Below are 72,089 nucleotides of genomic sequence, written 5' to 3' on the forward strand. Positions count from 1 at the left end.
GGCTGGTCAAGGTACCAAGTTAATCCCTTTGTCTCCACAGGACACATGTGACTGATAATCCAGAGGTATAGCAACTGAGAACAACACTTAATGGACCCTTTCCCCTGTTGTCTGCAGTAGGTTAGGGTTAACAAGGTTTTCGCAAGAATTGCCGGTATCGGATTGATCTCCTGCCTTTCTACCATCTAGAATACTTCCACCGCGCTGCAAGTTATGATTCCCAATGGTCCCGGGAACAAAATCAAACCATAGATCCCCAAGGCGAGTGCCACTGAAGCTTGATTCCACTTTTTCTCTTGGAGGTACTGATCTAACCACTTTCCGAGATATGTCCAATACCAACCATGTGTGTTACCTTTGACAGTTTCTTTTGACTTTGCCTCCTCCGAAGGGATGCCCAACAAATGTGTTAATCGTTTCCAGGTCTGCCTATGCTCAAGGTGTAGGTAGATCCGATTCTGTGTTGAATAAGGGATCCCTAATAATGCCTGATATTCTTCCAAAGTGGGAACTGTATCAATATCATTGAAAGAGAATACCCCGTACTTAGGGTTCTAAACCGACAACATGGCTTTTAATGCCGGGATTTGGACCTTGACTCGCATTAAGGTTGCAATCCTCCCATACTTCTCTTCAAATCGTACCTTGACCTGATCAGGAAGTGACCTCCATCCATTAGACAGACCCTCGAGGCTGTTCATTCTGACTTCAATTTTATTCAGATCTAATGAAGGTAGTAAGCTAGCATGTGCCTTGGAAACATCATTTTGTGATTGTACTGGAGTATGATTCGTTTTGGACCAAAGTTTAGCTTTCTGAACTTCTTCCGCCGACTCGAGGATGCCATGATAAATATGATGCCTATCCTTTTCTGGACTCTTGGTTTGGTAATGCTCATGAAAACTCGTTAGCAAGATAAATTAGGGTAATTTTGAATCATACTGTTGACAGGGTGACACATACACATTTATCAAAGTAGGAAAATGCGTAGGTGTTTCAGTAAAATTCAAAATTACCCTCACAAAAAAGAACAAAAGGAAATTAAAGCAGAAAAGGATAAGAGTAAGTATGCCCCTTTTGTCCTATAATAGGGAGACTCCTGATATCGGACGAGCGCTACCTATTTGGGTAGTTCTATCTTACAAGGTAGCTTACTACTACGCTATCGTGATAGTTTAGCTGTGGTCTAATTTTCTAAAAGCCACAGATTCCCAAATTGCCCCTATCAGAAACAAGAGAGCCCCATTCTACCCCCATGATATTATCGGGAAAATTCCACGGGTATCACAGTGAATAGAACGAGTTTCAATTTGAGCAGAAGCCTTCACGGATACTAACGGGGTAAAACCCACGGGTACCGCTACATGACCCCCTCCTATTTTCCTAAAAGGGTAAGAAAGCCCGGTTATAGGGCCAAAGTGTGTGAGGACATCGTGTGAGTGTTCAGTGTGTGAAGGGACACCTTTACCTCTTCCCAATTCAGGGGGATTTTATTTTTCCATTTTTCTTTTTTCTTTTTTTTTGAAACGAAGAGCACTGTAGAAAATAAAACTGTAAAACAAGCAAAATAGTTAGCAGCAATAACGTATAAAACATCGTTGAATGAGCCCATCTAACTATAATTTGATCGGACAAAATTAAATCTACTTTTGGACCACTAGACCGGGGTTAAGTCAGTCTTTGTACATGTCCCCAGTGGAGTCGCCAAGCTGTCGCAAGGGATTTTGCGGTCGCCTGAACGAGCCCCCACCGAAGTGGGAAAGAGTGAGGAGTCGCCACCTTAGTTTTGAGGGAAACTAAAGAAAACCATTTGTGAAGATAAATTGAAATAAAACCACTTCAAGACAGAGATTCTAAGTTCGGGGTCCGTAAACGGGTGGGGAAGGTGTTAGGCACCCCACCTCGTCCCTTAATTAGGGTAAGTAGATTTAACTTCGCACTCTTTATAAATTAGTTAGGAAGGGCTTGAATGGAAATGTTAATCCTTTTGACAAAAGGAATATTTGATCTTTCACTAAATTCGGATTACCCAGATACATAAGTAAATGAGACGACCTTAGTGAATTGACGTCGCGAATCATTTTTGGTTTTGGGATTATCTTGCGTACAGGTTAAGATTCGGTGTGAGAATCGGATAAGAACTCTCTTCCGATCTCTCTTGGGGTATTTAAAATTTAGGATTGAGAATCGAATAAGAACTCTTCTCCGATCTCTTTTAAGTATTCATCAAAAATTTTAGCTCAGGGATCGGATAAGAATTTTCCTCCAATTTCTATTTAATGTTTATTAAAATTTTGAGTTGAGTCCGGATAAGAACTCTCCTCCGATCTCTATTTAATATTTATTAAAATTTTGAGTTGAGACCGGATAAGAACTCTCTTCCGATCTCTATTTAATATTTATTAAAATTTTGAGTTGAGACCGGATAAGAACTCTCTTCCGATCTCTATTAAGTATTTATTTAAATTTTGATTTGAGACCGGATAAGAACTCTCCTCCGATCTCTATTTAAGTATTTATTTAAATTTTGATTTGAGACCGGATAAGAACTCTCCTCCGATCTCTATTTAATTATTTATTTAAATTTTGATTTGAGACCGGATAAGAACTCTCCTCCGATCTCTATTTAATTAAAGTTTTGAGTTGAGAATCGGATAAGAACCCTCTTCCGATCACTTTTTAAATTAACAGGAACCTTAATGGGATCTTTCCGATCTCCCAAATTTTAATTTCAGCTACATGTCATAAGGTCTTAAAGCTAAAGATTCTGACGTTCTAAGGTGTTGGGGGGGGGTAAGGCTTTTAATTGATATTTTGTGACTAAATAAGAGAAGCTGGACTGAATTTTGCTGACTTCCCCTAAGGTCACTTTACCAGTACCTATTAATGTCCGATCTATTCTGTTTCGTTTACTTTGGTTTTATTCCACTTTATAGCATCTTGCCGAATTGCCGTTTACGTCAGCCTAACAGTTTGGCTATTTTCCTGACGTGTTATTCAGGCTCTCTTTCTTAAAAGAGACCCTTAAGTTGCAGTTATCTACATTTTACCCAACCACTTACACGCTACTAGGAACTAGAAAATTTGCATTCAAAAACGACGAAGGTTAATAAAATGATAGACTGATCACTAAAGAAATAAACTCGAGAGTAACATTCTTTAAGGTTCTTTGGCACTAAATGAACTTGGAGAAAATCACATGCATAAAAAAAAGCAAAGGAAATGCAAAAAGTAAACGTAAACACTTAACAAAACGGTAATATGAGCTCTTACCTGTAAGGAGCCAAATCTATTGAAATGACTACGGGGTGACAAATAGTAATAAGACAGCAGACTGATTAGCTTGAGGCGATGTTCGCTAGAATCAAGGGTTCTTAGCTAAAATGCAATCAGATTAAGATAAAAACCGAGTGAAATGAAATTGAGCTTGGATAATGGGAACGAAGACAGAGATAATAAAAGGCTGAAAGTGAGAGTGTGACCAGATAATGAACAAACTGAAAATATAGAGTTCCAGTATTCAGAATCCTTTTCAAGAAAACACTTCAGAAAACTAGTTTCAAAAGTCTTTCTAATCAAAACTTCAAAGTAGCAGAGTAACAAACTGAATCAAGTTTCAGAGTTCTTCCGCTATAATAACTACCTCTCTTTTTTTGCCCGTCCCTTGAACAGTTTTTCATGCAGGTATTTATAGGAATCGGGTGCTCCCCATGAAGGGTCAGGATTTATTTTGAGGGAGATGGAGGGTCAAGATTTCGAAGGACATGATCGGGTGTTCAAGAATTAAAGAGAATCAAAATGAATGGCTGAGATCATTCTTTAGAATATTTGTCCTTTTCTTCTTTTAATCTGACGGTCCCAAATCTTCTTGTCCGGAACGATCGGAGGGCTAAGAGCGAAAGACGCTGGTATTGTCGTCTTCTCTCTTGATCCAAGGGTCCCGGGTTTGTCCGTACAAGTGAGATCAACAGTGGAGATTGGGATGTACAGGACTATCATGACATACCCTGGCACCTGTCAGTATTGCGGGCGATTCTTAGGCGTGCGGTGGAGATCTCGTCTACCACGCTTTAACTACCTCGGCTCTAATTCTGACGACGGTTATTTGGGATTTGTCTTATTCTTTTTGCCTTCCGATCCTTCCCACGCTCCTATTCCGATCCCTCATGCTGATCTCCCATTCTTCCGATCTCTATTATTCCGATCCCTTAATAAGCCTTGGTCTGGTCAAAGTATTAATTTCCCCTCGATTCCCGAAGCGTCCGCTTCGTTTTTTGCTCAGTAATAAATGCCCGATTTTCCCCTATATATACCCCAGACGAAAGAGACTTCCCTTCATCCTATTTCCTCTCTTCCTTCTTACTTCCCAGTTCTAGCTGCTCCGGCGGAAGTTCCGGCTACGACTGTGGCTTTTGATCTTTTTCCGATGGACTTCTTTATCCACCAACTGAAAATTTACGATCCCGGTGATCGCATAACCTTGTCTGATGATGGTGAGGGAACTGGATCAATTGACCGATCTGGATTGCGGACCTCGACTCTGCCGATCTTGAGTCGCTCAACTGAGTTTATTCGGCTTCTCATCACATTGGGTGTTCTGACAGCGGTTTCCCTGCACATTGGGTGTTCCGACAGCGGGTTAAGCTCCGATCGGCGACACCCTGTGGATCAGTCACATTGTTGGCTATTGACATAGGCTTCTTTAGATAGGATGTTCCGCTGATCTTTAGAGGTCGGCCTTTTGATGTAATCAGATGTAATCCGATCTTGAGATCGCCCAAATGTAATCTGATTTTTGGAAATGTACTCCGATCTCTTGAGATCGCCCAATTGATGTAATCCGACTTTTTGGAAATAAAGATTTTATTTTGCCAATTATTATCTTATTAATTATTTTCCGAGCTCTAATATGATTATCCGATCTGTAATTCGAAACACCTAGATCTACCACTCTATAATTAACCGATCTCTTTATGGAATCTTGGGAATATTCGTGAGACGTGTCAGAACAGCTGGCGAGTCCCGCTAACCGATGTGCTGCCTGGAACCTCGTGAGCATTAAATGCTCGGACGAGTATAAATAGGGGTGAGGGGTTAGCCATTTGCTCCTGTATGTCATTTTCAATCTCTCGCTCGCAACCTCAAAGTTCTCTCGTTTACTCAAGTTCTTCCGACGCCGATCAGACTCCGGTAAGGGCTTTGATCTTCTTTTTAGTTTAAGTTCTTTGTTTTCTTTGAAAATGAGCGGTGCCGAGGGTCAAAGAGCGGCGAGTCCTCCTTCCATTCAGTTCTCGTTGTCGTCTGACGAAGAAGAGGTGGTCGGGCCAAGCGCGCAAACAGAACCTCCTAGGGTCTCTGTTCCAGCTCGGGGGCGGATCGGACCATCAAGGCACGTACCTTCTTCAGGGAGGGAGAATCTCCCTATGGACGAGCTGCCATCGATCTTGCAAGAGTCCGATCTGCAATCGTTCAGCCAGAGTACAATATTCATCCCGATTAAATGCGAACTTATCCGGTGTCACGGCGATCACCGAGCCGATCACTTCTTTGAAGAGAATGACCTGGTTCTGGTATACGAGGAACAGTTAAAGGCCGGTCTTCGGTTCCCTCTGGATGACTTCTTCAAGGAGGTCCTAAAACTTCACCGGGTGTGCATTGCTCAAGTTCACCCTAACTCGTGGCGGATCTTAGTAGCCTTCCGAGGTCTATGCCGAGCTAAGGGAATCAGACCTACGGCTAAGGTGTTCGCCAAATCGCAGTGCTAACTCGCCGAAAGGACGACGAGCACTGGTTCTTTCAGGCGAAGCCTCATTGCGGGCTCTTCACCGATCTGCCCTCCTCCCTTAAAAATTGGAAGAACCACTTCTTCATTCTGAGGAGCAAAAATCCGACCTGCTTTGAGGACTTCCCTCGTAGCTGGTAGCACCAGGGGCCCTTGCTTCCGAAGCGCATTAACCTGAACCAGGAGGAAAGCTTAATAGTGATGGATCTGAAGAATCAGACTGCCACTCAAAAGTATTCCTGTTTAGATGCGGTGACTGCCGAGCTGCACCATTGGACCATACAGCTGCTCACCGGCCAAGATCGCGAACTTCCGCTCTCTGACCTCGGCACTGGTATTTTCTAAATCTCAGATCTCAGGACCTTAGCGATCTCACTGACTTCTTCTTTGTGCAGGTATGGCGGGTGATGAGGGTTCTAGGAAGCGGAAGAAAGAAAGAGAGATCTCCCGGAAAGTAAAGGAGATGAAGCGTCGAAATGCTTCAACTCCCGGCCATGAACCGGGGAGACGCAAGGAGGCCCGTCCCGACCTTTGGGGCCGCGATCACCGGCCGTCCGATCTCCTCCTCAACAGAAGAGCGGCTCCACCCCTCCAGTTGCTCCAAGCACGAAAGGGGTCCTTCTCAATCTTCTCGTGAGATCCTCTTCTCGTGGCGCTCAAACGTTGATCGAGTCCTCAAGAATAACCGACTGTCGGGAGAACCCGGTTTGCCAAAGTCTTGGGGTCTTCCATCCGCCGGGAGGATCGGGACAGCTATCCCCGGACAACCTTGACGATATCTTGACTCGCTCCATGAGCCTGAACGTGGAGTGCCTGGTGAACCAGACCATAGTTCGGGAAAAGGCTCATCGCCTGGGCAAGGAGGTCGAGAAGAAGAATCAGGAGATGGCTTCCCTCCGATCCCAACTCGCATCCGCTCAGGATTACATATCTCAAGTTGAGGGGCGGCCGAAGTTCTATGAAGACAGTGGCCAACGTAATCATGTTCTAGCCGAAAGGGATCGTGCTCGGGAAGTCCAGCGCCCGCCAACGAAGCTTCTCAGGTCGCCCAACTTATCGAGGAGCTTAAGGCGAAAGACGAAGAAATGGTGACAGGGATAACTGGTGCCTATGTGAATGCTCACAAGGACCTCTTGGCCGAACTCCAGAAGCGTTACCCGGAAGAGGACTTCTCTTGGATGGCCGACCTGGCTCCCGGGGGCGAGGGTGAGGATAGTGAAGAGGAGGGAGAGGATGAGCAAAATGTAGATCAGGCTGGGGGTGATCCCCCAGCCGAATAACTTGTACAAATTTTGCAATGAATGAAATAGAATGCCTTTTTGTTCGATGAATGGTTGTGATCGAAAAATTTCTAAACACTTGATTGTCTGAGTATATTGAAACAACTGAAAACTATTATTATCCTAAGTGTGAGAGATCGGAAAATACAACATGCATGAGATTGCTAAACGGAACTTAATTGGAAATTTTGGCTTGAACATCTAAGATCGGGATCTTCATTAAACCGAATTAGAAGCTTAGCTCGATTATTCCTAAACTTTTAAAAGGGAGGTCGACCATGAATACTGGCCGCAAGGTTCTAGTGTTGGTTCAATTTCGTCTGACAAGAGAGATCGGGAATGTAGTTAACTGGTCAGGATATTTGACAATGGGCTTGAGAGATCGGTGAGGCTTTGACTGATATGAGGACTTAGTATTGACTCAACTTTCTGTAAAGAGAGATCGGAACCGTGGTTAGATGGCAAGGAGAGACTTAGTGCTAGGGATCGGTTTCGAAGTTTATTGATTCTGGGGATCGGCCAAAATATGGTGTCAACATCTTTGAGACCTTAAGACAGAATGGCAGGTCTGTAGATGAGTATGCTACAGAATTTCTGGAGTTGAGCAGGTATGCCCCTATAGTAGTATCTACAGAAACTATGAAGGTGAAGAGATTCCTAAAGGGGCTGGATAGGAGGTATGCAAACCTGGCCATGATGTCTGATCAGTCGTTTGATGTGGTAGTTGATCGAGCTAGACAGATAGAGATTAGCTACGCTGTGGATGACAGCAGAAGAGCAACGAAAAACAGAGCAGAGGGTTCTTCAGGTGTTCCCCATATGGGTGCTCCAGATAGTGGTGGCTAGAGTAATTTCAGAGGAAGAAGTAGGAACAAGAAGAGTGGTTTTATACACAAATCTCGAGGGTTTAGACTAGGGTACAGATCTAGTAGTGGTCACAGTTCGGGGTACAGCAGTTCTGGGTCTAGTTCAGGATCCTCCTTGGCACCTTGTGCACAGTGTGGAAGAGGACATTCAGGACCTTACATGATGGGTTCAGGAGTATGCTTCAGGTGTGGCCAACTGGGTCACTTTGCTAGGGATTGCCCCGTGTTCAGTGAGCCACAGATGGGGTCACAAGGTTCTGTTGCAAATATTCCTCGTCAGTTGTATCCGGGTGCTTCCAGTATGGCAGACAGTCAGTTCAGTGGCCAACAGGGTCGAGGACAAGGGGGACGTGGATTTGGAGGCAGATCAAGAGGTAGAAGTCAATATCAGGGTTCTGCCACTCAGGGTAGGGGTCAAGCTCGGGTTTTCACCCTGACCCATCAAGATGCTCAGGCTTCAAATGCAGTTGTGGTAGGTATTCTTCTGGTCTGTTCCTATGAGGCTCGTGTTTTAATAGATCCGAGTGCTATGCACTCATTTGTCTCCCCTGTGTTTGCCATGAGATTGGGTAGAAACCCTACAACTTTAGAATGCCCTTTGTCGGTAGCTACCCCACTTAGCGACAACATAGATGTAGATATGGTTTTTCCGAGTAACCCAGTAGTAGTGGACGGAAAGATCCTCCCAGCAGACTTGGTTCCTCTACCAGTAATAGATTTTGATATAATCTTGGGGATAGATTAGTTGGCAACTCATTATGCCACTTTAGACTGCAGGAACAAAAAGGTGCATTTCCACATACCTGGTGTGGAAGAGTTTAGCTTTGATGGTGACAGGAGCGTGGCTCCATATAATTTGGTGTCAGTAATTAGTGCCAGAAAAATGCTGAGGTGTGGATGCCAAGGGTATTTGGCATTGGTGAGAGATACATCTGTAGGAGGTGTCAATATGGAGAATGTTCCTGTTGTCAGAGAATTCATGGATGTTTTCCTTGAGGAGCTTCCAGGGTTGCCACCAGAAAGGGAAATATAGTTCTGCATTGATGACCCCATTTCAATGCCACCTTACAGGATGGCACCAGCAGAATTGAAAGAGCTAAAGGAGCAACTACAGGAGCTTTTGGACAAAGGTTTCATACGTCCGAGCACTTCACCCTGGGGTGCTCCTGTTTTATTTGTAAGAAAGAAGGATGGGTCATTAAGGTTGTGCATTGACTATAGACAGTTGAACAAGGTGACTGTGAAGAATAAGTACCCACTTCCTCGGATCGATGATCTGTTTGATCAGCTCTAAGGGGCTAGATTCTTTTCCAAGTTAGACCTGCGATCAGGCTACCATCAGTTGAGAATCAGGAATGAGGACGTGTCCAAAACGGCATTCAGGACAAGATATGGTCATTATGAGTTCTTGGTGATGTCTTTTGGACTCACTAATGCACCAGCAGCCTTCATGGACTTGATGAATAGGGTGTTCAAGCCATTTTTTGACCGTTTTGTCATCGTATTCATAGATGACATTTTGGTATACTCTCGGACCGAGGAAGAACACGTGTGGCACTTGAGGATGGTGTTGCAGACTTTGAGGGAGCACCAGCTATATGCCAAATTTTCAAAATGTGAATTTTGGCTAGAAAGCATCTCATTCTTGGGACACGTGGTTTCTAGTGAAGGTATTCAAGTGGATCCCAAGAAAATTGAAGCTGTAACTGATTGGATTAGGCCTACAACAGTCACTAAGGTGCGAAGTTTTCTGGGTCTAGCTGGCTACTATAGGCGTTTTGTGCAAGATTTTTCCAGGATAGCGGCTCCCCTAACTAAGTTGACTAGGAAGAATGTTCCATTCATTTGGACAGATGACTGTGAGGAGAGTTTCCAGAAGCTTAAGGAGTGTCTAACCACCGCCCCTGTGTTGACACTACCTATGAGTGGTGAAGGATACACCGTGTACTGTAACGCCTCTAGAGTTGGCCTAGGGTGTGTTTTGATGCAGAATGGGAAAGTAGTGGCTTATGCTTCAAGACAGCTGAAGAGGCATGAACAGAACTACCCCACCCTTGATTTGGAAATGGCGACTGTAGTCTTTGCACTAAAAATCTGGAGATACTACCTGTATGGTGAAGTGTGCGAGATATACACATACCACAAGAGTTTGAAGTACATCTTCCAACAGAGGGACTTAAACTTGAGGCAGAGGAGATGGATGGAGCTTTTGAAAGACTATGATTGCACCATCCAGTACCACCCTGGGAAGGCCAATGTAGTAGCAGATGCTTTGAGCAGAAAATCTTCTGGCAGTTTGGCGCACATCTCAACAGAGAAAAGACCATTGATTCAGGAAGTACATGAGTTGATGGATCAAGGTTTAATCCTAGATATTTCAGATGAGGGGGTATTATTTGCTTATTTTTCAGTGAGGCCAGACTTGCGAGACATAGTTAGAGTTTCCCAGCACAGAGACTAACAATTGATGAAAATCATGGAAAGAGTACAGCAAGGTGAAGGTGGTGAGTTTGGATTTGCCAATGATGGCACCCTAGTGCAAGGTTCTAGGATATGTGTGCCCGATGTGGACAATCTCAGAAATTAAATCATGCAAGAGGCACACTATACACTGTACAATGTCCACCCAGGCTCCACCAAGATGTACCATGATGTGAAAGATAGTTATTGGTGGAATGGCATGAAGAGAGACATAGCAGACTTCGTGTCCAGGTGCTTGACTTGTCAGAATGTGAAGTTTGAACACCAGAGACCGTCAGGGAAGCTGCAAGAGCTCCCTATCCCAGAATGGAAGTGGGAAATGATCACCATGGATTTTGTGACTGGGTTGCCTCATACCACGCGAGGATATGATTCGATATGGGTAATTGTAGACCGCCTAACCAAATCAGCTCACTTCTTGTTGGTGAAGACTACATATTCTGTGGCACAGTATGCCCGGCTCTACATTCGAGAAATAGTCAGATTGCATGGAGTTCCGGCTTCCATAATATCTGACAGAGGGCCCAGTTCACTTCTTGATTTTGGAGAAAGTTGCAGGAGGCACTTGGCACACAGTTGAACTTTAGTACGGCTTTCCACCCTCAGACAGATGGACAGTCCGAAAGGACAATCCAAACACTGGAAGATATGCTTCGCATGAGTGTTTTGGATTTTGGAGGTCAATGGGATGATCAGCTAGTTTTGGTGGAGTTTGCCTATAACAACAGTTACCATTTCAGCATAGGGATGGCACCCTATGAGGCACTATATGGAAGAAAGTGTAGGTCTCCTCTGTGTTGGACGGAAATGGGAGAAGCGAAGGTGCATGATTTAGACCTAATGCAATACACTTCAGAGGTAGTTCCTTTAATCAGGGAACGATTGAAAACAGCTTTCAGTAGGCAGAAGAGTTATGCAGACCCCAGACGGAGGGATGTGGAATTTGCAGTAGGCGACTATGTATTCCTGAAGGTTTCTCCAATGAAGGGAGTCATGAGATTTGGAAAAAAGGGCAAGTTGGCACCTCGGTATATCGGACCTTTTGAGGTTACTGATAGAGTTGGAGCAGTTGCCTACCGGTTGGAGCTACCACCCAACCTTTCTCATGTTCATCCTGTGTTTCATATCTCCATGCTCAGGAAATACATTCCAGATCCTTCTCATGTACTACAGTCGGATGTAATAGAGCTAAAAGAGAATTTGACATTTGAGGAGCAACCTGTAGCCATAGTGGACTACCAAGTGAGACAGCTAAGATCAAAACAGATCCCTATGGTTAAGGTTTTGTGGAGGAGCCAGTCGGTGGAAGAGTGTACCTGGGAGTCAAAACAGGACATGCGTAGCAAGTACCCTTATCTGTTCAATGTGTAATCTTATACTTTATTTTGTCTTGTGTAAAATTCGAGGACGAATTTTCTGTAAGGGAGGAAGAATGTAACATTCCAAAATTTTAAATTTTATTATTTTATGAGTATTATTGATATTTTAATTTTATTTAAATTTTAAGAAATTATTTGAGATTTTTCGGATTTTAAAAATCGGGTTCGATTTTCCGAAAATATAAACTTTGATAATTTTTAAAAATTAATTTAAAGACCACGTGGCAAAACTAAAAATATATTTGGAGTCTACGAATTTTTCAGAGTTTTCTGAAATTTTTTCGAAATTTTTGGACCTTTTTCTGTCCCGAGGCAGAGTAAAAATTCAAAATTTTGTATCCTAAATCGAACCAGCCTAATCGAACCAGACCGGATCGGACCGATCGAATCGGACCGATCTTTTTCTTTTTCTTCCTCCTCCCCGCGCGCGTCCCGACCTCCCTCCCCTTCTCTCCCTTTTTCTCTCTCCTCCCTCCTCCCCTTGCCGCGCTGCCGCCTCCCTTGCCACCCCAGCTCTCCGGCGCCCACCTCCAGCCGTCCCAGCCCACCGGCCACCGCCTGGAACACCGGAAAAAGGCGCTCGAAGTGGAGCGACGCGCGCGCGCGACTGTTTGTCTTCCTAGCCAAAATCCGGTCAATCCGACCACCAATTGGACCGGGTCTTGTGTCTAAACTCATCTACTTGTCGAGAGCTTTCCATAGACACCAAGAACACCAAAATCTATCAAGCGGTTTGTCCAATTTTTGCCCCGGAAATTTTAGCCCATTTTCACTTTTGGGCTAGATTTCTCACAAACCGTAAACCCCACGAGAAAACCGAGAGTACCAGAGCGCTCCACTCGTCGAGAGCTTCGCGGGAATATAAATTTCAAAATTTTTCGACATTGTTTTTCGGTGGGTCCCACAGAACTTTGCAGTATTTTTCCGAGCATTAAATGAGCTTAGAAAATTCCGTAAAAATTTTATACTAACCCCCGTGTTGTGGGCTTCGTGTAGGTATCTTCAATTCGCGGAAATTCGACAGTTGTCCGGGTTTGTGAATTTCCGGCCAGACAGACCGGCTACCGGAAAAAGTCTCCGAATTGAATCGAGGTTTTGGCTACCCCACCATTGTCAGATGTCCCGAGCGCGTACCCGGAGTCGGAATCGGCAAAGGTAAACCCGAACCTTGCTTTTTCGTAATTTTCTAGTGCTTAAATAGGATTAAAAATCCATAAAATATTCGTGGTAGCTCAGAAAATTATGATTCTTTTTGCAATAGCCTAGAAATATTGCTAAGGACTGCGGGGCAAATTTTTAGAATTTTTAGAGCTTATTTGGGCAGTTTTTGCAAAAATGATCAATTATAAGGACTAAATTGAAATTTTACATATTGTGATGGATGACTGATTTGATGGGCCCAGGAGGGGCTGTGTGATGTGATTGAGTTGTGGATATATGGATTGTGAATATAGAAGTGTGTTTTGAGCCATTTTGCAGGTTGAGTAGTTCCTAGGTATAGGAGAGACTCTGACGGATTTTCGGCACGACTTAGGACGTATTTGGTCTTTTCATGATTTGTATTGAGTCAATTGTATTAAATAATTGTAATGTAATTGTCGTGTGAGCCAGATGACCTTCTTCCTCCCCCGCCACAAAGGACCGTTGTCAAGTCTGTGAGTAAAATATTAATTTTAATTGTAATTTCACTATTATTATATGTTCAAGCATGTCCATGCATCACTTATATGTATGTATCTATGTAGATAAACTCTAGGCACATTTTATGTTGCATTCATAACTGTTAAAGTGCCATGGATGTTGTTGTGGTAATTTGGAGCAGTTGGCGTGAGTGTGATGTGGTGTGGACTATGGATAGGACGGGTAGACACGGCTTGAGATCTTCGCTGGGACACCGCCCTTCGGGTAGTCACGGCTTGAGTTCTTCAGGGACCCCGATTTGGTTTATTAAGAAAGTCCAAATTGAGTTCTTCAGGCACTGTGTTGGATTTAAGAGAGTCAGATAGGGATCAGCTCCCATATATTATGATTGATATTACTGGGTGTGTGAGTGCTCAAAATTACCTTTTTGCTGTTATGATGTGAATTTATTGCTGATGCTGCATTTCACTCTACAGGGTGCATTAGTTTTAGATAGTTATAGAGATTATGGTTAAAATTGATATTTTACTCTCTGAGTCGAACGCTCACTCCTGTTCAATATTTTTCTAGGCCACAGCAGGATATTTTTGAAGTTAACCTGCTTTTCTCCATCGCAGATCATTTTCTCATGTTTGTGTAATTCTATAAACTTCTAGAAATTTTCGCATGTGTTAGAAGTTTTTATCTGATTTGGGTCTATAATATTATTATCATGTTAGACTTGTAGACGCATAATTTTATGCATGTTTGATGGTTTGGATGAGGGAGTTGAGCTCCCATTTATTTTTATGCTGATATGAGTATGTGGAGGGTGAGCTGAGCTCCCCAGTTGATTATTTATTGTGTTTACAGGTCGGGTGAGTCAAAAACTCCCCGTTGGAAGGTCCATTTTATGGCCGGACTCTGTCCAGTTGATTTCCTGAAATTGGGCCCAAATGGGCCTTAGAGTTGGGTTAGTGAATAGTTAGACTTACAACTGGCCTCGGGGGCTTTAGGCTGGCTCAGGTCCTAGTGCCGGTCCAGCCCATAGGTTGGGTCGTGACAGGTTATCGGTAGACGAAGTTTGGTAATTCATTAGGTATACTATGGGATCATATTATGCCTTACGGAGAGGTAATGTGTGATAGATCCAAGACCACTTACGGACTCAAGAGGAGGAGAGGAACATTTTAGTGTAACCAGTTCTGGCAGATGTCACCGGCGACGGCGGCCGGCCACGTGCGCGATGGTTCCGGTGGTGGCTTGTAACACCCTCCCGGTAGCCACTCCGTACATTCTACTGTTCCGGTGACCAGTGTCGGTCCGGATAGCTAGAACGTCTGGAAAAATATTTAAATCAAAGTGAGGAACCATAATTAACTCAAATATTACTAAGAAAAATTTAGTAAAAATTTTAGAAATAAAATACAACCAAGTCAAATGAGCCGGTGCCCAAGCGATGGGTAATCAGAGGTAAGTTGCGGTTCTCGCAACGAGGAGCCCTAGACCCGGAGAAAAATTCATAAAATAATTTTTGGGACACCAGAGAAGGGTCATTGAGGTTCCTATGGCGTTAGAATGCCAAGAAAATATTTAGAAAAATTTTTCAATCGGTACAGACAATTTTGACCCGTTAAGTCAAACGGAGGGCATTTTGGTCATTTCGCCTTCAGAGACGATTTTTGGCCGACTTGTCCAGTTGAGTAAATAATTATTATGACTCAAAATATGAATAAATATTGCTAAAAATTAAATTGAAATGTGGTAGAAAAGAAAAGAAAAGAAAAATAGTGGAAATTAAGGATAATGACATCACATGATGTCATTTACTTTCTCCCAACCAATCAAATTTCAACAAGCACTCTTAAACCAATTAAAAAAGGTCAAAAAGGAGTTCAAATTTGAGAAATTTTTCTGCTCATCTTCTTCCATTTCCGGCAGCCCTTATTTCCCTCACAATCTCCATTAAAACTTTCTCTTTTTCTTGCTAAAACCTCACCCTTTACATCATAAAACCTCATCCTCACTTCACAAAAATTTATCCTCACACCCTAGATCATATTTAGACAGCCATTAGAGGGAGAAATTTTAAAGATTGACAAGCTCAAGTGGGAGCTTTAATAAGGTTAGTGCCCTAAACTTTAAATCTCACTTCAATTTCATGTTTAAGAGCTATATAGGTGATTAAATGACAAAGAAATTTTGATAAAAGACATTGGTATGCTAACCCTAAATTTTGGGCAGCCAAGGTTAAGGTGATATGATGATAATTTTTGGGAATCTAATATGCAAGTATGGCTGCCCTTAAAGTGTAACTTATAAGTGAATTCATAAATGAAATGATTATACATGGTTTTGAATTGTTGAATTAGGGTTTTGAGGAGTGAAATTTGGTTTTGGCTTATGAAATGATTAATGGACATTCTAATGGTCAATTAGTGACCATTTGAGGCAAGTTAATCATAATTTGAAGTGAACTAAAGTGTTACAAACCCAATTGGTAGGTCGCTAAGGACAGCAAAGAATGAGGCTGTGATTCTAGCCCACTTGGACAGCCATAACTTTGGCTGTGTAGGTTCAATTGGTGTTTGGCCAATTGGACATGAAACTAGACTTATAATGGCACATTTTTGCTGAAGAAACCATGCCCAAAAGACTAAAGCAAGTGGATCAAAAGTTGGCCCCAATCTGGGTACCCTGCAAGCCAATTCTGCAGAATGACCAAATGAACAGTGTTCATTTGGCCATAACTCACTGTAGAAATGGTCAATTGACCTGAAATTTTTACAGCAACAAGATAAGATATAGACAAACAACTTTCATGAAGAAATCTACCCCAAATTATGGCCAGAACCTATTCAAAAATGTAATCACAATCCTTTGTTCATGGTAATCAGATTTGGTAATTCTGCAGTTTTGGCAATCCGGCCAGCTGTGGTTTTTGGACCATATCTGGAGCTACAAAACTCCAAATTGAGTGATTCAAAAAAATAAATTCAACTAGACAAAATAAGGAACAACTTTCATGTTTACCATTTCTTCAAATTCCCACTGCAACAGTGCCCAATGGAACAGTAAAATTGAGCTACAAAAACTGAAAATTCTGCTTCCCTTGGTTTAAACTTTGAAATAGTATAAATGCTTAATGCCAACAAGTTTTGAATGCCAAATGTGGTATGTTGGGAGTGCCAAAACCAATTTACATATTTTCTATCCAAAAGTCAACATTTTTGTTGACCAATGAGGTGAATAGTGACACAAAAACTTGAAATTCAAAATTTAAAATTAGAAATGAATCTAGGGGACTTTAAATTGCAATTGGCAATTAATACTAGCAAATGTAAAACTCAAAATGTGGGATCTTGGTGTAATTAGAATTAATATATCCATTAAGTAAGAAAAAGTCAACATTTTGGTTGACTAGTAAGGTGAATAGTAATCAAAATGATTAGTAAATTAAGATGAAGAACTAGAACCAACTCTAAGCTTAAATGCTTAGAATTGTATGACAAATGTGGACTATGCATCCTAGTCAAAATTGTTGAAAAGAAATTAAGGTCATAAATTTTGAAATCCATGAAATATTTATGGATTACTTGAAACATGAAAAATAAGTCACCTAATTGATGTGAATAAATAGTTAGGGCTTATATGCCCATCACAAATGGAATTCATAAAATATTAATAATTCAACTTGAAATATAAAAATTGTAATTACATGAGTAGATTCTTGAATGTATAAATGAGAAAGGAAAAATGTTTTGAATACAATGGTACATGTGAACCATTGTTTAGAATTGTGATCAATATGAATAACATAATGAATGGATAAATAAACCATATTAATGTATGAATGAGACATTAGTTCTCATTATTGTAGAGAGGAGAAGTATTTTGAGTACAATGGTATAAAAGGATAATTGATGTGAATTGTGATCATATAAATGATCAAATGAATGTATGAATTATAATTGAAATTTATCATGAAATAATGAATTCATAAAACACAATATATTAATATTTAATGATATTATGTGCCCTTGTATTGCCTAGACACGTGTGTCAGATTGGATAGATTGGCATGCCAATAGGGTATTGTTTTAGCAGTACTGCGAAAGGCTTTATGCCTGTATTCATGGCTTTATGCCCGTATTCATGGCTTTTATGCCCGTATTCATGGCTTTTATGCCCGTATTCATAGCTTTTATGCCCGATTATGTGATATCATGGCTTTTTAGCCATACTGACTGCATACGTGGTTGACGTTCTGCGTCCCATGGTATGACGGCCCGAGGCACCGCGGTGTCCAGTGCCAACGACCTGTTATCCAGTTTAGTCAGCCTGTCATAGGTTACTTGGGCAGTGTAATTTATTGAAATAAATTAAGACTATTAGTAATTAAAAATATTAGAAATCAAACAAATGAGTTAATAAGACTTCAAAAGAATTCGTTACAATTATGAAATGATCCAAACCACATAAAAATTGTTAAGTAAAATGATAAAAGAGTTGCAAAAATAGGTATAACTTAACTAAATATTTTAAATGTACCTTCTATTGCCATATAAATATAAACTGAGTATTTTTATTAATTCTGTATGTTGTACATTATCACTGTGAATTTCGGAATTAAACGCTTCCAAAGCGAAACAAATGAGAACAAAAGATAATTAATATTAGACACATTGTATTGAATTAAATTGATTCTTAAATATTCAAATTATGCTTCGTTCTTTCTTTATTTGTATATTTTATTTTCTTGTTCTATTATTGCACCACTAAGCGAATGCTTAGCGCGATGGATTTGTTTCCTCGCTCAGGTACTTTGACTAAGATTTTTGGAGTCCAGATCTGCAGAAGTGCCTGAAGTATTCAAGGTTGTCACCTCCTCAGCAATGCATATAGATAGGGCCCATATAGATCATATTTTGTATTTAAGTATAAAATGCTAGATATTGTATTGTAATGTAGATTATGAGCAGGTAATTAATAGAAATGTAATGTAATTTAATAAATTAGCTTTTTCATATGTAATTAATTTATATATCATGTAAATTATGAAATTATGTAAATTAAAGAAATTTGAGAATTTTACTTATGTGATTTGAGCATGAATGAGATTGTATGGATTCGAAGACAGATTTGAAATATATAGATAATGCATGGAAATGAATATGAAATTGAGATATATGAATGAGATGTGAATTATGAGATAGTTATGAAAATAATTGATGAGATTTTATTTGTAAAATATTATTGAAACTTTCAAATAGGTAAATAGTAAAATACGTCAACTGGCAATAAAATAGGGGAAACTCCGCTGGTTTCTCCGTCGAAAAATAATCAATATTAAAATATATCGAGATCAAAATATGAAAGGAATAAAGTAAGATAAGATAGGGTGCTCCGGCACCGAATGTAGCACACTTTGCTCGGCTACACTGTAGTCGGGTGAGGGGTGTTACATGGCTTCGGTGAGCTTTGGGGATGATTCAACTTCCAGAGGCTTCCTCATAAATTTTTAGAATTTTTGAGACACAAATAAGCTTCGGATAAGATTATTTTTATTATTTCTCAGTCTGTGAAGCATAAATGTAGTGTTTCTTAAACAGGAAAATTTGAAGAAAAATTTTAAGAAAAATATATGATGAAAGTAAAATTATTTCGAGATATTATATGTTGTTTGTTGAATTTTTGAGTAATTGTAGAATATTTTTGAAAAATATAGATGGATTTTAGTTAGATTTTTAGCATATGGGCATATAAGATTATCTGAGATTACGATATTCAAATTTTATATAATTGGTTGAAGCTTCAGAATAGAGGTTTAAATATGTGAATATTGAATTGGGTTGAATTAATAATATATTAGCTGTTGGAAACTTATGGAATTGAGTAACATTCTTAAATAAAATATTCATGAGTGATTAGAAAATTACAATTTCTTTTGTGATAGCTTTATAACTTCATTAAGGACAGCGGGGTAAAATTTTAGAATTTTTAGAACTTATTTGAGTGGATTTTTACAAAATATCAATTATAGGGACTAAAACGTAATTTTTCAATTTTATGACTATTGTTTGATTTGGAGGGCCCAGGAGGGGCCATATAATGTTGATGAGATGTGATCGTGAAAATTGAGAATTTAGAAGTGTTATTTGAATCTTTTTACTGGTTTGATAGGTCCTAGGTATAGGGGAAACTCTATTGGATTTCCGGCATGAATGAATTAGGTTGTCTGTTGTCTCTTTAGAGTTTTATTTTGACTTAGTACTAATAAATTTATAATATAATTATTTAGGTGATCGAGGTCAACTATTTTCCTCCATCCAGCAGCCACAATAGTCCTCGGTGTACTGTGAGTAAAATATTAATTTTAATTATAATTTCAATATTATTATATGTTCAGGTATGCTCATGCATCACTTATATGTATATATCTATGTAGTTAAACACTAGGCACGTTTTATATTGCATTCTAAATTGATGAATTGCCATGGATGTTGTTTGTGGTAATTTAGATCAGTGTGCGTGCGTTGGCGTGCGTGTGGTATGGTGTTGGATATGGACAGGACGGGTAGACACGGCTTGAGATATTTGCTCGGACCCGGTCCTTCGGGGTAGACACGGTTTGAGATCTTCGCTGGAACTCCGTATTTGGTTTATTAAGCGAAAGTCCGGCTTGAGATATTCGTTGGCAGAGGTTGGATTAAGAGGGCTGTATAGGAGATCAGCTCCCGTATATGTATTGTTTGATGTTATCGGGTGTGTGAGTGCTCCAAGTTACCTTTTTGCTGTTATGATGTGATTTATATGAAAATACCGATGATGTTGCATTTCACTCCACAGGGGTGCATTAGCTCTAGATAGCTATAGAGATTATGGTTAAAATTGATATTTTACTCTCTGAGTCGAACGTTCACTCCTGTTCACATATTTTTTCAGGCTACAGAAGGAGATCTTTTTCAGAATAACCTGTTCCTTTCCTCACAGGTTATGAAAAAATTACTTAACTGTATTATTATTATCTAAATTTGTAATTTAGAAATCTGCATGTACTAATAGTAGCATTAATCCTGTCAGGGACTGCATGAATTTAAGTTTTTGTATTAACAAATAAAATTTTTTTATGATTTTTAAATAGTTTGTAAATAATATAACAGGGTTGAGCTGAGCTCCCCTAATTTTAGTTTCTGATAATTACTGGGTTAAGTTGGCCCGAAATAAAATTATAACAGTTTAATTTAAATTATTTTATATGCATATTGGGCCTAAATTGTAGGTCTGGTCATGGGTTTGGGAATAGTAAGGCTTACTACGAACCTTGAGGGCTTTATGCCGGCCCAGGTCCTAATGCCAGTCCAGCCCATAGGTTGGGTCGTGACAATTAATATAATATATTAATTTTTAATAACAAATTTTTAATATGTTGTGTTTTGAATTTTTTTTATTTAAGAATATAAATAATAAAAATTTAATTTTCAATATAATAAATGAAAATGTTATAATATTTTAAAATCTTTAATTAAACATTAAATATATAATTAACTCAAAATAAATATTATGAAAAGATCCATCTTATTTTATAATATTTTAAATAATGTTAACAATATATATTTTATTGTTTTGAACAATACATATTTTGATGATAATAATAGTAAAATCTATACTGAAAGAATAATGTGTCAATCAAAATCACTTATTGTTCTAAAGTAATAGTGTTTATAATAAAAAAAAAAACTATACAGAAAATGTTTAAAAAAATATTACTATAATAAATTAACAAAGGCAGTAAAATCTTTTACTATTTTTTAGAAGTATTGTTCACAGAAAAAATAAATTAATAAAAGTGTAAAAAATATTTATAATCAATTATCTTTATAATATGTGCAATTTAGTTCTTATTGAAATAATTTTAATATTTTATCACCAAGTTAATTGACAATTTAAAATAAAATTTAGTAGAAAAATAAAAAAATTATAAGATAAAACTTACAAATTTAAAAAGAACATAAATTAAATTGATTATTTTATTTTTATATATAATTTATTAATAAAAAGAAATAATATAGTATTATAAATTAATTAAACAAATAATAATATATTAATAAAAAGTTAAATTATAAAATATGCAATGAATTTATTAATTTCATAAATAATAAAAAATCATTTATTATTTTATTTATTAATATATGTCCTTATGATTTATATTTTTCATATATTATAATAAAATAATAAATTTTAATAATTAAGTAAAATAATGGCATTAGAAGAGAAAAAGGTCATAAAAAATAAATTAAAATGCATTGAGTTTCAATTAATATTGATAAATTATTTTATAAGTTTTGTAGTCATCTTCTTTAGGTTATTTTTTTTATAAGAATCAATTAAAACACTTTAAGTTTCAATTAGTATGGATGATTTTTTAAAAAAGTTGTGAAATTTGTTTAGTTAATTCTTTCAATGAAAATTGATAATTTATTTTTTAAAATATGGAAGTTAGATTAAGAAAAAGAATTTTTTATGGTAATTAATTCTTTTTTGTAAATTTTTGCTTTGGATTACAATAAAAAAATTAATTAAGTAAAAGTTAAAAACAAATAGGATAAAGATTTTTATAAACTATAAACAAATAGGATAAAGATTTTTATAAAATATAAAATTAACTTCAATAATAAAAGATAACTTATATATTTATAAATAATAAAAATTAAGAATATTTTTGCCTGTTCATAAATTTATACTTTACGTATATTATAGGTTATATATTTTTTAAACATAAAAAAAATACAATACTATAAGAAAAAAATTTGTTTGATAATTGAATGAATGTTTATAATTTTTTATTTATATATAGAATTTTATATAATATAAAATAAAATTTTAATATTTGAAATATTAATAATTAAAAAATATATATCATTAATATATTAATGAAAACTTAAATTATATATTTAAAAATACATTTTTATAACTATACATTAATTGTATTCTTTATTATAATTATAAATATTTATATAATTATATAATTAAATAATAATATAAAACTCATTTAAATAGATAAAAAATTGAGATGAATGATCTTTTGATTTTAATATTATGACTTTTTTATTATATTTTAATATAAAATTAAAATTAAATTTTATTTCAAAATGATTAATCATTCAAATAAAGATTTTTATGAAAATACTTTTTAATTTAATAAGTTTATAAATTAAAATATTTTATATACAAAAAATTTTTTTGAAAATAAGCATAATTAATAAAAAAATCTAAGCACTTTTTAATTTTATTTAAATTAATTTAGCTATTTTTATTAAAATTATTAAATTAGTATTAATTTTATTTAAATTTAAATTCAATTTTAATAATTTTTTTAATGTTTTTTTTTAATTATTTTTAAATTATTATACTAAAAAATAATTTGAGAATATAAAATATTTTTTAATTTTAATGAAAATTACATAAACGAAAATTTTTTTACTTATAGAAACAATTTTCAAGTTAAATATTTTGAGTTATAAAAGAATTTAACTAAGTAGAATTTAAATATAAATAAGATTAAAAATTTTAAATTTACATAAATTTTAAAATTAATTAAATAATAAAAGTATTATGGATGTAAATAATAAAAATAATGGAGAGTATTTTAGGAATCCTAACATTCCCCTTCCTTCATAAATATTTAACGTGCAATTTATTTTTTTATTATATATACTCAATATTTAATATTTTATATAATTTTCTATTATCTTTTTATACATTATATAATATTATTACTATATTATAAATATTATATTTAATTATTTAATTTAAAATATTAAATTTAATGTCACGACCCAACCTATGGGCCGGACCGGCATTAGGACCTAGGCCAGTCTAAAGCTTTCGAGGCTCGTAGTAAGCCTAACTATTCCTCAATCCATGACTAGGCGCCCACAATTGTAGTAATCTCTTCATAACCTGCGAGGAAAGGGACATGTTATTCTAAAAAATGTCTCCTCCTGTAGCTTGGAAAAATATGGTGAATAGGAGTGAGCGTTCGATTCAGAGAGTAAAATATCAATTTTAACCATAATCTCTATAGCTATCTAAAACTAATGCACCCTATAGAGTAAGATCCAACATCGTCAATATTTTCACATTATAACAGTAAAAATGTAATCTGGAGCACTCACATACCCGATAAGGTCAAACAATACATATATGGGAGCTGATCCCCTATACAGCCCTCTTAATCCAACCTGTGCCAGCGAAGAACTCAAGCCGGACTTTCGCTTAAAAAACCAAATCGGGGTCCCAGCGAATAACTCAAGCGTGTCTACCCCGAAGGACCGGGTCCCAGCGAAGATCTCAAGCCGTGTATACCCGTCCTGTCCATAGCCAACACCATACCACACGCACGCCAACTTACACACACTGCTCCAAATTACCACAACAACATACATGGCACTTTAACAATTATGAATGCAACATAAAAATGTGCCTAGTGTTTAACTATATAAATACATATTTATAAGTGATGCATGGGCATGCTTGAACATATAATAATATCGAAATTACAATTAAAATTAATATTTTACTCACAGTACACCGAGGACTATTGTAGCTGCTGGATGGAGGAAAATAGCTGACATCGATTACCTAATAATTAAATTATAAATTTATTAGTATTAAGTCAAAATAAAACTCTAAAGAGGCAACAGACAATGTAATTCATGCCGAAAATCCGACAGTGTTTTCCCTATACCTAGAACCTACCCAACCTGCAAAAAGGTTTCAAAATACATTTCTATATCCGCCAATCACACAATCACAACTAAATCATATTACAAGGCCCCTCTTGGGCCCACCCAAACAGTCAACAACCACAATTCGAAAAATTACAATTTAGCCCCTATAACTAGCCCTTTTGCAAAAACTATACAAACGAGCTCTAAAAATTTTAAAATTTTTTCCCGCGGTCTTTAATAATATTATAAGGCTATTGCAAAAGGAAATATAATTTTTTGATCATCCACGAATATTTTATGAATTTTATTCTAAATCAATATTAGCCGAAAATGAGCAACTTGGAGTTCGGGTTTACCTATGTCAATTCTGACACCTGGAACGTGTCCAGAACGTCTGAAAATGCTAGGATTGACTGTGATATCGATCACGTTCTGAGACAGGCTGCCGGGCAGTCGGATCTGACTGAAAATGCGGTATCGGCACCGGTGAGCTATCTTCAATCCGATTGCACCTAAATTAAGTCCAAATTGTATTAATAATTATTATAATTTTTTTTTTAAAATTTTTGAAATCGAAAAAGTTCGAAAATCTCACCAAGCGATTTAAACCGTTCGATTATCTCATTTTTCAAACGGTGTCCGATTGGAGCGAGACCAGTCCTATCTCAAAGATCTCGTCGTCCTAAGTCCATCGATGGCCTTGGATTTCCGATTCGACGGTCGGATCGCTAGAAAAGTGGCCGGAAGCCACTGCTGTCACTTTCTCTCTCTTCGAAACTCGCTGGAAATTCCACTATTTCGGGCATGGCTGGTCGAAAAATGGAGCTGGGTTCGTGGGGGGTTGGTGGGACCTTGGATCGCCGGCGTTAGTGGCCGGAATCGACCAGAAAACGACCTGCTTCTCTCTCTCTCTCTCTCTCTCTCTCTCTTATTTTTCCTTCCCTTTATTCTCTCTCTCTCTTCCTCCTTGCCGCTTGCTGCCGTGGCTGTGGCCACCTGATGCCGTCCTAAGGTGGGAGAGTGCCACCAGTGCCTCGCTGACGTTGGTGCTGGTCGGAAGCAAGAGGGAGAAGGTAAGGGGGGAGAGGGTGACGCGGGAGAGAGGGGAGAGGGGTTGCTGCGTTTTTAATTTTCTGTGTTTTTTTTTTTTTAACTTCTAATTATACTATTAGTCCCCCAACTTTTTAGGGGTTTACAATTAGGTCCAAAATTATTTTATTATGTTAAAATTTAATAAAATTCTAGTAATGATAAAAATAAATATAGTATAGGAAAATTTAATTATTTTATTCTCGTTTACTAAATTAACTTTAATTAATTTATTTATTATTACTTTATTTATTATTATTATCTTTCTTTATTTTAAAATCAGTTCAAATAAATCCTATGATATTAATAACATAATAGTTTCTTTTTATTTTATTTATAATTTAAAAATTTTGGATTGTTACATTTAATTAATATTTATTAATGTGAAATTATTATATATAGGATAATAACAACATAATTATAAACTTAAATGTAATATAATAAAAGAAATATAATAATAAGTTTTAAAAATATAAATAAGTGAAATGTTTAAAAATTAAAATAAATTAATAAAAAAATACAAGTTAATTCATTGAATTCTATTTATTCAGACTTTCTAATTTTATTTTTTTTAAATAAATTTGATTTACCTATATTATATTTTTTATAATTTAAAATAATATATATATATATATATATATATATATATATATATATATATATATATATATATATATATATAATGAGATTGCATAGCTAAATTAATATAAAAGAAGTTTATTTATAAAATTAGAAAATGGAATAATTTTTAAAATATATTATACGGTGTAGTGAATTATTATTATAAAATTTTCATTTTCTTTATATTGATATTTTTAAATTTTATATTATCATATTATTTAATATAAGTAATTTTAAAATCTATTTAATATATTATTTATTATATTTATTGAGTATTTTTAGTTTTTTAAATTATAGATTATACTATATATGTTGTAAATGTATTATAGATTAAAATATAAATATAAATTTAATATTACATTTTTAATGAATTCATATTAATTATATATAATTAATAATATCAAGAAGTCAAATTTTTTTTTTCTAATCATTTTCATATTTTATGCTTGTTTTTATTATTGTAAAAATCTAAAATATAATAACTTAAAATTAATATTGAGAAGAGCATATATTTTCATATAAATATATATATAAAAATATAATTATACTTTTTATAATCTTATGGTCAAAATTAACAATCTAATTAAATTTGGTTAATAAATTCAAAATAAAAAATATTTACATGAACATGAGGGTATTAAGAATTAAAATTAGCCTACATTTAAACTAAATTGACCCAAGAAAATTAAAATCTTATATAATTACATGTAAAATATATTTTTTTAATGTAAAAATGATATTAATCATCTCAAATATTATAGGATGCATCAATATTAAACATAAAAAATGAAAAATTAATCTATTTTAGCGTATATAAATATCATTAAATTTGTAAGGATATTAGTTTTATTCAATATTGACAATAATAACAAAATTATAGTAATCACATTCACATATAACTACATTCATAAGAATAATACCTGTGACATATAAAAATTTAAAAGATTTAAAGACTTATAAATAGATTTTACCCATTGAAAGAAAAAAAGACACATAGAAATATAATGAATAAAAAAAATTATATTATAAATTAAAATTAATTAAACTTAAGTTTTATTACATGAAAATAGAGTATGTAAATATAAAAGCTATTTGTTACTGATATTTTAAAATAATAGCTATAAATTTATACCAAATAAAATATTTTTCATTGAATAGGTTTAGAATTTTATATGTATTGATATAAATGTAAATTTTAATTTAATTAACTAATTAATTTTTAATAATAATTTTATAATTATGTTAATTAAATAGTTATTTTTATTAATGATTTTATGATTTAATATTATAAGTTTGTAAATATTTAGAATAATTAAAAAAAAAGAAATTAGTATAAGAAAAATTCAATATTTAATTTTATTTATTAATTTTATTATAATAAATTAAATAATTTTTAATAAATTAATAATATTTATAATAAGATTAAGAATATAAAATTATAACAAAATTTTTAGTATGATTACAATTAATATAAAAATAATATTAAAATTTTAATTTATATTAATTATAATAATATTAAAAATTAAAATTAATTACAAATTTAACAACGAATAAATTATCATTAAAAAATTAATAATAAAATTATATTAAATAACTGAAAGTACTAACGATAAATAATATATCGCTAAAAACTTATTAGCTTTTAGTAACAATAAGTGGTCGTTTCTACTTTTTTAAATATTAGCGACAGCCAACTGTAATTGGCGACTCACTTTCGTCACTAAATTTATAAAAATAAATTATTATTTATTAAAAAAATTCATATATAGTAAATTAAAAAATACAAATAATATATAATTCTTCTTAAAAAATTATTATTATTATTATTATTATTATTATTATTATTATTAATTCTATAATACTTTTATTTTATAATACATAGACTTATAAACTTAAAATAGAATTTTAGAAAAATATATATTTTTTCTCTTTTGAACGACTTTATAGTTTAATAAAGTTTTTAAAAATTTTTAATATCATAAATAATATAAAAATAATCCTACCCATTTTAAAATTAATTTTAATTTTCATCAGCTAATTAAATTTAAATTTTTATTATTATAATATATTTTAATACATAACCAATTAAATTTAGTCATTTATTATTATAACACTAAACTACTATTGGTATTTTTAGAAATCACACTCTCCCCTCCTTCATACATTTATTTATTATATAGATATTTAATTTTATAATTAATTTTAAATAAATATTTTAAATTATAAAAGAACTTAATTAATTAAAATTTAAATATAAACGGAATTAATAATTTTAAATTTATATAAATTATAATATCAATTAGATAATAAAAAAATAGCATAGTTGTAAATAATCAAAATAATGAAGGGTAATTAATAACTTTATTAAAAAGATAAAAACATATATCAATAATGATAAATCTAACGAGATATGCTCAGAATTTATTTTAAATTGACACATGTCAAAAAATAATTTTAAAATCAATTATAAAAGAACTTAATTGATTAGAATTTAAATATAAATAGAATTAAAAATTTTAAATTTATATAAATTCTAAAATTAATTAGATAATAAAAAAAAGCATAGTTGTAAATAATCAAAATAATGAAGGGCAATTAATAAATTTATTAAAAAGATAAAAACATATATCAATAATAATAAATCTAATGAGATATGCGTAGAATTTGTTCTAAATAGACACGTATAAAAAAAAATAAAAAAAATTGTAAAAAATGATGGAGAGGGATTGTCAAAATGAAAAAGAAAGATTTGTATGAAAAAGAAATCTTTTTCACCCTGTATACCTTTCTTTCATAGCTACATTCAATTTGTATGAAAAAGAAAGATTGTCAATGATGAGTATTGAACACTTTTATTTATTTATTTATTTTTCTCTTTTTCTTTTTAAGAGATAATCATAACAAACTTGCAATGAAGAAGTTAGATAACCTATTCTCACTTTGTTCATATCTATTTTTCTATAATATGCATTTGCTTACTTGAGATTTTTAAAGCATCAAAAATAAAAACAAAATAATGGGCTAGAAGTAGTATATATACTTTTAGATATATTGACTTCCTTTAAAATAAATTATTTATAAAAAAATAATTTAATTGAATTCTCACATAATTATATATAATTTTTTAATTTTTTATTATTTTTAATTAAAAATAATTATTTTTTATTAAAAAAATTGATAAAAAATTAATAAAATTAAAATTTTTCAAAACATAATAATATTAATTAGTAAAATGATTTAAAAATAATTAACATAAATATAGTTTATCATTTCAAACATAGAAAATTTAGCTATTTTAATATCTTATTTTAATTTTTTTATATCAACAACAAATTAATGCAGCATGTGAAGTCCTTATTATCATGTAGTGCCCATTTGAATAATGTTGGCTTTTGATATCTAAATTATTGAATTATAACATTTGATAAATATATTGAGATGTTCAATGTTGTTAATTTAGTTGATAAAATAGAATTTTTTATTTTATTAATTTAGATTTATTTTATTTTTTTAAAATATATCAAATTGGTGCACGAGAGTGTATACTTGAGATTACATAGAGATAAGATTTACAGCCTGTTTGGCATTGAGTTTTTGGCATTGAGTTTTAAAGACTGAAATTATTTTTTCGAATAAAAATATAATTTTAAATATCATTGAAAAAGCAGTTTGAAAAAAATTATTTTATTATTATAGTGTTATTATGACTAAAACTGATCAAATTTAATTTTTAATTATTTTTTAATATTTTCTGATTAGTATATTTAAAAAAAAAATAAAATTTTTAACAGTATTTTCAACAGCAATGCTAAACAGGCCTGAATATATAAATTGAATTTTTGACAATAATTTTCGCTCAAACTCTATTCATTTCAAAAAAAATAATTTTTATAATTTTTAATATTTAGAGCAATTAAGAAAATATGTTACTAAAAAATATTTTACTGTTCAAAAAAATATTTAGTCATTTTTCAAAAAAATGACTTCATCTTTTGATTTATTTTCATGCCAATTCAAAAAGTGAACTAATCAACTATCAAGCCCAAATTAAATCAATTTCGAACCTGATTCTGAATCGACCCATAACCAGCTCTAAGCCAGCTAGGAATGGTAACCTGGCAGGCTCCCCTGTCCTAACCCAACAGAAGTTTGGGACTGGATGAGAACTTCCTCACTGGGGTAAGGCAGGACAAATTTTCTCGTGCGGATTTTTTTTATTTTTTAATTTTAATTTATTATTATATAATATAAATTTATTTATTAAAAAATAAATTATAATTAAAAAATATAAGCTTTAAATATAATTTTAATAATATATATTTTTACTAAAATTATATTATTTAAATATATAAATACATATAAATAAATTATTTTTTAATAAAAATATAATAATGTATTATTTTATGAGATGAGAGAAACATTCTCTTCGTCTCCGCTTTACATAATATAAGTCCAAAAAATTGATCAAATTCAGATGAATCAAATCAGATCTAAGATAATGAGGGATAAGTATTATTTGATTCAAATTAAATAAATTGAATCAAATTATTTTAATTTAATGAATTGGTTTAGTTTTTAATATAATTTGATTTGGTTCAGTTTTATATTATAAATATTTCGGTTATTTTAGTTTGGTTTAATTTTTAAGAGAAAAAATCGATTAAATCGAATTAAACTGAATAGGCTTATTGATTTTTGAATTGATTTATTTTTATGGAGAATTTATAAATTATATGTAATTATATATATATAAATTATTTAATTTCATTGATTAATGGTTATTAAGTTCAAACTAAGATCAAAATCAGATTAAATAACTTGAAAATTAAGTTTAAATTAAAAAATTAATTAAAAATCAAAACCAATCAGTTTGAATCGAATCGAATCAAACTAAATAAAGCGATTCAGTTCAATTTGAATTTTTTATTTATTTCGATTCGATTCAGTTTCTCAAATATATAATTTAATTTTTATAATTTGATTCGATTCGATTTAATTCGATTTGAACCAAATGCTCACCCCAATAAATAATTGCCAACCATTAACATTTCTAGTTTGGATAGATTTTATGCATTTTCCCAAAAATTCGGCCTTTTGAGCCTACTTGCGAGGAACACAGTATGGGAATGTTGTTTTTAATTAACTGCAAATAGCTTCAGCAATTTGTTAAAAAGGGTTTCCTAAAAAAAATTTGTTAAAAAGAGAAAAAAAAAAGCCAATAGAAGACATTGAGCTGTGCGTCACCCATTGATTCCCTCTTGCTGGGAGATACCTCCAATGGGCCACCGGCACTCCGCCGCACAGGCCAGAGTCTGCTGCTAACAACCCCTACAATAATTATTGGTACTAGCCAATTTTACCACTACATATAAGCATAAACTCTGTTTTTTTTTATCATTCTTTGAAGCTTCTTTAATCATTATTTGAATGATAATATACGTTAACTCATTCTTTAACTGGTTGTTCAAGATTCAATTAGAAAGTTATTACCCTTTTTTTTTTTGTTTATTCTAATATTCGTTTGTGCTAAGGATTGAATATTTTGAGCAGACCCATGTGCCACTCTAACCTGTTCGGTGAATTGCTTGATAGAAAAAAAAAAGAAAAAAGAAAAACGGATTCTAGCGTAGAGAATGATATCACAACCATTAAAAGACAGTTAACACATTGCATGATGCAAGCTGCAATTCATACCTGATGCTCAACTAATCACATTCACTGGGAGTGTGAATAAATTGCCAAGCCTTCCCTATATATGCACGTATTTTCTCTCTCGTTTTAAGATCTCTTTATATGTGCATTGTAAACAGGAACCCAGAGATATTTTGGGATCTGGGTTTGAATAGTTTCATACTTTGTTTCGTAGTTTGTTGATAAGTTCCTTGTAAAACCCGTAAACATTCTGTGACTTGTGTTTGTGGGATTTGTTTTATGTTCCATTTTGTCTTTTCATCGAATAACCCGTTGATTCCTTCTCCATCACTGTCATTCTTTCTAAGGACTTTGTTGACCAAGTAGTATTTTTGAGGATTTCTGTTATTTGGTATTATATCTGTTTGTGTTAGTGGTATACTTACATCCACCAACTCTTCTTTGAGCTCATAATAAGTGGGTCTCAGTGATTGTTTGCTAATCATACTTGCGTTGACTACCTCTCTCACAAATCACAATCTCTCTTTTTCTCTCTCCAGATCATGTGCTCTAGGGGTAGTATAGTATAGATAGATTTTTTGGAGATAAAGAAACTCTTTGGACTGTTGTTTCTTTGTTTTGATTGCTTGATCTACCAATTCAGCTTGCTTATTTGATTAATGGATCGTTCTCTATTGTCTATTCTTTCCCTGTTATCTCTTTTTCTCTGTTCTTGTATATCCTTTCCTAGTGAAGATCAAGAAAGAGACAAAATCACATATTTACCTGGGCAACCAAAAAATGTAGAATTCAATCAGTATTCAGGTTATGTGACTGTGAACCAACAATCTGGAAGGGCATTGTTTTACTGGTTGATTGAGTCCCCAGCAAGTCGAGGAGCTGAGTCAAGGCCACTTGTTTTGTGGCTCAATGGGGGCCCTGGTTGCTCTTCAGTTGCTTATGGAGCAGCTGAGGAAATTGGACCGTTTCGCATTAAGCCTGATGGCCAAACTCTTTACTTCAATCCTTATGCTTGGAATAAGTGTATGTAATAATATTTATAGTGCACAATCTATTTCGTACTCTCTCTCTCTTTTCCACTTTTTAATGTTTCCCTGTATATGTTGTGGTTGGTGGTGTTGGCAGTGGCAAATTTACTATTCCTTGAATCTCCAGTTGGTGTTGGGTTTTCATATACAAATACGACATCAGATTTGTACACCATGGGCGACCAGACAACTGGTAGTTTTGTTTTGTTTGCTTTATTGTTAAGTGCTTTTCCATTCATATAGTGAATATTTTACTTAATATCATTATGCATGACCGATTTGTGATTCAACTTATTGACTTTTTTTCCCTTGAAGTTAGTTGATTTTGACTCCTTTGAATTTTTTGGAATTTGCTTGTTGGGCATTTGTAGCCGCAGATTCATATGCATTTTTAGTCAATTGGTTCGAAAGGTTTCCACAGTACAAACATAGAGAATTTTACATTGTTGGAGAAAGCTATGCAGGTTCTGAAATTCTTCATACTTTTTCTACATTTGTTTCTCCTAATTGTGTAGATCTTATGAATTTCACTCTGAATACTTGTTTCAATAATGAGAAACTCAAATTAAATTTTTTTTTTAGGTCACTATGTTCCTCAGTTGTCCCAAATTGTTTATGCTAAGAACAAGGGAATTCAGAATCCTGTAATAAACTTCAAGGGATTTATGGTTAGAATCTCAGAACTCATTATTCATGAGACTTGAAAATTATATGCTTTCAGTTCCCAATGATTATGCACAAGTTAATATCTTTTTTCCTTTTTTTTTTTTAGGTGGGAAATGCAGTCACTGATGATTACCATGATTATTTTGGCACCTTTGAGTATTGGTGGACGCATGGTTTAATTTCTGATTCTACCTATAAGACTTTACGTGTTGCCTGCAATTTTGAGTCCTCCATGCACCCATCAGCAGAATGCATCAAGGCTCTTTACCTTGCAGAGGTGGAGCAGGGGCACATTGATCCATATAGCATTTTCACTCAGCCATGCAACGATAGTGCATTGCTGAGGCACAACTTAAGGGGTCATTATGTAAGCTCTTACCTTATTTCCTTCTCATGTTCAACATAATTAAGGGGTTCTGAATAATTGTGAACCGAAAGGTAAAGCACAATACAACTTAGACAATGAATTTAGCATTATAGGAAGTATGTAAATTGATGAAATATTTGCATATATATTAGGTTAGCAAACTAGTTCTGAAATTTATACATATGTATTGTGATTTGTTGTAAAGAATGTACAGTTTGTAACTTATTCAAAATTTCCCAAATTTCTCAGTTTTTCCTCCCAAGTTAAAATTTAGGGCCATTCTTTGTTTTCCTGGCCTTGGCTAACATTATTTTCCTCATAATTCTGTTGGCCTGCGCAAATGAGAAAAAGACAAAAGAATTGTCAGCAGGGATCATTACAAGTGCTTCCTAGAATGAATGGATTAAAAATTTTCTATATTGCATTTAATGTGTTCAAAATATTGGATTAGACATTCTTTAATCTGATCTCAATCTGTTTTACGCCAAGCTCATTCTTTTTTATTTTTTTATTTTTTGTACTTAGCCATGGATGTCCAGAGCGTATGATCCTTGTACAGAGAGGTATTCTAATGTATACTTCAATCTTCCAGAAGTTCAGAAGGCACTCCATGCAAATGTAACTGGGATCCCTTACCCATGGAAGACATGCAGGTGCATTTTTCATCTTCAAATTTGAGAATTGTCTTACACGCCTTCTGGTAGTATCGTTGACCATATTACTATATTTTGCAGTGATATTGTTGGAAACAACTGGGAAGATTCACCGCTTTCTATGCTTCCTATATACAAAGAACTCATTGCTGCTGGTCTGAAGATATGGGTTTACAGGTAGGTTTACATCTTCACCTTTCCCTCTGTCCTTGTCTATGAAATTTGTTTAGTTATCTGAAAGCAAGATGTAACAATGGTTGCAATAATAGTAGTACTGGTGTTATTAATCATGTATGGATTTTGTAAAATCTTCGATCTAGCCATGGGCATAATATGATTTTGAATGTTCCATTATATTGTAAGCCATCTTAGGTAAAAGTAACGTCTTATTTTCTCTTAGAAATGATGCTCAAAATAACAACTGATAATCATACCTTCATTTCACCGTTCCTAGTGTGTGCCCTTTGCATGCCTCTAAACGGTCATTAGGAAAAGTTATTGATATTCTCCCCACCTTCCTCTGTTGGCATGGTTGTTGGGGATGTAAATTGGTCTTATCAATAAAAGATGTTCTATGAAGTTTGATAGAAGGGATACTTATTTTGTATTCTGACGGGCCTCACACTTTAGATTGTGGGAAACAATTAGGACTTTTCTCATATTTATTTTATTTGGTGTTCTAAATTACTGGCGTAAACTTTTCTGTTGTTGTAATTTTTGGTTTATATTTGTGGGTTCTTTGTGCTAGTTTCTTTCTTAATGTTGTTAGCCTATGAATCTTTCTTAGAAAGTAGGACATACTTGCAGAATGGAGGACAAAATTATTTATATATGATATAATGGATACTAATTAGTTTGGGTTCATTGTGGGTTGAATATTGTTCTGTTTGTTTAGTACATTTAAGAGTCCTCGGTTCTAAACATCTATAGTGTAATTTGGTGGGGTTTAGGGGCTAAAAGTTTGCCTTCGAGCTAAATATGGAAGCCAAGAAAGGGCACTAAAACATTTTTTTCCTCCCGTGCTTCTGAGGTGAATCAAGTAATCTCTAAGCACAGATGTGCAGCTTATTTTCAATAGATGGAGTTTGAAGAATGCGATGATTTTGTTAGATGAGAACTATCTTGTTTGTAGCAGAAGCAGGAACATCAGCATACATACCTCTTTTGTTTGGTTTAGGTTCATGATCCATGTTAACCTATTGGTGAAGAAGCATCAAAGTCAAAATGCGGCCATATTTAGAAGTATATATGTGATGTATAATTCATAAGAAAATGACTGTTTATAACACAAACAAAAGTCTTCTTAGTCTAATAAACTTCAAGAACTATTTTGATGCACATATGTATGGTTTTTACTTTTTATCATCAATGATGAGCATTAAAGTATGCTTTCTGTAAGGAAAAAGAGGGCAGCTGTTATTGTTTCCGATTCACGACTTGCCTATTATTTCTATCAGAGCACTGGTTATCATTTTTCTCTTTTTTGGTATTAATCAGCGTCTAAATTTTTCATATTTTAAGTGTTTTTGAGTTTAATATGCTTTGATGTCTAATAATGATTTCTGATTGAGCTCCCTGTCCAGTGGAGACACTGATGCAGTTGTTCCTGTAACTGCAACCCGATACTCCATCGATGCATTAAAGCTACCAACTATTACCAACTGGTATCCTTGGTATGATAATGGAAGGGTAAGTATCAATGCAAAAATATTGTTATGCCTAGCTTATTTTTGTGGCATCGAGTTACGTTTCATGATATGATGCTTATATTGAACTAAATAAGTTGGGGTTTAGTACTTTATTTGAATGTCATTGTATACGATTTTGGGAGTTTCTTTGTTCATACTTATACGATGATGTCTACCAAAAATAAAGGGCAGTGTTATACTAATCTTCATTAAGTTCTTCATGTGTGGACCATAACCACCAGAATTCACTCATCTCACCAGCTTTGTTTATTTCTGTTGCAGGTTGGCGGGTGGAGCCAAATTTACAAAGGGTTAACTTTTGTAACAGTAACTGGAGCAGGGCATGAGGTTCCACTCCATCGCCCTCGCCAAGCATTTATTCTTTTCGGGTCATTTTTGGAGAACAAGCCAATGCCTAGCTAAACCATTTAGTCCTGTTCACTTAATGCCAGTGGATGAACAAATTATAGAATTATTCATATACAGGGATCTGTAAACGACAGAATAAACATCGCATTCCTCTCGCGTGCCCCTCCATTACTGCTCAAGTGCACCATATTCATGTTCCGAAGTTGTAGAATATGCATTTGAGAGTAATCCATTCTTTATTAAATTATTTAAACTGTGCCTGTACCTATATTGGCTTGTCATACTTCTTCTTCTATAGGGTATCATGTAGTATTGCTTTATCTTGTTTTGAGTTCATTATGGTCAACAGTAGAATAAAATTGATAGAAAGTGTTATATTTCTCAATTTGTTTGGTGATACATTTAGTAAACTAAAATCTCTTATGTGTTACAATCTGTCTATCTACATGGTTGATCTCAACAGTTTAGAGATGAATATATAACAAGTGAATGACATACCCTTTTCGATCAACATTTATCTTTTACTTATTTTATTATGTAATTTAATATGTTAATTAAATTCTTTGATTATTCATCGGCACTTCATATTATACTTCTGGCATTACGGCATAACTCACTTATGAGTTGAAAGGACTATAACACCTTTCGTTAATTATCTCTCTCTTTTACTTTTCTTTGTTTTCCCTATTCTTCCCTTCCCTCTTTTCTTTTGATGCATATTGCTGTCAGTACCCCTTTTCCTCTTGCATGCTCTTATTATCAGGACTTATGGTTGAGGAGACCTCTAAGATGAGTTAATAGAGCAGTCTTGAACCTTCATTTGAGAATGACTTGCTCATAAAATGCCGCGGTGAAGGAGAGGTTTGTTATTGAGAATTGCAGATGGGGAGGGCTTGGCTTGCAAAAGAGCAAATATGAAGAGAGGAAGAAAATATGAAGAGAGCAAGAGACTGTTTCATTAGAAAATAACTTAGTTGGCTAACAGCTTAAAAATTGTGGACGTGTCAAATATTGTGTGTATCGATTGCCTGTTTTTCCTGACTTCTCTCAAACTGTTGTGAAAATCTGACTAGACTGAATGCAGTTTCGTCAAAATTTCACTTAAACTGAACAATTAAAGCAACTAAAAATTATATTAATTGCTGAAAATTTAAGTATAAGACTTAGAAAATTAATGTAAAGCTGGAAAAATAAAAAGACCGATAAAATTAAAGATAAATAAATTGTTGGAGTCTGTTGTTGTTTGATTAATTGAGTGGTTGGGGTTTTCACGTTGTAGTGTATTTGACTATTATAATTTTACCTGTAGGTATCTGAAAGACTTCTGGAAGACTCTTGAACACACTCTGTCATATTCTGCAGTTACATACAGTCACTCTCCCACTCTTTGAAACTGCTTGGAACGGCTACAAACTGCTGTCAACTTCCTTATCTCAGATAATCATCCAGTAACCACCATTAATCTACTTATTAATTATTCCAGGTCACAAATTATTTAAATTAATAAAATAAAATTAATTAAATTAATTTTATAAAAAATAATTTAATTAATTTTAGGCCTAAAAATAATTAATAAATAAAATGATTATTTTTAGTGCAAATAATTGTCCTCGCACTTGTAAATTTAGCTCACATTTTTGCTGTTTAAAATTCAAAAATAATCAATTATCACTTGTAATCCATTTGGGAATTTGAAATTTAAGCTTACTCTATCTAATAAGAATTTAATTTCCACTGGAACTCTAATCATTGTAAATTATCATCCCATAGACTTCTATTCACTGTAAATCTCTTATTACTGCATATTTATCTCTCTAATCAAATCCTATTAACTTAACTATCACTTAAAGAAACCCAATTAATATAAATATATATATATATATATATATATATATATATATATATATATATATATATATATATATATATTCTTTTTTCTTTTCTCTCTCTCTTCTCTTCTCATCGGTGTGACTGCCATCACTGATTCTTTTGTGTGGTTCAAGCCCTCTTGCCATTGTTTCATTCTTCAGTCACCTTCCCTGATAGTTCCTCTCTCCTTACCAATGCTCCATCGTCGTTTCTTTGTTGGTATTGCTAGCAATCCTTTTCCATCAGCGACTCTTGGCTTTGGAATGGCACTCAATTGCCGTTGGGGCAAGCTTTAGCCGTCGATTCACCGTGCAAGTCTCCCTTCATCAGTTTTATAGAATCATTCTTTACCATTGGCGGCAATAGCTCAACATAGGCCATCGACTAGTTCACGGCAATAGCACAACACAAGTATCAGCCAGTTTAAGTGAGAGCAGGGAAGTAAGACAGTACTCCTTCCCAGTCATAGCTTCCTCCACCTAAGAAGACTAAGGCATCGGCCAAGACATATAAGCCCAAAATTAGAAAGTCTCCTCCACCTTAGAAGAAGCAGCAGGGAAGCTCATCTCTTTTATCAGGCATTTTAGCCATCATATACCTATGGCTAGGAAGCCTTAAGCTCCCCCTGCAACTCCAGTAGAGGTTTCTGATACCAATGGCACTTACTCAGGGACTTCTTCAGGTGCTGACTAATCTTCTACAGGCGATGCTTCTTCTGAGAGGCACTTTGGGACTCATGAGGAGGCACAGAGCCTAGTCGCCTCTTAGAGCAACCATGCTACACAGGAGGTAGCAAATGTTGGTGATGATAATGATCCTCTAGGAGATATTCCTTTGCCCACTTCTCCTAAGGTATGCATTTATTTTTTATTGAGTCAACTTTTCTACCATCTGAGCTGGTACTTACCTTTCTTTCTGCAAGTACCTATTACCTCAGCTCCAGCTCCTATGACTTCTTCTACTTTAAACTCCTCTGCTATTTCAGGCCAGAGAGCCCTCCCGTTAGTAGATATAGTTGACCCTCTTCAGGATCTCGACTTCTCATTTCTAGCTCAGTTCTCTAACAACTCCAGTGCTTACCTTGTAGCTAGACCATCTGATACCATGGTCACAGCTGCCAAGAACTAGCTACATTACCTATTATCTGTAACACCCCTGTTTGTATAGCCTGGTATATTTCACTATTCTAGTGACCAGAGTCGGTCCGGACAATTAAGGGGATTAGAACCATATCTAAGACAACTAGATAAGCCCTAAACACAAATAATTAGTAATTGCCAATTAGTTAAGTATGAATAAGAAAAACATAACATAAGAAGTTAAATGAGCCGAGAGTCACAGCGATGGGTGACCTTCTCGGGAAGGATTGCAAAGTCAATTTAAACTCAAATTTCGAACCGTAAAATGTGACGCTGCGGTCCTTAGGACTATTACGAACACAGTGGAAAAGAGAAAATCACGAAAAAGAATTGTTAAACCAGTCAAATAATTAGGTCAGGGAGCCGGAAGAAATATTGAATTATTTGCAAACCGGGTCGAACCGGCGATGGGCAATTTAGTCAATTGACCTTGAGAGCTGACTCCTGACCTGGCTGTCAAATAAAATCGGAGAAAAGAAAATTTTGGAATCAATAATTAAATTAAAAAACTAAAAAAAAAATAAATGAAAAAAAAAGAGAAAAGAAAAAGTTTTCTTACATCATGTTGATGACATCAATTATGATGTCAAAATTAATTTTTAATTTCCCATAATTTTTTACCAATTCAAATACATAAAATAAGACCTAAAATACATAAAATTAAAATAAAAAAAAATCAGCTCTTCTCTCCCACAAATTCGGCAACCTCACCATTTCACTCTCCTCCATTGCCAAAACCACCATTAAAGCTTGGTAAAGCTTGAGTTTTTCCCACTAAACCCTAACTTTTCCAAAATCAGTCCATAAAAACTTCTTGAATTCACTTGAGAAGAAGCTTGAGCAAGAAAAGAAAGAAGAAAAGAAGAAGAAAATTGAAGTTTAACATCCAAGTTGAGGTTAGTAATTTAAGTTGAAAAATTCAGTTTATTGATTGTGTGTTTAGCTTAACTAATCTAGAACTCAACTTAAAAATCAAAAGAAAACATCGTTGGAGGACTAATTGTGAATTTCAGCCAGCCTTAAGGGAGTAGAGATTTCATGGTTTTGATGAATTAAAAAGCATAATTGAGTTGAAATATATGGGTAGGTGTTGAATAATGACTTCAATTGCATAAAATTTCAAAATGGTGTAGTTAGGGTTTTGGCACCTAGGGTTTGGAAGACAAAAATTTGGAGAAGTGGTCAAATGGTGTATTTGACCTTGTTTGAGATGGAAAATGGTCATTTGTGACCAATTGATGTATGTTGGAAGTGTTAGAATTTGGTTTAGATTCAGATTGAATGTGGACAGTATGCAGGCAGCAGAACTAAGGTCTCTTTTAGGGATTAAAACTGAAAATTTACAAGTCCAATTGGTGTGAAGCCAATTGAGAATGAAAATAGACACAAAATGACACAATTTTCATTTAGGAATTATGCCCAAAAAGTGACCAAAACCTAGTGAACAAATTGACTAAATCCGGATTTCTACAGTCTGACCTGTACAAAAATGACCAAATGAATAGTGTTTGTTCATTTGGCCATAACTTGGGCTAGGCAGGTCTAAATGACCTGAAATTTTACCAGTAGACAGCTGAGATATAGACCTAAAACTTTAATGAAGAACACAAACCCAAATTATGCCCTTAATCAAGTCATTTGGCCACCCAAATTTGGTGACCTAAAACTGCCAGAACCAGTTTGGTGTCCAGAAATCTGGGTTAGATCCAATCCGGCAGCCATGAATCTAATAGCTATAACTTGAGCGACAAAACTCCAAATGGAGTGATTCAAAAAGGAGAATAAAATTAAGACAATAGGAAACATTTTCTATGAAGAAAGTTTTGTCAAATTCTAACAGAAAAATGACCAATGGAACAGTGCAACTTAAGACATCAAAACTGAAAATTTACAAATTTGCCTAAAAGACTTAGATTTTGAGTAAACAACCAAAACCAACAAATTTAGTAACCAAAATGTGGTATGTGGTTGAAATTGGAATTCCCATACCTATTAAGCCTTAGAAAGTCAACAAATTGAGTTGAATAGTGTCGTGAATAGTAACACGAAACACAAATTTTAAAGAACGTCAAGTTTAGCACATTAAAGTTAGGTAAAAGTAAATTTAAATTTATTTTTGGATTTATGCTAAGTTATGATGCTGAAACACTATGAAACTGTGTGTTTCAGTGGAAAAGAATACCGAAAAGGAACCCGAAGTGTCGAGTCAAGGCCAAAAAGGTGACTTATATAAGGTTTGTGCACAACGTAGAATTTTTGTAAATTTTCTTCTGCATATTGTTTTGAATAATTTGAAATATTGAATTGTGACATCATTATGATGAAGTATTTATGATGCTTTTGATTTAAATTGTTGAAAGTTATTTGTGTATATTTGAATTGGCAATGTTTAGTAAATTGTTAAGATAAGTTTTGAAATCACAGTGTCATGACCATATATTTGAACACCTCACTAGCATGACTAGTGGGGGTAATCAGTTTCGAATTTTGATTTTTTCTCTAGTTAAAGTGTTGAAGTGTGTGCCAGCAGAAGAAGAAATTGAATGGATATCCATATATTTGAGCTAGCTAGCCTTGTGATGTGACTTCTCCTTAGCCTCTGGCTATTGAGATTATATTTATTTCGAATGGTATGATATAACTGTGGGTTTTATGAAATTGGTTTTGATACTTCGAAATGAAATTGTTTGGATTAAAATCTCATAATTCCTGTTTTGTATTTAATTCTCATGTTCAGTCCAATTTTTGAATAGATATGATTTAAACTCTACATAAAGATTATTTTAGTATGCTGTGCACCACTGAGTCCCAGTACTCAGCGATGGCTGTTATTGCTGTCACAGATATAGAAACTAGAAGAGCAGTAGAGTGAGCTGCTGAGGACAGAGGAGCTACCTGCTTTGAAGCTATCGGGTATAATTTATACCCTGACTGTAAAAATTTATTTTGATGTATGTAATGCACGTAAATGTATGAACATGTAAAATTGGTCTTGAGCAGCTTGTATAAAGTTTATAATGAATTTTAGTTTGAATTTCTTTTAAGGTAAATTTTTGTAATGATGTATATAAATTGTTTTATCTTTATTGAAATATGAATGGAAGTATTTTGTTTTAAATTGAATGAAATTGATAAATGGTAGTTTGATGATTGTTGAATATTGGAAATTGTGGATTTGAATTTTTGGAGATTGATAAATGATGTTGAAATTGATTGTGAATTTGAAGAAGTGGTTAAAATAAATAATTGGAAGTGCTTTTTATAGGAATTTGAAGAACTGTTTTCTCAAAATATAGACGGCACTCTGTCAAAATTTCTATAAAATTTGCAGAAAAATAAAATGGGACAAAAATTTTTACTAGTTTTAAATCTTCGAATAAATGATTTTAATATCTATTAGAAAATGCTCACCACTTATAAAAGTAAGAAAATTATTTTAAAATCCCTTGTAGGGTACTTAATGAGTTATCGGTAGGTAAAGTTCGGTAGTTCATTAGGTATTATACGGGATCATGTTATGCCTTACAGAGGGGTAAGGTGTGACATGTTTTAGTGGTATTAGAGCAAAGTTTTTAAAGTATGTTTTAACTTATAAATTTGTGTCTTTTCTGTGTTAAATAAAATTTCTCAATGTCCTTATTTGTTACATACAGTGCATTACATCATAAATATGAACTAACGGAGGGAAATCTCCTTGTGTTATTTGTTCAGGAGATACCCTAACTGCAGACTGAAATGGAAGAAGGGGATCACTCAGTTGAGCAATCTGTTGAAACTGAGGCACAAGGGGAAGCCCCAGCTCTATAAAAAGTCAGTGGATCAGTAGCACCAGCCCCGCAAATGCCGCAATTTCCTGCACAGTTTGCATAGCAGATGGCGGTAATGTTTCAACAAATGGCTGGGGGTATGCCGGCTCAAGCTCCACCCCAGACACCTTTGGTACAACCACTGCCTCCAGCCAGACAGTATGACAAGTTATTAAAGTATAGAGTTACTGAATTCAAGGGTAAAGTAGACCCTTTAGAGGCAGAGCAGTGGTTAGAGAGAATGGACAGAGTGTTTAAGAAGCTGCACTGCCAAGATGAGCTGAAATTTGAATACTCCGTGTCGCTACTGCAATGGGATGCATATGATTGGTGGAAGACCATCCCCCACAGCTTGGCTGAACCACCAGTACTGACCTGGGATGACTTCATCAGAGAGTTTAGATAGAAATACGTCCCAGATGCATATATTGATCAGAAATTGCAAGAATTTTTAAGTCTGAAGCAAGGTAACAGAACAGTGGCAGAATATGAGAGGGAGTTCTCCCGTTTAAGCCACTATGCTGGGAGTCTCCTTTCTACCAGCAAGGCAAGGTGCAAGAGATTTGAGACGGGTTTGAAGCCCAGTTTGAGGATGCAAGTAGTGGGATTCAGACACAACAATTTTTCAGAACTCATTTCTCAAGCACTTGAGTTGGAGAGAATTGAAACAGAAGTGACCCCAGTAAAAGAAAAATCAGAGAAAGCTGAGAAATCAGAAAAAGATAAGGGGGAAAAGTTAGTAGAGCCAAGTTTTGCTGGTACCTCTGGAAAGAAGAAGAAATTTAGTGGACCCAGCAGAGGTCAAGGTGGAAGATTTGGAAGGGGCAGATTTTCTGGACAGAGACCCCCTAGGTCTGGTCAGCAGTCAAGTAGGGGTTCATATCTTGCCCGCCCCTGTGAGACTTGTGGTAAGATTCATGGGGAGAATGCTATTGGGCAACAAGAGCCTGTTTTAACTATGGAGGCAAAGGCCATTTAGCTAAAGACTGCACTAGTGCTCTAGATTTGGTCTAGCTCCTACTACTGTAGAAGGATATGTTCAGAGTCCTGCTCCTAGAGGTTCACAATCAGTTGGCAGAGAAAGAGGTAGAGGTAGAGGCACTGCTTCAGGCAGTCAGGGTACTGTTGGTCAGTCGGCACAAGGAAGTGCTTCAACCAGAGTTTACACGATGAGATAGCGAGAAGAGGCTGACACTTCTGATGTGGTAACCAGTACATTCTCTATCTCTGGTCAAGATGTATTTGTGTTATTTGATCTGGGTTCAACCCACTCATATGTTAGTGCTAGCATAGTCAGTTCACTTGCTGTTCCGTGTGTCCAAATGGATTTTGAAGTGCTAGTAACTAGTCCGTTAGGACAAGAGGTTCGGGTCAACAGAATCTATAGAGACTGTCCTTTGGTGATCCAAGGATATGTTTTTTTGTCAAATTTGACTGAAATGCCCTTTAGAGATTATGATATTATCTTGGGCATGGATTGGTTAGCCAGGCATCACGCCATGATTGATCAGAGATCAAGATCACTTTTGGTCTCCCTCTGTACGGTGATGTGGTAATACATGGGGAGAGGCATTTACTGTCATCAAACATTATTTCGGCTACACTAGCCAGAAAAATGATCAGAAAGGGGTGTGAAGCATACTTGGCACATGTGATAGACACCCAAGTGGGGAGTCCAGTACTGAGGGACATCCCTATAGTATGTGACTTTCCGGATGTGTTTCCTGATGAATTGCCAGGATTACCTCCAGAAAGAGAGGTGCAGTTTAAGATTAATGTTATGCCTGGTGTGGACCCAATCTCCATAACACCATATAGAATAGTACCTGCAGAATTGAAAGAATTGAAAGTGCAATTGCAAGAGCTACTTGATAAGGGCTTTATCTGCCCTAGTGTGTCACCTTGGGAAACGCCAATGTTGTTTCTAAAGAAGAAAGATGGCACTCTCCGGTTATGCATTGACTATCGCCAGTTAAATAAGGTGACAATAAAGAATAGATATCCATTGTCCCGCATTGATGACTTATTTGATTAGTTGAGGGGTGCAGCTGTGCTCTCCAAAATTAACCTGAGATCAGGTTATTATCAGTTGAAAGTACAAGAGCCGAGTATTTCTAAAAATGCCTTTAGAACTCGCTATGGCCATTATGAGTTCTTGGTCATGCTATTCCGGTTAATTAATGCTCTGGTTGCTTTTATGGATCTGATGAACACTATCTTCAGACCATATCTCGACCAGTTTGTTGTGGTATTCATAGATGATATATTGGTCTATTCAAGGAGTGCAGAAGAGCATGATAGACATCTGCGGATTATACTACAGACTTTGAGGGAGAAACAGCTATACGCCAAATTGTCGAAGTGTGAATTTTGGCTGAAGGAAATATCTTTCTTGGGGCATATAGTATTAGTAGAGGGTATTAAGGCAGATCCAAGTAAGATAGAAGCTGTCCTTAATTGGAGGCCACCCAAAAATATCACAGAGATTCGTAGTTTTCTAGAGCTAGATGGATACTACCGTCGATTTGTGAAGGGATTTTTCATATTGGCATCTCCATTGACCAAATTACTTCGAAAAGATGTGAAATTTCAATGGACAGATAAATGCCAACAGAGTTTTGATGAATTAAAAAAATATTTGATTGAAGCTCCAGTCTTGACTTTACCTACTCTGGGTAAAGAATATAGAGTATATAGTGATACTTCTCACAATGGGTTAGGCTGTGTATTGATGCAAGATCGAAATGTCATTGCCTATGCATCACGCTAGCTTAAATTGCGTGAGAGGAATTATTCAACACATGATTTGGAGCTTGCAGCTATTGTGTTTGCTCTTAAGATCTGGAGACACTATTTGTATGAGGAAAAGTGTTACATCTACACAAATCATAAGAGTTTGAAGTATTTAGGTACCCAGAAAGAGCTGAATTTAAGACAGAGGAGATGGTTAGAGTTAATAAAAGACTATGATTATCTGATAGACTATCAGCCAGGGAAAGCTAATGTTGTGGCTGACGCCTTAAGTCGTAAGATTATGGCAAGTCTACGGGTTACTCCTTTGTCTATGGTACATGAGTTGAGATCATTACATGCCAGCTTAGATATTAATAATGAGGGGCAAACAGCAGTTGCATGGCATGTACAGCCAGTGTTGATTGATCAGATCAGAATGACTGCTCAGAATGATGAAAGGTATCAGAAGCTGTTAGAATAAGTCAGGCAGGGCAAGAAACATGAGTTCTCAGTTAGAGATGATGGTCTACTGCTACACCAGGGTATAATGTGTGTTCCTAATGATGTTAATTTGAGGCAAATTATTTTGAAGGAAGCACATGAGTCTCCTTTTGCCATGCACCCTGGTGGCACAAAAATGTATAGAGAGCTAAAGGAGCATTACTGGTGGATGGGTATGAAAAGAGATGTGGCAGAGTTTGTTTCCAAATGCCTAACTTGTTAGCAAGTGAAGGCAGAGCATCAAGTACCCGCTGGGTTGTTATATCCACTACCAGTACCAGAATGGAAATGGGAGAGAATAACAATGGATTTTGTGATGGGACTTCTAAGGACACGGAAGAGTCATGATGCAATTTGGGTCATTGTTGATAGATTGACCAAGTCTGCTCATTTTCTGCCAGTCCGGATGGACTACAGTTTAGAAAGATTGGCCAAGTTGTACATTGATGAGATTGTGAGACTACATGGAGTGCCAGTATCCATCGTATCAGACAGAGATCCTAGATTCACTTCTAGATTTTGGAGTAGTCTTCAGAGAGCCCTAGGAACTAGATTGAACTTCAGCACTGCATTCCACCCACAGACAGATGGTTAGTCTGAGAGGGTAATTCAGATCTTGGAGGACATGCTACGGGCTTGTGTGATTGAATTTGAGGGTAGTTGGGACACACACTTGCCTTTGATTGAGTTTGCTTACAATAATAGCTACCAATCAAGCATTGGGATGCTTCCATATGAAGCTTTGTATGGCAGAAAATGTAGAATCCCATTGTGTTGGGATGACGTGGGTGAAAGAAAGATGATTAGACTCGAAATTGTTCAGCAAACTGAAGGGAAAATCAGGGTGATCAGAGATCGACTTAAGACTGCATCAGACCATTAGAAGTCCTACATTGATTTAAAGAGAAGGGATATTGAGTATGCAGTGGGTGAGAAAGTATTCCTCAAGGTTTCTCCTTGGAAGAGAATTATGAGATTTGGCAGTAAGAGGAAACTGAGTCCTCGTTTCATTGGGCCATATGAGGTTCTGGAAAGAGTGGGTCCTTTGGCATACCGATTGGCACTACCTCCAGAGTTGGAGAAGATACATAATGTCTTCCATGTGTCTGTGTTGAGGAGGTATCGATCAGACCCATCTCATGTACTACCAGTAGAAGAAATTGAAGTGAATTCAGACCTCACATATGAAGAAGAACCCATAGAGATTCTGGCTTATGAGGAGAAGCAGCTATGGAACAAGTAGATCCCGTTAGTGAAAACACTGTGGAACCATCATTCGGGCTAGGAGGCTACTTGGGAACGAGAGGAGGACATGAGGAGACAGCACCCACCGCTGTTCAGAGATTGATACCAGGTAAAATTTCGAGACGAAATTTATTTTAAGGGGGGGAGAATTGTAACACCCCTGTTTGTATAGTCTGGTATATTTCACTGTTTCGGTGATCAGAGTCGGTCCGGATAATTAAGGGGATTAGAATCACATCTAAGACAACTAGATAAGCCCTAAACACAAATAATTAGTAATTTTCAATTAGTTAAGTATTAATAAGAAAAACATAACATAAGAAGTTAAATGAGCTTAGAGTCACAGCGATGGGTGACCTTCTCGGGAAGGATTGCGAAGTCAATTTAAACTCAAATTTCGAATCGTAAAATGTGACGCCGCGGTCCTTAGGACTATTATGAACATAGTGAAAAAGAGAAAATCACGAAAAAGAATTGTTAAGCCAGTCAAATAATTAGGTCAAGGAGCCGGAAAAAATATTGAATTATTTGCAAACTAGGTCGAAACGGCGAGGGGCAATTTGGTCAATTAACCCCGAGAGCTGACTCCTGATCTAACTGTCAAACAAAATCAGAGAAAAGAAAATTTTGGAATCGAGAATTAAATTAAAGAACTAAAGAAAAATAAATGAAAAAAAAAAGAGAAAAGAAAAAGTTTTCGTACATCATGTTGATGACATCAATTATGATGTCAAAATTAATTCTTAATTTCCCACAATTTTTGACCAATTCAAATACACAAAATAAGACCTAAAATACATAAAATTAAAATAAAAAAAATTAGCTCTTCTCTCCCACAAATTCGGCAACCTCACTATTTCACTCTCTTCCATTGCCAAAACCACCATTAAAGCTTGGTAAAGCTTGAGTTTTCCCCACTAAACCCTAACTTTTCCAAAATCAATCCACAAAAACTTGTTGACTTCACTTGAGAAGAAGCTTGAGCAAGAAAAGAAAGAAGAAAAGAAGAACAAAATTGAAGATTAACATCCAAGTTGAGGTTAGTAATTTAAGTTGAAAAATTCAGTTTATTGATTGTGTGTTTAGCTTAACTAACCTAGAACTCAACTTAAAAATCAAAAGAAAACATCTTTGGAAGACCAATTGTGAATTTCAGCCAGCCTTAAGGGAGTAGAGATTTCATGGTTTTGATGAATTAAAAAGCATAATTGAGTTGAAATATATGGGTAGGTGTTGCATAATGACTTAAATTGCATAAAATTTCAAAATGGTGTAGTTAGGGTTTTGGCACCTAGGGTTTGGAAGACAAAAATTTGGAGAAGTGGTCAAATGGTGTATTTGACCTTGTTTGAGATAGAAAATGGTCATTTGTGACCAATTGATGTATGTTGGAAGTGTTAGAATTTGGTTTAGATTCAGATTGAATGTGGGCAGTATGCAGGCAGCAGAACCAAGGTCCCTTTTAGGGACCAAAACTAAAAATTTACAAGTCCAATTGGTGTGAGGCCAATTGGGAATGAAAATAGACACAAAATGACACAATGTTCATTTAGGAATTATGTCCAAAAAGTGACCAGAACCTTGTGAACAAATTGACCAAATCCGGATTTCTGCAATCTGACTTGTACAAAAATGACCAAATGAACAGTATTTGTTCATTTGGCCATAACTTGGGCTAGGCAGGTCTAAATGACCTGAAATTTTACCAGTAGACAGCTGAGATATAGACCTAAAACCTTAATGAAGAACACAAACCCAAATTATACCCTTAATCCAGTCATTTGGCCACCCAAAGTTGGTGACCTAAAACTGCCAGAACCAGTTTGGTGCCCAAAAATCTAGATTAGATCCAATCCGGCAGACATGATTCAAATGGCTATAACTTGAGCTACAAAACTTCAAATGGAGTGATTCAAAAAGGAGAATAAATTTAAGACAATAGGTAACATTTTCTATGAAGAAAGTTTTGCCAAATTCTAACAGAAAAATGACCAATGAAATAGTGTAACTTAAAACACCAAAACTGAAAATTTACAAATTTGCCTAAAAGACTTAGATTTTGAGTAAACAACCAAAACCAACAAATTTAGTAACCAAAATGTAGTATGTGGGTGAAGTTGGAATTCCCATACCTATTAAGCCTTAGAAAGTCAACAAATTGACTTGAATAGTATCGTGAATAGTAACCCAAAACACAAATTTTAACGAATATCAAGTTTAGCACATTAAAGTTAGGTAAAGTAAATTTAAATCTATTTTTGGATTTATGCTAAGTTATGATGTTGAAACACTGTGAAACTGTGTGTTTCAGTGGAAAAAAATACCGGGAAGGAATCTGAAGTGTCGAGTCAAGGCCAAAAAGGCAACTCATATAAGGTTTGTGCATAACGTAGAATTTCTGTAAATTTTCTTCTGCATATTGTTTTGAATAATTTGAAATATTGAATTGTGACATCATTATGATGAAGTATTTATGATGCTTTTGATTTAAATTGTTGAAAGTTATTTGTGTATATTTGAATTGGCAATGTTTAGTAAATTGTTAAGATAAGTTTTGAAACCACAGTGTCATGACCATATATTTGAACACCTCACTAGCATGGCTAGTAGGGGTAATCAGTTTCGAATTTTGATTCCTTCTCTGGCTGAAGTGTTGAGGTGTGTGCTAGCAGAAGAAGAAATTGAATGGATATCCATATATTTGAGCTAGCTAGCCTTGTGATGTGACTTCTCCTTAGCCTCTAGCTATTGAGATTATATTTGTTTCGAATGACATGATATAACTGTGGGTTTTATGAAATTGGTTTTGATACTTCGAAATGAAACTGTTTGGATTAAAATCTCATAATTCCTGTTTTGTATTTAATTATCATGTTCAGTCTAATTTTTGAATAGATGTGATTTAAACTCTGCATAAAGATTATTTTAGTATGTTGTGCACTACTGAGTCCTAGTACTTAGCGATGGCTATTATTGCTGTCGCAGATATAGAGACTAGAAGAGCAGCAGAGTGAGCTGCTGAGGACAAAGGAGCTACCTGCTTTGAAGCTATCAGGTATAATTTATACCCTGACTGTAAAAATTTATTTTGATGTATGTAATGCACGTAAATGTATGGACATGTAAAATTGGTCTTGAGCAGCTTGTATAAAGTTTGTAATAAATTTTATTTTGAATTTTTTTAAGGTAAATTTTTGCAATGATGTATATAAATTGTTTTATCTTTAATGAAATATGAATGGAAGTATTTTGTTTTAAATTGACTGAAATTGATAAATGGTAGTTTGATGATTGTTGAATATTGAAAATTGTGGATTTAAATTTTTGGGGATTGATAAATGATGTTGAAATTGATTGTGAATTTGAAGAAGTGGTTGAAATAAATAATTGGAAGTGCTTTTTGCAGGAATTTGAAGAACTGTTTTCTCAAAATACAGACGGCACTCTGTCGAAATTTCTATAAAATTTGCGAAAAAATAAAATGGGAAAATTTTTTTTACTAGTTTTAAATCTTCGAATAAACGATTTTAATACCTATTAGAAAATGCTCACCACTTATAAAAGCAAGAAAATTGTTTTAAAATCCCTTGTAGGGTACTTAATGAGTTATCGGTAGGTGAAGTTCGGTAGTTTATTAGATATTCTAAGAGATCATGTTATGCCTTACAGAGGGGTAAGGTGTGACATTATCTATAGAGCTTGGTTCTCATACAAAGGAGCAGAGTTTAGTATTTCTTTCTGCTTTGTCCACCTTGATTGCAACAGGCATACCGCTCTGGGACTTGCAGACACAGGTTGCTGAGATCCTACCTGCTTATGTTGAGAAGATTCAGTCTTCTGCAGCACTCTCTGCTTCTATTACAGATTTCTTCACCAGGAACTGTGAGCTGAAGGAGCTTGTTCAGAAAGCTCAGTCTTATTTGGTCCAAACTAGGGAGAGGGAGGACAAGATGAAAGCCATTAGAGGCAAAGTTATTGATCTGGAGGAGTAGATATCTTGCTTGAATGTAGAGATCATCAATTTAAAGGCCGAAGAGTCCTTTCTCATGCGGTTGGAGGATGAACTGCTAATTGAGCACATGATAGAAAGGGGTGTGATCTTGTCTAAAGGGGATGCTTTGAGGGAATTAGCTGCACCTATAGAGGCTAAGATTCAGAAGCACCAATCTTGTTTAGATTTTTTAGCTTCCTGTCGAAGCCATTAGCTGTCACACCTTACCCCTCTGTAAGGCATAACATGATCCCATAGTATACTTAATGAATTACCGAACTTTGCTTACCGATAACCCATTAAATACACTACAAGGGATTTTAAAATAGTTTTATCTTCTTTTGAAGGTGGTGAGCACTTTTGGTTAGTATTAAAAACTTTTAATTGAATTTAAAACCATATCTCAATATTTAATAAATTTTAAGTTTCCGCAAATTTTGTAAAAATTTTGACAGAGTGCCGTCTATAATCGGGAAAACCTAAAACTTCAAAACTTGTGAAAACACTTCCAATAAATTCATTTCACAACCCCAACCTCCAATAATTTCACAAATCAACACAGTCAACCACAATTCAATTCAAAATTTACATTTCAAAATATTGTCAAAATAATTCAATGAACTCATAAACGTTGCATTAAGATTAATTTACATACACAAATCTTAGTTTACAGAAAGAAAATCCAAAAATAACATTATTACAATTTTATCTATACAACTGCTCAAACTGCAAAGATACATATGAACAATATTACATCAAACTAAACTACAGAGGCATAAAATAATATCCGTACAAAAATTCAGTGGAGTCCCCTATCCAAATAGCAGCTCACTCTGCTGCTTTCTCCTTTCCCTTATCTGCGATAGCAAATAAAGCTATCGCTGAGCATGATTTACTCAGTGGTGCACAATAAAAATTTAAAATGCTGGAAATAAACATGCAATGATAAATAGTAATTTAAAGGATTTCGCAGTCACATTTCACAATTATCAAATCAACATCTATAATACAATTTTATCAAATAATTTATAAAGCACAGTGTGGCTAATCCATACATAACTTAGGTCATGACACAAAATTTTTTATTAATACCATGTTATACACCACGACAAAGCGATCTTGACCCCACTAATCAAAATCAATGAGGGAGGTAGCTAGCTAGCTATACGAGTACTCATCAGATCTCAACCTCTACTAGCAAGTCAGAGAGGGAGGAAAAATAATGGTTTCTCAACCCCATAAATGGAGGAGGAATAATATGGTACTGTTTGAATCCGAAATCAATTTAAAACAAGTTATTCAAATATTTCATGCAAATCATAAATCCATTTTCAATTCCATTTTCCATACAGAAAGGGGCAACACCGTAGTTCTCAAAACTTATAAATAACACAATAATTTCACAATTGTATACTAATCAAGTTTTCAATGGGAAAATGATAATTTAAAGTTATTATGCACAAACCTGGACTGAGTCGCCTCTAGACCTTGACTCACTTGTCTTTATCCTTCTCAACGTCTTTTTCAACTGAAACACATAATTTTAAGTATTTCAGTATCAAGTCACATAATTAATCCAATAAATAATTTCATGCCTACTTAATTGCACCCTAAAATTGCTAAAAATAGAATTCTTTAGACTTTACATTTTAGGGTTACTATTCATGGCACTATTCAAGTCAAAATGTTGACTTTTTTATGCTTAATAGGTATGTGAATTCCCATTACACCCACATACCACATTTTTAGTGTCTAATTTGTTGGCATTGGTTGCCATTTCAATTTCTAAGCCTCTTAAGAGAAATTGTAATTTTTTAGTTTTGGTTCACTATTTTCTACTGTTCCATTGGTCTAGTTACTATAGAAATTTGACTAAGCATCCCGTACCAAAATTATTCCTTATTATCTTAGCTTTAATTCTCTTTTTGAATCACTCCATTTGGAGTTTTGCAGCCCAAGTTATGCCTATTTTTCTAAGGCTGGCCGGATTGGTGGTTACCCAGAATTCTGGGCAGGTTTTTGGTTCTAGCAGTTTTGGGCAACTAACTTTGGGTGGCAAATTGACTTAGTTATGGGCAGAATTTATGTTTGTGTTCTTCATAAAAGTTGTAGTAATTTGTCATATCTTTCCAATGCCATAAAAATCAGGTCATTTGCACCTTCCTAGACCAAGTTATGGCCAAATGAACAAACACTATTTATTTGGTCATTTTTATACAGTGGCAATGTGCATTACCCGGATTTAACCAAAATTTACACCACTTTGTGTTCAGTTTTAGGGTTGGGTTTCTGCATGAAAATTGTAGTTTTGGGTCTTAATTTTCATTCCAAATTGGCCTCACACCGATTGGAGCAACCAATTTTCAGTTATACGCTCTTGAGTTGACTAAGGTCAAACTGCCTAATTAGGGCAGCATCTATACACTCTTTTTCAATTTTATCTATGCATTCAATCAAACTCTAAATGACCCCAATTGACCATTTCAAGTCTCAATTAGGTCCAATTGCATAAATTACCAATTTTTTCCAAATTTTCCCCCAATTTCAATGGTTCAAGAACCCTAATTATGCAAATTGTTCAATTGATGCAATTAAAGTGTATAATCATCTCTTACACAGTAAATCAAGCTTACATACCATTTTAATTTCATCAAAATCATGCAAACCCTAACCCATATTATGTTGGCCGAAATTCTCCAAGGGTTCTAGCATGCTTGATTTGTTTGATTTTACACAATTTCTAAGTTCATTAAAGCATATGTGCATGAATTTAAAGAGAAATTAAGTGATCTATAACTAATCTCTTTGGTGAATCTTTGAACTCCTTAATTCCTCAATTTCTTCTTCTTCTTCCTCCTTTAATCTTATTCTTCCTCCTTCAATCTTCTTCTTAAGGTCCAATTTGAAGGTTTCTATAATTATTCTAATGGATTGAGAGTGGAATTTAAGGGTTAAGAAGCTTACAAGAGAGCTTCAATAGTGGACAAAGAAAAATTTAGAGAGAGAGAGAAGAAGACCCATTCGGCCAAGGAAGAAGGTAAAAGCATTTTTATTTTTTTTTCTTTTTATTAGCTTTTTATGTATTACTTATCCTCAAAATAAATAAATTAGAATTTAAATTAATTTTTGTCTCATGCTTGCATCACTTAAGTGATTTCATGGTGATGTCATTAATCTTTTATTTTCCTTTTTTTTTCTTCACTTCTTCAATTTAATTATATATTTCACAATTTTAATTCCTTAGATTTTATTAGACAGTTAGGCTATAAGTCACCTTTAGGGGTGAATTGACTAATTTGCCCCTCGCCGGTCTGATTCGGTTTACCAATAATTTCGTGTTTCTTCCAGAACCCTGATATAATTATTTGACTTACTTATCAACTCTTTTCCGTGATTTTCTCTTTTTCACTATTTTCGCAATAATTCCTAAGACTTCGGTGTTATAATGTTCCGTTCAAAATTAGGGTTATAACTGACCTTGCAGTCACTTCCCGGTAAGGTCACCCATCGCTGTGACCCTCGGCTCATTTAACCTTTTATGCTTTATTTTTTTTATTTATATTTGACCTTCTGGTAATCACTATTAATTTTTATTCAGGGCTTTCTAGGTGTCTTAACCATAATCCTCTTAATTGTCTGGACTGATACCAATTACCGAAATAGTAAAATATACAAGGCTATGCATATAGGGGTGTTACATTGGCTATCCTTTATAACTTTATTTTATCACATTTGTAAATCCCTATCACTTGCTTCCTGGTCTTATAAACTAGTGTTTTGACTATAGTTATGGTATATTTATTTTATTTTTATGACACAATTGATTTTGACAGTTATTAATGATAAGCCATGTGTTGGCACTTTTTATTTATATGTGCTATAAGTGGCCCAGGAGCCAACCTGGATTATAAAGCCTGCCTTTTCTGATTACATTGAATGTCTAGCCATTTACATCAGCTTCAATTACATTATTTGTATATGTAACACCCACCATTTTTCAATGCTAGAATATCTGTCATCAACAGAATATTCTGGAGAAAATGTATTTTTGTATGCGTGTTACATTCAAAATGTATTTAAGAAAAAAAATGTTTTAAAGGTTTTATTTTTAAAAAGCTTTTAAATGTTTTTGGCAGAAGGAGTTTTGGCAGTCGAAGTATGAATTTTCAACAGCCAAAGCCCCTTTTTCCGACCCAAAAGCTCTTTTGGACAGAAATGACTCCAGCAGTTGAAAACTGAACTTTTGACAGCCAAAAGTCCTTCGACAGATAGGGTATAAAAAGAGTCCAAAGCTCATTTTACTACCAAAAACACTTAGAATTTTCTTCTTTATTCTCTCTCTCAACTTTGGGGCATGCAAAAAGCTCTTTGGAGAGATTCCTTTGAGTTTTTAAAGATCTGGAGGTGGATTCTTCCAGTTGGAAGCTTGAAAGTATAGATCCAAGCTTTGAAGTTTTAGTTTCCCACCTCCAAGCTCTAAAAAAAGAGGTAACTTTCTTTTTTTCTTGATCTAATTGGTATATCTGAGAAAGTTGATGAGAGATTAGATTTCTTTAACTTTAATTTCATGAAAAGTTGTTTAAAATCAAGTGTTTGGGAAATTTATGCATGTTAAGGTTAGGCTTTTATGATCTTCTATTGAAATTGTATGTCTTATGGTTAGAATAGTTATGTTTAAGTGTTATAGGCCTTAAATAGCTAGTTTCCCTTGATGGATTTGAAGAAATCTATGTATATGCTATGTTGGGTTTGGAAAAACCTAGGATTTGAGTTTTTGATTAATATATATGGGTATTAAGCATGTTTTCAAATTGTTTTAGGCCCCATAGATGTGCATATGTGATGGGATTATGTTTTGGAACTCTGAAATGAGTTTGGCTGTTGATGGGAGAACGAATCTGTAGGTTTTTTACTTAGAAATTCTGAAAATTCCCAGGTTTAGCTGCCAATGCCATAGGTTCAGCAGCTAAAGCTTACAGTTTCTCGAAAAATCTAGAAATTTTCCAAGTTCGGTAGTCGAAGTCCCAAACTTCAGTAGCCGCAGTGGCTAATACCCAAAATTGGGTACCTAATGTTCCAAGGTTCAACAGCCGAAGCCCAAGACTCTGACGGTCTAACTTAGTTCTGCCCACTTTATTTCTCCTTCGATTCCAAGATTCCAAAACTTAATTTCATGGTTCCTAAGGGCCTAGAATAGGATATTTATGATATGTATAGATTTTTAAAACCTTTTATAACACTCTAGGTTCTGATTTATAGGATTAGGCTTAGGGACTTGAAAGGGTAAGGATCCGAGGATAGCTCCCATTCAAGTAAAGTGATTGATAGGTTGTAAGAGGTAAGTAACTCTAAACTTAATAAAATGGAAACCATTTACAGGTAATTAATAAGCATCCTCATGCATTATGTCATATTTATTTGGGATGCATGCATTTAGAATATGAAGATGTTACATAATTGCATAATTTATTATTAGTGCATTGTTGGATGTTGAATGACCCACTAACTTTCCCTATGTTATGACTATGTAATGTTACGTATGTTATGGATCCATAATGTAAATCCCATGGGAGATCTTTACATTGCCCTTCGAGGGAGATCTATAAGTTACCCTAGGGTATATGACACATGTCATATTTTAAAGGAAAGTTTAGGGAGTTACTGATGATAATGTCCATCCTACATGAAATATTTGTAATGTGAAAACCCATGTGAATGATGCATTGCATATGTATGAATGAATGATATAATTAATATTGGTTAGTTTACTCACTGAGCTTGTATAAGCTTACCCTATTCCTTTAACCACAGGTGCAGGATTGTAGGACTAGAAGAGTGCTTTGAAAAGAAAGCATCAAGGGTAGCTTTAACCTTTTCCCTTATGTATGGTGTATGGGTAGATGGAAATGTAATTTGTAAATGGATAGTACTGTGCTGATGATTAAAGGAAATATGTAATAATTGTTTAAGTATGATGCTGTATAAGTTGTATTAACCCTTTTGAGGGTATGCATGTTGAACCATTATACTTTGGATCTTATATATGTTAAGGTTCAAATTATGAACCATTATTATATTATGAATATTTATGTATGGATGAAAAGACTAAGGTGTAATAGTTTAAAGTACGTTTAAATGGTGAGATGCAGGAATGCATGCATGTTTCTTAGGATTTAGGCTTGCTAAGGGTTCCAATAGCCTTAAGCTGACCCGATCCCTAGTGCCAGTAATAGCCCCCAGTTTGGGTCATTACAGTATAGGAATCCTAAGCTAGAAGTAGGGTCAGCTTTTAATAAGGCTGTGGGTTAGCCTTACCTATTTTCTTTTATTTATTTGTCTTGCATTTCCTACATAGTGGGAAAATATTTCCTTAGGTACTTGCCATTGATTGACTTCTTATGTGACTCTCCTGTAAGGCTAGCCAACCAATAAGTATTATCTCTGAGTACCCGATGCACTTGAAAAGGACCTTCCTAGTTTGGAGACCATTTCCCAAACTATTTGTCTTTGGCACTAACAGGTAACACAGTCTTTCAGACTAGGTCTCCTTATTGAAAACTCTGCCTCTTTATCCTTTTGTTGTAGATCCTTGATACTTCTTCTTCTGTGCAGCCATGTGGTTGAATGCCCACATTCGAACTTCATCCAAGTCTTTCAGCTCCATGGCCATAGCTTGAGTGTATTCATTTGGAGCAAAGCCATTTTACAGAGAGACTCTAAAAGAAGGAACTACTAACTCTATTGTGAGTACTGCATTACGCCCATAAGTTAAGGCAAAAGGGCTTATTTGCGTTGTATCTCACTTAGAGGTCCTGTATGCCTACAAAGTCTCTGACAAGAGCAGGTGCCACTTCCTTGGGTTTCGATCGATCATCTTCTCTAGGATACCAATCAGGACTTTGTTGGATGCCTCTACTTGCCCATTGGCCTAGGCATAGTATGGAGTTAAAGAGAGTAGTTTTATGCCATAATCCTCTACAAAGTCCTTCATATCTTGATCGATGAACATTATTCCTTAGTCAGTTGTGATGGTCTGAGGGATTCCAAATTTGTGGATAATGTGTTCTTTGATAAACTGAATCATGTCACTTTGCTCCACTTTTTTTGTAGGTACTACTTCCACCCACTTGGTGAAGTAGTTTGTGGAAATAATAATAAAAGTATAGCCCATTGAAGATGGTCGATGAATTTTACCTATGAGGTCAATAGCCTAACCTCTAAATTACCATCGCTTCAGGATAGGGTGCATCTCTTCAACTAGTCTTCTCTTTACTGCACCATATCTTTGATATTGCTAGCAACCCTTTGCATATTTTATGCAATCTTTGAAGATTTTTGGCTAGTAATAGCCGTGTCTCCTGATAAGCCATCTCATCTTGATACCTACTCTTATAGCCTCGGGAGAATTAAGGCCCCTAAGCAGCAATCCATCAAAGCCCTTTCAGAAGAGTTCACCTTCAAGCAAAAAATAGTTCATAGCTTAGACTTTGATGCGGTGGGTACTTTAGCTGATGGAGACTCTAGGTACCTCTTCAATGAGGGTCTCCAGTCATCTGTAACTTCTAAGTTAGTGTTAAATAAATGAATTGGTATACCTCTTTCTTCTATGGAAGGATGCTTCCTCTTTCTTACTAGAATCATCATGTGTGTCAGCTCCTGGGACATTCTTAAGCTAGAAGCTAACTAAGCCAACTCATCAGCTTCCCAGTTGGCTTCTTGTGGCACATGTGTAAAAGAAACTTCCTTGAAGCAGTCCAAAATCTGTACAGTAGCAGTAAAATAAAGGGTAAAGGAGAAGCTGCCACACTTGTGCTATTGAGTAAGCTATTTAATAACTAGCTATGAATCTCCTATAGTGTGTACCTCCTTTGCTCCCAATTCTTTAAGGATCTCTAAGCTGATGATTAATGCCTCATACTTAGCTTAATTATTAGTACATTGGAATTCCAGATTGAAGGAAAGAGTTATCTTAGTACCAGTAGGTGACATAATGATGATCCCTGCACCTACTAAAGCCTCTGTATTGGAGCTGTCGAATAATAGGGACCATGGTACCTTTTTTGTGTTGTAAATATTTAACCCTCACTCTAGTGAGTTTGTTGTCTCTAGACATGGGTGGTCAGCCAGGAATTCTACCAGTACCTATCGCTTCACAGATTTCTAGGAAAAATAACTTAAGGTAAATTCTGATAAAGTTAATAGCCGCTTCTCAATCCTTCTAGTAATCAGTGGTCTAGACAACATGTATTTTATTAAATCTATTTGTGAAACTACATATACTCTGGAATCTATTAAATAATGTCTTAATTTTTTACGAGAAAAATACAAGGCCAAGCAAAGCTTCTCAATTAGAGAATACCTATTTTTTGTATCTATTAGGTTTCGACTTAAGTAATACACTGCCTACTCATATCCCATTTGGCTATCTTATGCCAGTAGACATCCAACAAAATCAAAAGCGGTAGATGGATCACTACACCTTAGAGGAATAAGTATCGATGGCTTGGTGAGATACTCCTTGATTTTGTCAAAGGCCTGCTGGTGCTTATCTTCCCATCTGAACTCTCTCTCCAATTTAAGCCTTAACAGGTTAGAGAATTCTTTTAATTTACCTATAAGGTTAGATATAAATCTTCTTAAGTAATTTACTTGCCCTAGGAATCTCTGTAATTGTTTCTTATTCTAGGGCAGTTTTGCTTCCTGGATGGCTTTGATTTTATTTTAATTTACTTTTATTCCCCTTTGATGTACTAGGAAACCCAAAAAGTTTCTAGCTTTGACACCAAAGGCACACTTGAGGGGATTTATCTTTAGTTGATGTTGCCTGATCCTCTAGAAGCTTTTCCTCAGATGCTCTACGTATTCATCAGACCTTTTGGACTTCACTACTATGTCATCAATATAGACTTCCATGAAATGCCTCAGCATGTTATGGAATATTGCCTTCATGCTCTTTGGTATGTTGCACCTGTGTTCTTCAGACCAAAGGCATAACCAACCACTTAAATGTCCCAATGGAACCAGGATACCTAAAAGAGCTATTTGAAACATCTTCTGGAGCAATGAAGATTTGATTGTAACTTAAGAAGCCATCAAGAAAGGACAACAATTCGTTCTTGGTTGTAGCATCAATGAGCATATTTGCAATTGGCATCACATACATGTCCTTCAGCATTGCAGCATTTAGGTCCTTGAAATCAATACAGACTCACAATTTTCCATTCTTCTTAACTACAAGTACGATGTTAGATAACCATTGACTGTACTTGGTTGGTCTGATGAATCCTGCTTTTAAGAGTTTTCTATCTTTTCTTTCACCTTCAGGATTACCTCCCTTGATATTCTTTTAGGTGTCTGATGGTGGGGTTTATACTTAGTTTAATTGGTAGCCTGTATTCCACGAAGCTTCTTTGGAGACTTGGCATCTCATGGTAATCCCAAGTAAAACAGTTCTTATATTCACGAAGCAATGGAATTATTTTTTGTTTTAAGTCTTTCCTTCACAGAGAGCTAATATAAGTTACCCTTGGTTTTGCAGGTGAGCTGAGGTTTATCTCCTCCAGAGGATCTTGTACACCAATTAATATGTCATCCAGCTTTGCAGGTGTTGGATGTCACACCTTATCCCTTGTAAGGCACGACATGTTCCCGTATCATACCTAATGAATCACCAAACTCCACCTACCGATAACCCATTAGTTATGTTACAAAGGATTTTAATACAAACCATAGATTTTTATCTTATCAATTCTTTTGCGGAAAACTGCATGAGAATAGTTAAAATTCCATGTAAACATTCATTGGAAATAATGATAGACTAAATATTGCAAAAGTTACATTTTCATAAGTCTCAAAGTAAAATACAAAATAGTTACAAACTCAAAATGTGATAGCAATTCAATGCTTTTAAATACAAACTGCTCAATGTCCATACATCCATACATATAGGTACAAAATACATCCAAAGGAATCACAAGGGTATGCCTAACGTAAATACCCACAAACAATACCAAAATGCTGCTTTCAAATCTCTCACTCGGCAGCCTTCTCCTTTTCCTTACCTGCGACAGCATAAAGAAGCTATCGCTGAGTATATTACTCAGTGGTGCACAACTAATAGCTTTAAAACTTAAGGCAAAACACAATTTGTCAAAGCATAATAAATCACATTTTTCTTAAGCATGAAAACTTCACAATAGTTCTAAGTCTATAAAGGCCATTTATTGGAATAACATTTCAAGTGAGAAATCACACTTCATAAATCACAATTCACAAAGCATTAGTGTTGCCAACATCAACACACAGTTTAGGCCATGACACAAAATTTCACGATCAGTGCCGTGTTGTACACTACGACAAAGCAATCTCAACCTCACTAACCGTTATTAATGAGGGAAGGGCTAGCTAGCTAATGAGTACTCATATAGCCTTACCCCTCTAACCATTATTAATGGGAGATATAATCAATATCAATTATCAACCCCAAGTAACCGTCACTATTGGAGAGTTCCGAAAGGGACTGTCATGCTAACTGGGGTTTCAAAACAGTTTCCAAAAATTTTCCACTCAATAATCACGTTTATAAACCAATAAACACATTCAAATTCATCATAATATCCATATAAAGGTGGCAACACCCAAATTTCTCAAATGCAAGAGAAAAACTATATTTCAGTCAAAGTAAACTTGTTCAAAGCAAACTCATTCAAATAAACACATTCCAAACAATTTACAACTTTAAAAACGAAAAAAAGGTTAGTTGTGCACAAACCTTCAATGCTCTCCTTTCTCTTTACTCACTATTCCTTGTCCATCCCAACCTCTTTCTCTATTAAAAATACACAAATAGAATGTCTCAATACGCATCTCAATTGCTGTCAAGAACTCATTACATGAATGTCTAATGCATCCCAAATTAGCTTTGCAAATTTTTGAAAATTTTGGTTTTGGACAACTTGGTGCCCCAATCTTTGAATCTAATTTTTACCTAGTTTCGATCATAATTTGGTGAGGTGTTCTTCATGAAAATTGTTCATATAGGTCTTAACTTTATTTTCCTTTTTGAATCACCTAATTCGGAGCTGTGTAGCTCAAGTTATGCCCAAAACACGATTACTGTTCACGTCACTCTTCATGCTGCAGATTTAGTTCTGGCAGATTTATTGATCCAATTTCGTTCAGCAATTTGATCAAGTTAAGTCTATAATTTGGTCTAATGTTCTTCATACAAAATGTTCTGCTATGTCTTAGGTTTCCATCGGTTCAAGAATCACCTAAATTGAAGTTTTCTAGAGAGAATTATAGCCATGCAAAGTTTGCTGTTTATATGGTAAATCTGCAATTCTGCAGATTCAGTGATTCAACTTTGCTCAGCAATTTGATTGGGTTAAGTCCATAATTTGGCCTCAAGTTCTTCATATGAAATGTTCTACTATGTCTTAGGTTTCCATCGGAAGAATCACCTAAATTGGAGTTTTCTAGAGAGAGTTATGGCCATGCAAAGTTTATTGTTCATATGGTCAAATTCTGCAGGTTCCAGATTTCTGTCTCCAAGTTCAAGGCTCATTTCGGATAGCTTAAGGTCATTTTCGGGGCAAGGTATCCTCATAAAAATTCTAGCCCTATGTCTTAAGTTTCGTTTCCAATTAGTTTCACACCAATTGGAGTTGTGTAGCTTAAGTTATGGGCTTCCAAACACACTGAATTCAGTGTGCAAAATTCTGCCATAAGTTCAATTTTTCATTTGTTCAATTACTTCCACTAACCAACCTCAATTCACATTTAATTTACCCAAAATGACTATAATTTAACATTGACACATCAATGGCACTTCTTAACACAAACCCCATAATTTTCAAACATCAAAGTTTGTAATTTTCCCTAATCCTACCATTTCATTACTTCCATTCATCAACCCAATGTCAATTCAAACTAAATAACCTCAAATGATCATAATTTAACACTACACACACCAATTTCACTCTCTAGCACCAAACCCAATTTCCCTATGAACCCTAATATCTCATAATTAAATTTATACACATTTCATGCAATTTCTTTGCCCCAATCATGTATACTACTTCAACTAAGCTTAATCTCATCATCAATTTCATTTAAAGACATCAAACCCTAACTTTTCTCCAATTTGGCCAAAACCCTAGTTTAGATTCCATACATGTTTTCTTTCATTTTCTTATGAAATTTCATCATAAATTAACTTCATTCAAAGCTTATACAACTAATCTAACATGAAAAGAAACTTACCTCAAGTGACCACTTCTAATCTTCAATTTCTTCTAACTCTTTTGTTCTCTTAGCTTCTAATCTCTCAATGAAACATAAATTTGATGTTTTCTACTAATTAGATAGAAAACCCATGGAGAAAAAGTGGAGAAAATCAAGGGTTGAGAGAAGTTGTAAGTAGAAGAATGAAGGGAGAAGAAAGAAAAGAGAGGGAGAGGAGGTGTGTGGGAGGGCAACTAAATGAGGGAGGGAGGAAGATGACTTCCTTTTATACTTATCCCAATTATCTATTTATTTAATTAATTTTAATTGAGTTGTCCAAAGCCCATTGGTCCTAAAATTTTAACTAGATCAAAATGGGCTTAAAATTCTATATATTTATTTCTTTTATTTTCCTTTCACTTTATACTTGAATTCTTTTTCTAAAAAAAAATTATTCCATAATTCAATTCATTAATTTCACTTAAATTAATTAACATTTTGGTCAAAAGTCAACTCTTGAGGTGAATTGACCAAAATGTCCCTCATCGGGTCATAATCCCTCTTTTTCAATATACCCGGTGAGTCCTTATATTTTTGGGTCATTTGAATTTTTATTGTGTCTATCTCCATTAATTTTCTATTTATTTTTAGTCCTCAAGGTGTCTTTGAATAGTACTAGTCACATGCCAAAAAATGGTACTATTCACAACTTAGAGGTTTGGGGTGTTACAATTCTCCCCACCTTAAAAATAAAATTTCGTCCTCGAAATTTACCTAGTCTCATTCTCTGAATAGCTATGGGTGCTGTCTCCTCACGTCCTCCTCACGCTCCCATGTAGCCTCTTGGCCTGAATGATGGTTCCACAACACTTTGACTAGAGGTATTTGTTTGTTCCTCAGCTGTTTTACCTCATATGCCAAGATCTTTATGGGCTCTTCATCATATGTCAGGTCTAGATTCATTTCAATCTCCTCTACTGGCAAAATGTGAGAGGGATCTGATCTGTACCTCCTCAACATGGAGACATGGAAGACATTATGAATCTTTTCCAATTCCGGAGGCAATGCAAGTCTATATGCCAATGGACACACTCTTTCTAGAACCTCATACAGCCCAATAAAGTGAGGACTTAGTTTCCCCTTTCTACCAAACCTCATGATCCTCTTCCATGGGGAAACTTTCAGGAACACCTTGTCACCCACACTATACCAAATATCTCTTCTCTTTAGGTCAATGTAGGACTTCTGTCTATCCGTTGCAACTTTGAGTCTGTCTCTAATGAGCTTAACCTTTTCTTCTGTCTGCTGCACTAATTCTGGACCAATCAACTTCCTCTCGCCCACTTTATCCCAACACAAGGGAGTTCTACACTTCCTGCCATAAAGTGCTTCGTATGGAGGCATTCCGATGCTTGACTGATAACTATTGTTGTAGGCAAATTCAATTAAAGGCAAGTGTGTGTCCCAACTCCCTTTAAACTCAATCACACAAGCCCAAAGCATATCCTCTAAAATCTGAATGATCCTTTCAGACTAGCTGTCTTTCTATGGATGGAATGCTGTACTGAAGTTCAATCTAGTTCCTAGGGCTTTTTGGGGACTACCTCAGAATCTAGAAGTGAACCTTGGGTCTCTGTCCGACACAATAGACAGTGGCACTCCATGTAACCTCACCACATCATCAATGTACATTTTTGCCAATCTTTCTAGGCTGTAATCCATCCTCACTGGCAAAAAGTGTGCAGACTTGGTCAATCTATCAATAATATCCCAAACTGCATCATGATTCTTTTGTGTACGTGGAAGTCCTATTATGAAATCCATAGTGATTCTTTCCCATTTCCACTTGGGAATTGGCAATGGCTATAGCAACCCTGTAGGAACTTAGTGTTCTGCCTTTACTTGCTGACAAGTTAGGCATTTGGAAACATTTTCTGCAATGTCTTTCTTCATTCCTCTCCACTAATAGTGCTCTTTCACACTTCTGTACATTTTGGTTCCACTAAGGTGCATTGCAAAAGGTGAATCATGTGCTTCCTTTAAAATGGTCTGCCTCAGTTTAACATTCTCAGGAATGCACATTCTGCCCTTATATAACAACAAGCTCTCATCATTTACTGATAATTCTGGTTTCTTGCCATTCTGAGCCTCTTCCATTAACTTCACATACTTATCATCCTTCGTAAATCGCTTTAATTTGTTCTCACAAAGATTAGCTTCACTTGCCAAGTAGCTACCATCTGCCCATCTTTATTAATCTCCAAATTAGCATGCAATGCCCTTAACTCATGCACCATGGACAATGGAGAAACCCTCAAACCAGTCACAGTCTTGCGACTTAAAGCATCAGCTACAACATTAGCTTTTTCAGGCTTATAGTCTATCAAACAATCATAATCTTTTATCAGCTCTAACCATCTCCTCTTCCTCAAATTTAACTCCTTTTGTGTGCCCAAGTATTTCAAACTTTTATGATCTGTGTATATATAATATCTCTCCCAATACAAGTAATGTCTCCAGATCTTCAAGGCAAAGACAATGGCTGCCAGCTCCAAGTCATGCGTGGGATAATTCCTCTCATGCGGTTTAAGCTGGCGTGAAGCATAGGCAATGACGTTTCTATCTTGCATCAACACACAGCCTAATCCGTTATGAGAAGCATCACTATATATGGTATACTCCTTACCCATAGTGGGCAAGGTTAAGACCAGAGCTTCAGTTAAATGCCTCTTTAACTCATCAAAACTTTCCTGGCATCAATCAGTCCACTGAAATTTTACATCCTTCCTAAGTAGCTTGGTCAATGGAAATGCTATCATGGAGAATCCCTTCATAAACCTTCGGTAATACTCGGCCAAACCAAGGAAACTCCGAACTTCCATGACATTTTTGGGTGGCTTCCAATTAAGAATGGCTTTTACTTTGCTAGGATCCACCTGGTTACCTTTTGCAGATATAATATGCCCCAAAAATGAAATCTCCTTTAGCCAAAACTCATATTTCGATAGTTTGGCATACAACTGCTTCTCCCTCAAAGTCTGCAATACTATTCTCAAGTGCTTGTCGTGTTCCTCTGCATTCTTTGAGTACACCAAAATATCATCAATGAACACCACAACAAACTGGTCCAAATATGGCCTGAAGATAGTGTTCATCAGGCCCATAAAAGTAGCTGGAGCATTAGTCAACCCGAATGGCATTACTAAGAACTCATAGTGGCCATACCGAGTCCTAAAGGCAGTTTTAGGAATACTTTGCTCCTGCACCCTCAACTGGTAGTAGCCCGATCTCAAGTCAATTTTGGAGAATACACTTGCATCCTTCAACTGATCAAACAAATCATCGATCCGTGGCGGAGGATATCTATTCTTTATGGTCACCTTATTCAACTTTCTGTAGTCTATGCATAGGCGGAGAGTACCATCCTTTTTCTTCACAAATAATACTGGTGCTCCCCAAGGTGACACGCTAGGGCGGATGAAACCCTTATCTAACAATTCCTGCAATTGCACCTTCAACTCTTTCAACTCAGCAGGTGCCATCCTCTAAGGAGTGATGGAGATTGGCTCCACACCAGGCATAGTCTCAATTTCAAACTGCACCTCTCTTTCTGGAGGCAATCCCGGCAATTCTTTCGAAAAGACATCCGAAAAACCCCATACCGTAGGAATATCTTTAAGATCTAGACTCTCCACCTGGGTGTTTATCACATGAGCTAGATAAGCTTCACATCCCTTTCTAATCATCTTTCTAGCAAGTGCAGCTGAAATGATGTTGGATGGCAATAACTGCCTCTCCCTGTGTATCACTACGTCTGCATACTCGGGAAGACCAAAAATGACTGTCTTTAGTCTACAGTCGATCATGGCGTGATGCCTGGCTAACCAATCCATGCCCAAGATGATATCATAATCTCGGAAGGGCATGTAAATTAAGTTTGACAGGAATGTATGTCCTTGGATCACCAAAGGACAATCCTTATGCAATTTGTTCACCCTAACCTCTTGTCCTAAAAGACTAGTCAGTAGCACATCATAATCCAATTTCACACAAGGAATAGCAACAGAGCATGCAATACTAGCACTAGCATAAGAATGTGTAGAACCAAGGTCAAACAGCACATATACATCTCTATCAAAAATGGAGAAAGTACCAGCCACAACATCTGATGTCTCAACTTCATCCCTCTGGCGCATGGTGTACACTTTGACTGGTGCACCACTCTGCTCTGGTTGGCTCACTATGCCCTGGCTGCCAGAAGTGTTACTTCTACCCCTGCCTCTGCCTCTACTAGTTGTTTGTTGTCCTCTGGAAGCAGAACCTTGAACAGATCCCTCAGTGGTAGTAGGCGGCCCAGATCTGCGGGCACTAGTGCAATCTCTAGCAAAATTCCCACTTCCACCACAGTTGTAACAAGCTCCTATGGCCTTATAACATACTCCTCCATGAGTCCTGCCACAAGTCTCACAAGCACGGGTAGGAAAGGAACCCCTAGATGTCTGCTGTTTGGATCTAGGTGGCCTCTGCCCTGAGAATCTTCCCCTACTAGATCCTCTGTTACTTGGTCCCCCAAAGCTCTTCCTCTTACCTGAATTGTTACTTGGACTCTGACCTGTAGGCTTACTGCTCTTCTCTTTTTTAGTGGTTACCTTCTCAGATGCCCCTTCCAGTTCTATCATTTCCAATTCAAGGGCCTGTGATATCAACCCAGAGAAGTTGTCATGTTGAAACCCAACTACTTGCAATCTCAAACTAGGCCTAAAACTGGCCTCAAACCGTTTGCATCTGTCTCTACTGGTAGTGAGTAGACTTCCAGCATAGTGGCTGAGGCGAGAAAAGTCTCTCTCATACTCGGCTACAGTCTTGTTCCCTTGCTTCAAACTGAGAAACTCCTGTAGCTTCATATCTACATAGGTATCAGGAACATACTTCTGTCTAAACTCCCTTAGAAAGTCATCCCATGTCAGTACTGGCGGCTCAGCCAAACTGTGGGAAATGGTCTTCCACCACTCATATGCATCTCCATGCAGCAAGGAAATTGAATATTCAAACTTCAACTCATCTGTGCAGTGCAATTTCTTGAAGACTCTCTCCATCCGTTCTAACCATTGCTCAGCTTCCAATGGGTCCACTGTACCCTTGAACTCTGTTGCCCCATACTTCATTAACTTGTCATATTGTCTGGCTGGGGATGGTGGTTGCACTGGAGGTACTTGCACAGGAGCTTGAACTAGTATATTGCCAGCCATTTGCTAAAATAGTGCAGCCATCTACTGAGCGAACTGAGCAGGAAACTGCATGGGTGGGATGGGTGCAGTCGATCCACTGGCATTCTGAGGAGCTGGGGCTTCCCCCTGTACCTCAGCTGCTACTGATTGCTCTACTGTGTGATCCCCCTCTTCCATATTGAATCACAAAGAATTCTACTCCCTGGACAACCAAGACAAGGAGATTTTCCTCCATTAGTCTATATTTAAGATGTAATGCACTATATGTATCAATTAATGACAGTTGAGCAGTTGTACTTATCAAAAATTTTCAAACATGCAATTTCAAAACTTGTATAAAAACCAAAGCTCTGATACCACTAAAACATGCCACACCTTATCCCTTGTAAGGCACAATATATTCCCGTAGCATACCTAATGAATCACCGAACTCCACCTACCGATAACCCATTAGTTATGCTACAAAGGATTTTAATACAAACTATAGCTTTTTATCTTATCAATTCTTTTGCAGAAAACTGCATGATAATAGTTAAAATTCCATGTAAACATTCATTGGAAATAATGATAGACTAAATATTGCAAAAGTTACATTTTCATAAGTCTTAAAGTAAAATACAAAATAGTTACAAACTCAAAATGTGATAGCAATGCAATACTTTTAAATACAAACTGCTCAATATCCATACATCCATGCATACAGGTACAAAATACATCCAAAGGAATCACAAGGGTATGCCTAACGTAAATACCCACAAACAATACCAAAATACTGCTTTCAAGTCTCTCACTCGGCAGCCTTCTCCTTTCCCTTACCTGCGACAGCATAAAGAAGCTATCGCTGAGTAAATCACTCAGTGGTGCACAACTAATAGCTTTAAAACTTAAGGTAAAACACAATTTGTCAAAGCATAATAAATCACATTTTTCTTAAGCATGAAAACTTCACAATAGTTCTAAGTCCATAAAGGCCATTTATTGGAATAACATTTCAAGTGAGAAATCACACTTCATAAATCACAATTCACAAAGCATTAGTGTTGCCAACATCAACACACAGTTTAGGCCATGACACAAAATTTCACGATCAGTGTTGTATTGTACACCACGACAAAGCAATCTCAACCTCACTAACCGTTATTAATGAGGGAAGGGCTAGCTAGCTAATGAGTACTCATGTAGTCTTACCCCACTAACCGTTATTAATGGGAGACATAATCAATATCAATTATCAACCCTAAGTAGCCGTTACTACTGGAGAGTTCCGAAAGGGACTGTCATGCTAACGGTGATTTCAAAATAGTTTCCAAAAATTTTTCACTCAACAATCACGTTTATAAACCAATAAACACATTCAAATTCATCATAATATCCATATAAAGGTGGCAACACCCAAATTTCTAAAATGCAAGAGAAAAATCATATTTCAGTCAAAGTAAACTTGTTCAAAGCAAACTCATTCAAATAAACACTTTCCAAACAATTTACAAGTTTAAAAACAAAGAAAAGGTTGGTTGTGCACAAACCTTCAATGCTCTCCTTTCTCTTTACTCACTATTCCTTATCCATCCCAACCTCTTTCTCTACTGAAAATACACAAATAGAATGTCTCAATATGAATCTCAATTGCTGCCAAGAACTCATTACATGAATGTCTAATGCATCCCAAATTAACTTTGCAAATTTTTGAAAATTTTGGTTTTGGACAACTTGGTGCCCCAATCTTTGAATCTAATTTTTACCTAGTTTCGATCATAATTTGATGAGGTGTTCTTCATGAAAATTGTTCATCTAGGTCTTAACTTTATTTTTCTTTTTGAATTGACTAATTCGGAGCTGTGTAGCTCAAGTTATGCCCAAAACACGATTACTGTTCATGCTGCAGATTTAGTTCTGGCAGATTTATTGATCCAACTTCGTTCAGCAATTTGATCAAGTTAAGTCTATAATTTGGTCTAATGTTCTTCATACAAAATGTTCTACTATGTCTTAGGTTTCCATCGGTTCAAGAATTGCCTAAATTGGAGTTTTCTAGAGAGAGTTATGGCCATGCAAAGTTTACTGTTCATATGGTAAATTTGCAATTCTGCAGATTCAGTGATTCAACTTTGCTCAGCAATTTGATTGGGTTAAGTCCATAATTTGGCCTCAAGTTCTTCATATGAAATGTTCTAATATGTCTTAGGTTTCTATCGGTTTAAGAATTGCCTAAATCAAAGTTTTCTAGAGAGAGTTATGGCCATACAAAATTTACTATTCATATGGTCAAATTCTACAGGTTCTAGATTTCTGTCTCCAAGTTCAAGGCTCATTTCGGATAGCTTAAGGTCATTTTCGGGGCAAGGTATCTTCATGAAAATTCTAGCCCTATGTCTTAAGTTTCATTTTCAATTAGTTTCACACCAATTGGAGTTGTGTAGCTTAAGTTATGGGCTTCCAAACACACTGAATTCAGTGTGCAAAATTCTGCCATAAGTTCAATTTTTCATTTGTTCAATTACTTCCACTAACCAACTTCAATTCACATTTAATTTACCCAAAATGACTATAATTTAACATTGACACATCAATGGAACTTTTTAGCACAAACTCCACAATTTTCAAACACCAAAGTTTGTAATTTTCCCTAATCCTATCATTTCATTACTTCCATTCATCAACTCAATGTCAATTCAAACTATATAACCTCAAATGATCATAATTTAATACTAGACACACCAATTTCACTCTCTAGCACCAAAACCCAATTTTTCCATGAACCCTAATCTCTCATAATTAAATTTATACACATTTCATGTAATTTCTTTGCCCCAATCATGTATACTACTTCAACTAAGCTTAATCTCATCATCAATTTCATTTAAAGACATCAAACCCTAACTTTTTTCCAATTTGGCCAAAACCCTAGTTTAGATTCCATACATGTTTTCTTTCATTTTCTTATGAAATTTCATCATAAATTAACTTCATTCAAAGCTTATACAATTAATCTAATATGAAAAGAAACTTACCTCAAGTGACCACTTCTAATCTTCAATTTCTTCTAACTCTTTTGTTCTCTTAGCTTCTAATCTCTCA

The 72,089-nt window shown here is 35.2% G+C and overlaps 1 protein-coding gene across 1 annotated transcript; it reads left to right on the forward strand.

Moving 5' to 3' along the window:
* Positions 1 to 31,232: 31,232 nt before the first annotated feature.
* Positions 31,233 to 36,659, forward strand: LOC110647957 (serine carboxypeptidase-like 27). The gene is made up of 9 exons (XM_021802013.2): positions 31,233 to 32,526; positions 32,629 to 32,724; positions 32,903 to 32,995; positions 33,114 to 33,199; positions 33,304 to 33,564; positions 34,090 to 34,217; positions 34,299 to 34,394; positions 35,801 to 35,906; positions 36,188 to 36,659. Exons 1-9 carry the CDS (start codon positions 32,163 to 32,165, stop codon positions 36,326 to 36,328), a joined length of 1,371 nt encoding a protein of 456 aa, XP_021657705.1. The 5' UTR covers positions 31,233 to 32,162; the 3' UTR covers positions 36,329 to 36,659.
* Positions 36,660 to 72,089: the final 35,430 nt, after the last annotated feature.

The sequence above is a fragment of the Hevea brasiliensis genome, chromosome 8 (assembly GCF_030052815.1).
Source record: "Hevea brasiliensis isolate MT/VB/25A 57/8 chromosome 8, ASM3005281v1, whole genome shotgun sequence".
Lineage (NCBI taxonomy): Eukaryota > Viridiplantae > Streptophyta > Magnoliopsida > Malpighiales > Euphorbiaceae > Hevea > Hevea brasiliensis.

What these genes read in the sequence shown, in the direction of transcription:
- LOC110647957 (XM_021802013.2), top strand. Translation starts at nt 32,163, where the DNA reads ATGGATCGTTCTCTATTGTCTATTCTTTCCCTGTTATCTCTTTTTCTC. An exon ending in TCCTTATGCTTGGAATAAGT is followed by an intron (nt 32,527 to 32,628) that starts GTATGTAATAAT and finishes TGGTGTTGGCAG; the next exon opens with TGGCAAATTTACTATTCCTT. An exon ending in CTGAAGATATGGGTTTACAG is followed by an intron (nt 34,395 to 35,800) that starts GTAGGTTTACAT and finishes CTCCCTGTCCAG; the next exon opens with TGGAGACACTGATGCAGTTG.